Here is a 59,898-nt window from a genome sequence, read left to right as displayed (position 1 = left end):
CAAATTCAAATCATACTCTCTCTTTTATTTAAGTATCCTCTAATTTGATTGACATATTTGTCAATGTCGAACTCTAACTATTGATATATTTAATGGTAAATATGTAAAATTATAGTAAAAAAATTTGAAAATCACACAATGGGGACGATTCTAAATTTCTAACAACTACCAACATAATCCCGTTTAAGGGGTTTATTGTTATACATAGAGCACAAATATTGGTAAAAATAGTGTATGATATTATGCAAAAGTATTGTACAATTTTCAAAGGCTCTTATACAGAAACGGAGAGAATATTTTGCATTCTACTTGTTAACTTGTATAGCATTTGAAATTTTGAAAATTTTATATGAAAATTATTGATGGACTCATTATGTCAACATATTTTCAAATTTTATATGAAAATTATTTATGCATTTACTATGTCAACATAGCAAGTCAAACAATGTACAGCAGTACAGATGTAGAAGATTCTCTATGAAACCTATGACCTTAACATATTCTTTCATTGTTGTTGTAGAGAGCGCATACAGTGTAGGTTACAACTTCAAATCCAAAAACAATGGAGTAAATTACTGTAATTAAATCCACTAATTTAATGAAACTGTAAGAGCTCGTGCCTTGCAGTAAGAAAGGACTAGACTGGCACGTGCCTCCATAAATTTAAAACCTCCTCATCATTCACCAAATGAACAAATTAAACCTAAACTATATTTTTTTTAAAAAAAAAAAAAAAAAAAAAAAAAAAAACTTCATAGTTTGTATTTGTGCAATAACGTGGGGTATTTATTTTGTGTAAATTTTTCTTGATGGAAACCTAATTTAGATAAGACAAGTTTTTATACGTATAAGTTATATATTGTATAACATATAACTATGTAAGTGTACACTAGTGTATAATCTTAGGGCAAAAGATAAGTTTATTGGATAAGGTCAAGGCTTCACTTAGTTAGGCCAAATAATACGAGGCATGAAAGGTGTATGTACGTACTTAATAAAACTTTAGATGTGAGAGTGTGAGACTAACTCATATTTAAGACTAACTCATATTATGTAATGTCGTAAAGTAAACTATATATACGTGTGCTTGAGTAGGGGGCAGCCAATAGGAAGTAAGAAGTAGCTCAAGTGGACATAGTTCATCTAGAGCTCCCTGCTTGTTACGTGCTCATAGTTACCTCGATACAAATTATGAACAATTTGCATTATTGGTCGTCCTGCGATGCTATACACTATACCGCAAGGATTGCTGTCTAGGATGAGATATATGGATAGATAATACAGTGATGAGTTTTTATATTTCTAATTTTGGCAACTTTATAATTTAATACTAATATCCAGTAGATAATTGCTCCAAAGGATTTGAATTTTCTATTACAATTTACAAAAGAGTCGACCGTTCATTATGTATATACTTCGTATAAAGCACTACTTAAAGGTACTTCCATCTGCATTTGCTTCATTTGTAGCAGGGATGACAGCTCTACATTCATTTTTTCAAAGCTCACAACATTGCTTCCTTCCATCTGTTACATGAACATAAACTTGATTAAACTTTAGAGCTCGTGTGTAAATAAATACTTTGTAGATTAATTCACTTTAATAATAAAAAAAAAATGTGTATAAAAAATTTAATTATATGTATTACTTTGACAATAGCTTCTTAGTAGCTTAGTAATGTATGTAAAATAATTATTATTCCTTCGTTTCATAATAATTGACACAGTCAAACTTGACATTTGTGTTAATGCACTAGTTTGACATTTAATAATACATAATAAATATTATATATAATAAATTAGAAATTAAAAAAAAAAAAAAAAAAGGTCAAAGTCAATATATAAATAGTGAAAAAAAGTTTAAGTGTGTCAATTATTATGAAAAGAGGAAATATCAAACTAAGTGTTTTAAAATAAATGCTACCAAATTAATATATATGAAATTTCATAATATTAACTTATATATAATTTTTATTAATCTTCTACTTGTATAATGCAATTTGCAAAGTAGCATGAGAAAGATTAAATTTGTTTATTTATATATATGGACAATGATTATAAAATAAAACACGCACTTACCCACAAATGTATATTGTAGAAAGTTGTCCCTCCAAAAGATTGAAAAGAAGAAACATCAATGACAACATAACCATTCTTCTCAAGATGGAGTAGAACTTCAGATATAGATACTCTCTCAAATGTTGATATTTGGATCACCATTTCTTTATCTCCAAGCTTATTTACAGAAATCGAACACGATTTCGTCATCTCCTTAATTATGATTTTTGTTTGGTCTTGTTCTAGGACAAACTCCCCTGAGTTTCCTAGCATAATGGACATTTTAGATGTAAACACTTCCTTCTTATGGATTAAATCTTCAATTTGCTTTTGTAATTGAGGTATATACTCAAGCGCCCGTGCAATTGTTGATGGTATGCTTAGCTTTTTCTGTAACAAATTAGAGCAAAACAACAAGTAATTAATTAGTTAAGGCTTGCAATGATACCATTTTTAGCCTTCTAATGAAGATAACAATTATTTTTATTTTAGTTTTAGTAGACATGAATAACATTATTAAATATTAAATTAAAACAAGCATTCATTTTAATATTAAAACGTTTTTTTAAAGTATCAACTTTTAATAATATTTAATCACATATATTGTACGTGTTATGGTTAAAATGTGAATTATTGGAGACCGTAAAAGTCAAAATGTAACAAATAAAAGGTAACAAAGGGAGTAATAGCGTAACCTTTGATCAATTCCAGGAAGCAAAGCACGTAGAGAGGAATACATGTTATTAATCTTCTTTCTTCGATCTCTCTCACTTGCATTATGATTAAGCTTCTTGGATAACAAGGGATTATTATCAAATTGATCTGTTGAGCTTGTACCTTGTGGTGATTCGCTTCGCTTACCTTGATCATCACTCGACACTAGATGATTAACTTCACAATCTTGAGCTTGAGAAGATGATACATTAGCAAGAAATATGGAATCAAAATCGAAATCTAAGTTATCAAATAAAGCTTGGTTTGTGTCTAAATCTAAGGGATACTCCCATCCTAAATTAGTAGGGCATATAGGAGACATTGCCAACATTTTCTTGAAGAATTATAATTTTATGAAAGATTTTTCTTTGGTTTAATTTCTTTAGTTAGAAGCCTAAGTATTGTATAACTGTATTTGTTAATTTTATTTTAGTTCGACTATATATATAAGTACTTGTTTTTTTAGCTCTATGTCATTATTGTCATATATTTAAATGTAATTAATCAAGACATGTAGGTCTAAAGTGGGTCGACTCAAATTTTTTTCTGATTGGCCCGTGTATAATTGTGTTCGTTTATTATCATTTGGATTAAATTAGAAAGAAATCAAGAATTTAATTTTAAAATATGTTTTACTAAGTGTGACGGGCTCGTGTATTTCTTAAAATGGCTCGTGAATTAATTAATGCTCTAACAATTTTGATTAAGATAACATCTTAACAATATGTCCTTATCGTTTAAGCGTAGACTATAATATAAAATACAAATATTTGTCAAAAAAAAAAAAAAAAAAAAAATGCAAGTACATGTCAGCGCTTAATGGAGAAGTGAGTATAGAAAGAATAGCTCCAAATATTAAAAGAAATTTTAATCTTATTTAAACATAATTTTCTTTGGCCTTAAGATGTTCTTTAATCTTTATAGCATAATGAGATTTTATCCCTGTCAACAAAAAGAAAAGAAAAAAAATGAGAATTTTTCTGGTGATTAACTTAGATTAATTTTGGGGAAATTTGAACTTTTAATTTATCATTTAAAAATTGAAGTTTCATATTTCATCAATAACTTAGAAAGGGGATCAAAAGTATCTAGACTTAAGGGTACCGAGTTGTTTGTAAAAGTGACTCAATTTGTGTTGTTAAGCTTTGGTCATCCTTATTTTCCATTTTCCTACTCGATCGTTTTACCTATTGTTATAGATTGTTTATGTTTAAATTATAGAAAGAAATTATTGTTACATCTGAATTAAGGTTAATTTCAATGTGAAAAAAAGGATATTGCTTGTGCTTTAAACAACTAGTCTGCTATGAGTGTTATTGATATTAACTTTTTTCTTATTCGTTGTACATATAAATTTATGTTGTTTTGTAAAATAACATCCAAAATTCATAATGTGGAAGATTCTTTTTGGCATCAATAATAATCTAAAAAATTCAAAAAATTATTTCAATTTGGTGCTTAGGAGGGTGCATATAAGTTAGGTACCGCTCCTTATTAATAAAGTACAATTTTAAGTAATCCCTTTGAAAAGCTAAACAAATAATTAAACCTCTAATTAAGTAATCAATTAATCCTCTAATTTAAATTAAGGAGATGCCCGTGGCACGCAAGGTAGGGCACATGCCTAGATGGTTAGACCTTTTTACTCCATAGTCCCTATGGTGGCGTTCTAGGTTTCTAGCTATCAACTTTGTTGTTAGCCCTATTTATAAATGAAACGTATAAAAAAACGTTAAAATATTTTTTTTAATTAATATAACCTGGAAACCTACTACTTGTTATTAATAGAAACATAATATAATGTGGACAAGATTTTGTTACAAGATTTACCTGAAAGAATACATAGTTGACAAATTATTATAATTTGTATTTTTTAATATTCTTATAGTTTCTAATAGTAAAAAAAGAAAAACAAATGAATGCTAATCATTACTAGTATATTCTTGGTACTTGGATGGTTGGACATATGTTAATTGATTGTTATATTATTATGTTAAATTCTACTACAGTAATTGGCTGGTTGTATAAGGGGTCACGAAGGTGATGAATTGATGATGAGGTACAGTAGTTAATGGCTAAGGTCGACTTCAGCCAACACTAGCTGAGGTTGCCGCTAAAATTGGACATTTAATATAACAAAAATGAACATTTTTTAAGGAAATATATTTTACCATAATTTTGTATTACTCAATAATCAAATGTTCATTTTCATGTAGTGTAACACCCCAGGAATTCCCTCTTTAAACCTGTGAGTACCCTGAACAATATCCAAGAGAATTACTGACGTGCTACCGCCACGTGTTCAAACATTAAGGTTATATCAAAAATTAGTAGCGGAAAAACTAAATCAGTCATAAATAAGTTTCAAAACCAACAATCAAAACCAAATTAAGTTTTACAACTTGGAACCATTAAGGCCCTTATTCAAAACTCAAACCAATAGAAGTAGTATAAAAATGAAATCGAGTTTAAATAACTTCAAAAGTAAGTAGCAAAATAAAATATGAAAAGCAACCAACACTCCACTCAAGATCCCACCACCTAGATGCGAATGCTGCATGTGTAAGAACATGTGGTTAATCTGCTCCCCAATATTACAAGTGTAAAAATTGGATCATCACAGGGTCATTGAAAGGCGAAGGCCATGACCAAAGAAAGACACACAAAGCACGCAATCAGCAAAGCTGAGTACATACAAGCTGCGAAACATAATAAGAAGTCCCTAGCATGCTACTAACATTCAATCATCGCACACAATTAAATTATAGACTCAACACACGACTCAACTGTCAGTTTTACCAAGACTCCACTAGTTAACAGTAGTTAAATCATTTCATTTATTCATTGGATTAAGCAATAGACAAGGTTGTCCATCCCATGCTCCATTTGAAACATCAATAAAAGAAAAACCCCATGCCTCCTTTCGGAAACATCAATAAAACATCCAACGACCACGGGCGCGACTCCGTGACCATAGCTAGTATGAGATCTTATCTAACTCCTAGTTTTTGAAAAGTATTTGAAATAAGAGACTCGTAGATCAGACGGCCTCTAGAAAAGTGCACGGCTAATACCCCGTGTACCCCAACCCCTGGTTGTCATTACTCTAGATGTGCACAAATCCAGAGTTTTATTGCTCATCCATCTTGCACTTTACGTGATTTACAAGTTTAGACTTGGTGATGACTCATATGCAAAACAATACAATCAATCCAATATCAATTCAATCAAGTAAAGCAAGTTCCCAATTTCAATTCTTGATTTATTAGTGACAAGCAATATTTATTATTGATTCCTTTAACTACCTCGTTGTATAAACACCTTGAGTGCATAAGGCACCTCAAAACCTGAACCTCGTCTTATGAGACTTAAAATCTTCTTTTACTCGTTCTATCTCAATAATCATGAACGAGTGATAAATAAATCATTTCACCAAAACAAATACCTTTGCCTCTAAGCGCATCTTGCATAATTAATGCATAAATAATACTTGCAACGTAGAATAGTGCACAACACACGGAAATCACAATGTATAACCAAACAATTTAACCTAATCTTCTCTATACATGATACTAAGTTCTCTATACATCCCTAAACATGCATCTAAAGGCAAGGTTTCGTAACTCGTACGTACCTTGTATAAACGATTCGATTGGCCACTTTAGAAATTAGAAGTCGTCTTCTACAAAGTCCTCTCCTAAACCAAACAACAAGAATTAAATCAACACCCAAGCAAATAAATTTACAGCAATACCGAACTACTTTAAAACTTCTTAAACCATCAAAATAAAACCTTTAAATTGTTCCCATTAGTCAAAGTTAATACTATAATATTCCAACTATAAGTTTATATGCCAAAATCATTAAAATATAGCGTATAATATAAAATTTCAGCAAGTTTAACTTACTAACATATGCTGAAAATTTGTTTTATTAATAATTTTTGCAATTCAAATAATCAATACTTATCATATTGCATAAATATAATAGTTGTTTAAAACTTATAGAAGCATTCTAAACCTTTATTTTTGGCTCAAAACTAACAAAAATCAGATTATATAAAATCTGAAAAATAACTTTAATTATAAATTTCAAACTTTTAAAGATCTACATTCGTAATTCAATAGTTAGAATAGTGTATTACACATTAAAACCTTAAAACCCTTCAAATAAACCACATAAAACTCCAATTTCACAGGTATATAATCTGAAAATTAATTTTAAGTATAAAATTGTGGGTTTTGTCATTATGAAATCATAGTATTGATAATTAACTTGCTTAACACGTTTTCAAACCCTAAAACATGAAAAATCAACATTTAAACTCTAAATTATACATAATATAAAATCTGAAATTTTGTATCATAAATTAAACATGTCAAAACTCATAAATTAATAATCTTTTATAACTCATGTATATAATCAAATCATAATAATGAAAATTTAGAACAAAATTTAATCAAAGATTGAAACTTTAATCAAATTAATAAAACAAAGAGAAGTGAAGAAAGAAGAGAGAGGAGGGCGAACTGTCAAAGGTGGGTGGCTGCCTGGTGGCGTGCGGCTGTCGGCAGGTGGCTCGGTGGTGGTGCAGGTGGTGGCTGGGCGGTGAAGGCAACAATGAGCAATTGGAAAGTTTTTTTTTTCTCTATGAAAATCGTGAAAGAGGAGAAAATGAGGAAGAGAATGAAATCTTTTTTTTTTTTTTTTTTTACGTGAGAGGGAAAGAGTGTGAGGGTTTTTGGGGTTTTTACTTGGGTTTTAGTTCCCTAATTTTATTAGGAGTAAGAATTGTGTAATTTGGGCTTGAGTAGAAATTAAGCATTGGGCTACTAAGTTAAGAGAGACTTATAATTTAAATTAAAAACTTAGTAGTTTTAGCTTACTAATAACGAAAATCTTATTATTTTTACATCAAAATAATTCATACCATAAAATCGAAGTAAAAATATTTGTATAAGTAATAAATAAATATATTATAATTAAGTTGAAAATATAGGGGATTACATGTAGTATGATGTTCATTCTTAAAAAATAAATGTTCATTTTCATGCCGTATGATGTTCATTCATATAAAAATAAATGTTCATTTTATTTTTTTAATTAATACAATTTTTTTGTGTTTGTTCAATTGTATAAAATGTTCGTTTTACCACTCGAATCTCAAGCTGTAATGGTGCTTCATTCTCTTTCTCTCTGCAAAACTCTGCTCTCAACCTCTACTTCTTTTTCTCTCTCATCAATCTCCATGAAAATAGACATTGAAGCTTCATTCTAGAACCTTCACTTTCTCTTTCTACTGTAAATTAATGGCGCTTTCTCTCTCCTTGACTTCTCATTCTATATTCAAGCTTAGTTCGTTTACTCAGCATACATACATTTTGCAGAATAAAACTATATTCTTTGTCTTCTACAATTTGCAGTTCTCGAAACCCTAGATTTCGGCGAATTCGAGTTGTGAGGGAGAATACGGTTCCGTTAACGGAGGAGAGAGAAATTCCGGTGATTAATGGAGTAGATAGCTTGAAATTAAACGGAAATATAATGGAAATGGTTCGATTGAGAGTTATTTGAGTGGTAATGGTGGAGTGAAGGGGAGTGAGAATGGTGCAGTTAATGGAGGATTAGTTAAGTTTGTAGATGGTGATAGTATATATGGAAGCAGTGAAGAGTGTGGTGGAGGAAGATTCTGGTGCTAAGGTGGAAGAAGTAGTGGCGGAGAAGACGACAAGGACGTAGAAGAAGATGTTCAGAAATAAATGTTCATTTTTTTCGAGTAAATGTTCATTTTTTTCTAATAGATGTTCATTTGCTGGACGCGACCTCAGCCAATGCTGGCTGAACGCGAACCTTAGCCAACGCTGGCTGAACGCGACCTCAGCCAAAAATTTGCGGATGATGTAAACAACATTTAAACCCCTTTAGTTGTATTGACTCATTAGGTCTATTATTGATTGATACAAAGAGTATACTTATAAAGCCTTTTATTATAGAGTTTTTTCCCTAGAACTTATTTACTACTTTGTCATCCTATTTATAACAAAATACATGAGGCCTACCTATGCCCTATCATTACTTCTCCCTTATTTTGATAGCTTTACAACCGGTGATATGTCAATTTATGATATAGCTAAAACGAGAAAGTTATGGTCGTTTTATAATGAATTATATGTCAAAGACTGCACTAGGCTTGCCTAACTGCGCAAGATATGTAGGGGTGTTCATGTCCGCGCTTTAGGTCTTCTTCTTGATGTTCTCCCTATGTTCAGTTTTTTGTCGTATGATATTTTTATTTCAAGATATGGCTTATAGTCATTGTGGGTTCTAATTTAATCTTAGGAGAATAATTTTGGGGGTTTTTAGTGCTTTAAAAGGAACCATTGGATGGCATGTGTGAGAAGTCGCCAACCCAAAATGAAACTCCACTTTTGAGAAATTTTTAATAGAGAGTGGTGTAGCGTAGGGCTATTCATCAGTCCAAGATCGGATCGGGCCGAAGAAAAAAAGTAGATTTTTTAGACTCGAAGACCGGACCGATTAAAATAGGACCAAACCCGAACCGGACCGAAAGAATCAGGCTAAAACCCGGACCGGACCGCTTTGGACCGTTTTAAGAATTTTTTTAAAAAGAATTCAAATTTTTTAATAATTTTATGGAACGTCTTTTTTTGTATATTTAGTACAAAAAAGCTCATAAATTTAAAGTTTTTTAAGCTTATTAAGGATAATCTTAACCATTATTTAAGGTTTCACACATTTTTTTAATAAAAAAAGCGGTCCGGTCCAAGACCGATTTTTATAGGGTTCTGGACCGGATCGGACCGAAGACCAGAAAAATAAATTTCTAGACCCGAAGACCGGACCGATTTATGAACACCCCTAGTGTAGCGTATCTCTATCTCTTTTATTCTATCTCTATTTTTATCCTCCATGAAAGCTGATAAGAAAACATTATCCCTTATCATGTGGATTAGGTCATGTTGACCAAGCCACATATATTCGTTTGTCCATTTCTCTATTTTATTTTTCATATTTATGCTTTATATGTTGTTACCTGCTCGCACAAATCGAAGTATTATCTAAATCAATCGATCCATTTTAATATTATAATTGGATTTTTTTTATGAAAAAAATTACGAACCAAATTCGAGAGTAATGACAATATTTAATGATGAGAATTGCTTTTATTGTCTATAAACTTGTTCATATTCGCAAAATTGGAATAATAATTGTAAGGAGTCTATATGATTAGTTGCATCATCTTCCTTTTTGTTCATTTTTTATTAATTGCTACACTTTTTGTATAGTAAGGTTCTAATATGATACTCCCTCCATTTCATAATATTAGTCCCATTTACGTATATCGATGCAAATTTTTGGTTGTAAATATCTTTAATCTCACACAAGAAAAAATTATGAAAATTAGATATTAATAAAGTACTCATCGAGACAAATAAAACTATATCTCATATGATTATGTTTGTTATTATATGTAGAGAGAAATTTAGAATATTCCCTCTAATTTTTAAGAGTTAAAAGATTCCAAATGGGACTAACATTATAAAACGGAGAGAGTATTTTTATTATATTTTTCTCCACCAATCTCGACCACTTGCACTATTTCATATTTTTTTTCTAATTATTTTTCTCTTCCACTAATAAATAAATATACCCTAAAACCCGAATAGTTGGACTAGTTATTATAAAACTCTTATTTAAGTCTATAATTTTCCATAATAATTTTCATACCTTACTATTGCAATTTGCAAATTTCAATTTGCACTATTCCACTAATTTCAATTTTTTCAAAAAATAAAAAATAAAAAATAAAAAAATAAAAAATAAAAAAATTGCAAATTTCAATTAATTATAATTATAATAAAAAATATAAATAAAAACCCGGAGTAAGTACTACCTCTGCTACATATTAGTTATAATTTTGGAATATTTTTGTCTCTCAAATAATACCCCAAAAGTTGCAACTAATATGTAACGGATGTAGTATTTTGGTATTTGTAAGATTATACGCTACAAGGGGGAAATGGGCTGATTATAGGTAGTTTACTGATTCAAAGTACATATGACAATTGGGCTTTTTGCCATTGTAGTGTATCGCAATAAAAAAAAACAGGAAAAAAAAAATGAAAATGGGGCTTCTTAGTTTCCTATTGGACCACATCATGCACTACTTTCTACATCTATGCATTGGGCCAAAACTTGATACTCCATTACTCCTTGTTAGATTATTTATAGATTGAAAAAAAAAAAAAAAAATTCCTAATTATAGATTAGCTAAGGATATACTTCTTCCATTACTGAATAATTGCACTATTTTCTGTTACATGATCTCAGTACACTAGTTTGATCATGGATATCTTTAATTTGCATTGTTGAAAATTATAAAGCTACGGATAATAATTTAAAAATACATTACGATTCTAATAAGATCTCACTTGAATATATTTTCTTTATGAAGTACTGAAGTATAGATCAAATTTGAAGTTTGGCCTTTAAAGAGAAATGGTTCAGTATGTTTTTTAGTAATAGAGGAAGTATCTATTTCATACTTTATCCATTCTTCAATAACCACAATGCTTTTCTTTCTAAGAAGTTGATAAATATCTACAACATCGCTTAATCTTATTAATGGCTTTCTCTATCTTTCCTCTTATACCATAAGTTCATTTTTATTCTCACTTTTTATCTCTTCTTCTACCCTTAGAAACTACAAATCCTCCATGTTGTGAGAATAATTAAAAAAAAAGGATTAGTTTCTTAATGGAAATAATGATAGGCATACACTTAACTATTTGACATGTGGCTGCCATTGCTTTAATTTTTACCATAGTATCCAGATCGCCTTTATAAAAGATTCATTAGAAAGACAAAATCGACTCCACTATATGCACAATTGTTTTGAGATTCATAATTTGCTATCAATTTCAAGAATGATATATTTTTTTTCTCTACAATGATTTTTACAAACCTTAAAATTGCATTTTAACTCTAAAATTTGCAAAAATAAATACAAGTTAGAATTGAAAAAACCTATGTTCTAAGATTTGAATCCCAACAAATAAATTCTGTTTTTTTTTTCCAAATAAGTACAAGGCATAGCGTGCACCCTGATATACAATTCAAATTGTAATTTCCTCTTATGGTCTTACCCATCTTTATGAGCAAATTTTAAGTTCCAAAATCATATTATTATGAGTGCACCACTTGTAGGGTTGACATGTAATAATTTGAGGGTAGGCTTGACTTGTAATAATTTAAGGATAGCACCATATAGACATGGTGAATTTTGCTTTCAAGGTAGCTTTTATAACACACCACATCAAATCATGCACATCGATCAAGTAATTTGTCCCATGTAGTTCTTGACACTTTTCTATCTGTACGTGATAAGAAATCAACAAACAAGAACATTGATTTTACACGGTTCACTAACAATGAGTTAGCTACGTCATAGAATCATATAGACAAGTCAGAGATTAGTATTTATTGGTCTTTAAGAAAGTTTAATATACAAAATAGTCGTGATTGCTAGGTTAATCTCTAAGGGTTTGGAGTTTATACAATACTCTCAAAGCGGACTCTATTATAGTTCGTTTTTCGAAAAGGACTATCCAACTCAAGGCGTATTTTAGCATGTATGTACAATGATCTTTTATTCATTTACTTAACACACAACATGTTACTTAGTTCCAATGCTATAAATGCGTATAGGTTGTACATGTGTTGTTTTCTACATAAATATATACTAAATCTTTGGTTTATAAATTATAATTAGGCTTTTTCCCCCTCTATTATTCATAATAGTACACGTAATATTTGTTGTAAATGTTCCTTAGATTGTATACTTTTATTACTTTAGTAACGTAGTTAAGAAAGTGAACAAAATTTAATTAGTTTAGAAATTAGTGGTTGGATCTAAGAAAGATTTTTTAGTATCTTTGTAAGACTACTTTGTCTATGGATTTTCTCATTTAGAGTGATGACAACATTAAAAATTCTGTTAAAAAAACACTTGTTTTTATAGTATCTTCACTTTTATTTATAACAATAATTGGCATTTATACAAATGAAGTTAAGGCTGTATGCATTAAGTGAAATGATGAATTGTTACCATTTTGATCAAATTTTAACTATATAACCATTTACGTACATAATTTTTGATAACTTGTGCTAATTTAGATTTAGAACACTTTTATTTAAATCATTTCATTTCATTGAAGTATTGCAAATTGCAATATCCTTCCTATAATGATGATCTGCCCTATAGTTCTCTTTAAAATTTGTGATACGATACGTATTTACAATGATAGTCTTAACGTACTTACCAAATAATCGTGTGACGTAATCTTTTACAACAACGATTTACTACAACTATACGTAGTTATGTGTATGAACATATATTGATTATACGAAGTATATGTATTAACGCATGATCAAGATTTTATCTATCAAAACTCGGCAAAATGATTCTGATAGCGATCGACAATAATGTACAAATAGTCAAATAGCTAGATGTTTAAAGGACCAAATTGGATTTTAAGACCGTTCCTTTGTTGCATACACTAACAATACGCTTGCATATGCTTTTGCTCCTTAAGCAAGGACATCAACACTTCATTTAAATTTTCGAACTTTGCGGTATAGTTTCCTCCCATCTGTTACATAAACATGCATACATCTTAGAGCTTGTACCAAAAAATAAACATAGTAATTACAGTTACATAAAAGAAAATCGAGATTAGAGAATTATCAACTTCTTGAAAAAGACGATTGTTTTATATTATTACAATAATTGGTATCTTAGCTTACATGCCTGTATGTTGTATCAGGTGTTATAGTTTTAAGATGAGACACGAAACCGATGAAATAAAGTTAATTCTTTTATTCCATAAATCATTAGTTTGTAATATACGAAGTTTAAATTTAACCAATTAATCATTTTGACATATACACGATGACAAAATCTTATGCTGTAAAGTCAAATACTTTACAATCAATTATTACGGAGTACCAAGAAAGAGTGACAATGTAGCATGAAGAAAAGTACATCAAAATAATATAGAATTACTGAAAACGATCAATGTAACACTTACCCATAAATGAATATTGTAAAAAGTCCTTCCTCCAAAAGAATGAAAAGAAGAAATATCAATAACAAGATAACCCTTCTTCTCAAGCAAATCAAGCACTTCATATAATGATATTCTCTCAAATGCTGAAATTTGGACAACCATTTCTTTATCACCCAATTTATTCGAAGAAATCAAACACGAAATTGTATCCTTAATCATACAATTTTTCATGGGTTTTTCCTCTTGAACATTATTTTCCAATGCATTTCCTTGAATTGCTGATATTTTTGATAAAAGTTCTTCCTTTTTACAAATTAATTTCTCCACTTCTTTTTGTATTTCGGGTATGTACTCAACCACACGTACAACTGTCCCTGGAATACTTAATTTTTTCTGTAGTAAAAAAAATATGGATAATTGGTAATTAGCAATTAAATGACGAATTAATACAAATCGTGAAAAAATAACTATTTAGGACCAAAAATTAAGATTATTATAAGAGACTAATAATTATTATTAAGTACCTTATGATCAGAAGAAGGAAGTAAAGCACGTAGAGATGAATATAAGTTGCTAATCTTCTTTCTTCGAACACGTTCGCTTGCATTATGACTAAGTTTCTTAGATAACACAGGGTTAATATCAAATTGATGATCGGTTGAGCTTGTATCTTGAGGCGATTCGCTTCGCTTAACATGATCATACACTTGAAATTGGTAATCTTGAGATTGAGATGATGAAAAATTAAGAAGAAATACAGCATCTAAGTCAACATTATTAAAACCTTGGTTTGTACCTAATTCTATGGGATATTCCCATCCTAAATAAGTAGGGCAAATGGAAGACATTATTTCGATTCGAATAATAATTATGTAGAGTAATTTGGTGTAATTCCTTCAAAGTTCTAATTAACTTTATTTGGATTTGATTCCTTGGCAAGAGACAAAGTATTTTGAGCTCTACCTTCACTTGGATATGTATGTACATTTAGATCTTCTAATACAACATATTTATAGGTGTAATATATACGTGTATGGATGATGTATGTCCCTTATTTTTAATATTTTGTAAAATTGACATCTTTGAAATTTGCATAATTAAATGAATAAGTAAGGTTTACAATATACTACATACTTCATTGTTTTTTAATCGTAAATTCGTAATGTTGGAGATTTCACACTTACCCATGTACATTCTAAACTTAAATATTCTAAGTTGTATTGTAGTAGAAATTATGAGAAGTTGATACTATAAAAAGTGTATTTCGTGACAATTAACAAGATCTGAAGATCCTACACGACTAAATTTTTTTCCAACAAATAAGTGTGTGTGAATAGTGTAAAATTCCAAACGTTGCGTTATAAAAAAAATGGAGAAAAAGCAAGCCAAACCACTAAGGTTCTATTCGGAAGCGGGTCAAGTATAAATCTAGTTGTCGAGCAATGGGATATGAATTCCTTACCTTCTCTTTTTCTTCACTTGGGGAATTAGACAAGGAGGTTGTTGCGTTGCTGAAGTGGGTTCAGACGTTCTCGACGACTTAGGACATCGGGGCTCGTGCTGCTGCTCATATTTTTACTAGAATAGACTTTTCTATAGTTAGAGGAGTAGGGCCCATATTGTATCTCGGCTTCCTTCTAATTTTTTGTAGGTTGTATGACTTTATCTGTTTTTGAGATATAATAATAATAATAATAATAATAATAATAATAATAATAATAATAAATAATAATAATAATAAATGAATGATAAGTCGATATTATACCGTTATTCTTGGGTAATTTGGAATGCGTTTACTATAGAATTTCAACTTATAGTTCGTGTTTTTGTATGTTTTATCCAAGTTGGACTCGATTTCTTCTATTCTGGTTGTTTGGTTGTTATATTGTGATTTCAGGATGAAATGGAGCATTTGGAGTGATGATGAGGATGCTATGACATTTTGAGATAGATCGGTGAGCTTCATAAAGAGATTTACAAGTCATAAGAAGTTGGAGTGCTAGATGATGATATTGCTACATGGCCGTGTACCATAGACTACATGGTCATGTGATTCTTCCATCCACGGTTACATGCTACATGGCCGTGTACCCTTAACTACACGGTCATGCGATAGTTCCAAGTATGAATGTTTGCTACACGGTCGTGTACCACGAGCTACACGGTCATGCGATAGTTCCAAGTATGAATGTTTGCTACACGGTCGTGTACCACGAGCTACACGGTCGTGTGATTCAATCTCCGTATGAAGTCCGCCTACACGCTCATGTACCTCTCAGCTACACGACCGTGTACGTATATGATGAAATCTGAAGATCAAGTACAGGTCAGCTACACGATCGTGTACCCATCAACACACGGCCGTGTACGTGTGCGCAGGAGATTTATTTTCTTTATTATTATTTTATGTTTATTTTTAGGAAAGTATAAATAGGGGTTTTAACCCTATTTTAAAACATCTAATTTTCATTATAGCCTTTTCCATTCTACGTTGTTTTGTGAGAGAGAACATAGAACTCCATTGAAGCATTCATCTTAATTCAATTTCAAGTATTTCTCTTTCATTTTTAATCTCTTTAATTTTCTATTGTTATTATGTTTTCTTTAATTATTTGTCTTGTTATTTCTATTATCATGTGTGAGTAGTTTCATAATCTAGGGTTAGGTTGAACCCTAATATGGATTGATGTGTTATTTGATTCCCAATTCCCAATTTAATTAATTTATAATTCCTCTTTGTTAGGGTTGGTTTTATTATCAATTATTAACTAGAAATAGTATTATTGAATGTGATTAGGTTTACAACGAAAGTTGATTCTTAATTGATTTTAGAACCCTAATTAAAAGTTGGAGCTTTTATGCATGAAAATAGCTAATTGTTCTTGCTAGGACTTATAGGATGTCGTTCTCAATGTCTTTAATATGTATGATTCCATGAAAATAGGTATGATTGCATGTTAGGGAAGCTATTAGTTGATCGAAAGAAACTCTTAGTATTGTTTTAGGGAGCATCTGTCCTGTGGAATGTTTATTGATTTAATTGAGGGAAAGGGATTGTTCTATTGCATTGATTCATGTTAGTGGGGATACTTAATCTTAGATGTTTTTAGTTCTTGATTAATTCCATAGTATTATATTCATTGCTTATTAGTTGATATTGCTCTTAGTTATTAATTCTATCGATATTGATTGGTTACTCGCTTAGTATTTACTTGAGTCTATTTAATTAGTTGAACCATAGTCTCTTGGGATCCGACCCTTACTTGCCCGTCTACATAGTAGTGGTCTTGTTAGGTTATTTTTGTTAGGTACGCGACACGCCTATCAATGAACTAAAGTAAATGGAACTAACAGAATTAGCTAAACTTGATTTTATAAATGAAAATAATAGGGCCTAAGTCCTTCAGAGACCATCTCACAACCTACTAAACAAACAATATACATAATCCTACCAAACAACTAAACAAACATACATAATCCTACCAATCATAAAGAATTAAAGATTAGTATGCTCTTCTCGTTTTGGTCTTTAATTGTTGACCTCAGGTAGTTTAACCACCAACTTCTTAGGAAATTACTGAAAATATAGGGGAGAAATGTTCAATTTTTATCATTTATTACTACAGTATTGCATCCGATGTAGTGTACATCCAACACTATTACTCACATAATAAGGCGTAAGAGATATTTATAAGCAGGGGAGGATCTTTATTAAGACTCATAGGGGCTCCACCCCCTTGATTTTATAAAGCTTTGTTAGACATAATGAATATATTTCATAAAAAAATGATCTAAAATGTCATGTTTCAATGATTAGACATCAATAGCTTTAACTAGTTCAAATTTTAGCCTCCAATATTGTTTGATTCAAAATCCGTCACTGTTTTTAAAAGAATAATAATAAATGTGTGTAAGTGTATCCTACACGTCGTACATGTATAACGAACATTTAAGAGTAGTTACTCCATCAATTCTATTTTTCTTTATTAACTTTCATTTCATATGGGATTTTGAACTACTCTGTTGTTAATTGTTACAAGTAAGGTGCTATCTAATTGATTTGAAATTCACTTTTTATAAACATAATTATTTATCGATAATTATAACTAGTAAGCAAACTAATAACATTGAATGTATCAAGTGACTGATAAAAATTGTATAAAGAACTTGATATGGGTCGTCAGACATTCTGGTTTAAGGGAGCTAATCATTTTGCTTGTAATTATCAAGAAATTAATAATAAAAATTAAAAAGTTCTTGGTCTGTTATTAACAGAATATGCTGGTATCCCTGGTAATTAAAAAAACATATATAGTTAAAATTACATTTATATATGAATAATGCGTGTGTTATGCTCGAGCAATGTCTTTAGGAGCTCGTGGATCTATTAAATAAAAATTAAACAATGCACTAATTATCTGACGTGTGTGCCATTTCACTAGCTTAGTGTAATTTATAATCACCTATCTTTTGAGAAGGAAAAATGATCATTTAGGATTTCTATTTTTTTTTTTTTAGTATAAAGTTATGCAATTATTGCATAAATTCATTTTCCATAAAAACGTAAGTCTATGCATCATATTAAAGCCACTCCTTGCTTGGTCCCCTCCATCCTCAAACACTTTCTTTGAAAAAAGAAAATAAAATAAAAAAAGTTGATGTTTTCATTAGAATCGGTTTTGATTTGATATGTACAAAACCGCTCTTTTTTATATATACGTCTAATACATATAGAGGTAGATAGGTACACCTTGCATCTAAATGTACATTAACAATTTCACAATATGTAAGAGTAGCTACTTTTTATCATCTAGATCAGTCCATTATTAGCTTTGTGTATAATTTAGGCTCTACATGCTTAGATTGAAAGTGATATATTAGGAAATTTAGGGTGATAATAAAAAGTCGTCAAACTAAAGAAATAATGAAAGTGAATTATGTATGAGGAAGGAGGATGAAGATAATGGTTTTATACGTATACCTTGGATAATCCAATATAATTTGTTTGTTAAATATGTTAAAAAAATTCTCCTCTTAATATGACTTCTCCTTATCTCTTTCATCTTCTTGATTTATATTTTATTTTGCATTATAATTTTTTTTAGTTTTAAAATTTTGTGATACTTTTATATAAATTGGAATCGTAGCTTCAGTCTTTTTTTTAATTATTATTTTTAAATTTATACTATAGTATATATTTTACAGGTTGTTTGGTTTATTTATGAATACAAGAATGTGGGCATCATCAATTGCTAGAGTTGTTGAGGTATGCTTTATAATTTCTGAAACCTTAATACGTAATTTGGTTGCGAGGCAACACCTTTTGTCGGATATAACATTTTGGCAGGATTAGACCCACAACCCTTGGAAACCACTATGTAAGGGATTTAGGGATGACATTCGAAAGTTTCTCATTGACATTAGGTAGATCCTCATTAAGTACGTGGTATATATTCCCTCCGTTTCTTATTAATAGTGTCTTATGGTGAAATCTCACGGAAATTAAGAAACTTAAACAAGTAGTAAAAGTAGATTGAAAAGGTAAATTTACATGGGATATGCAAAAAAGTAGAGAAATAAAGTAATAAAAGTATATGAAAATACAAATTTTACATAGGAAAGCTAAATTTACACAAGTATTATTGCAAAATGGAGGGAATTTTAGTAAAAAAAATCAATATTAATGATAGTTGAAAAAAGCAAATGGACTATCATTTTGAGACTTAAATTTGGTTATAAAGGACTATCAATAAGGGACGGAGGGAGTATATATAATTGAGATGCTAATTGGCTTGCTAACTGCAATGCGTTATGCTATGTTTGGTTCATCTTAATTTATTTTATTTTATTACGTCAAAAAATTTCTGAAATTTTTTATTTGAATTCTCTGAAATTATTTGATTTGAACTTAATTTAATTTATTTTATCTGAATTAATTATCTTTCATTTATTTTTATATTATCTGTAATTATCTAAATTTTTTTTAAGTCACACGTAATTTTTTTTTTTTTTTTTTTGAGGAAAGTCACACGTAATTTAATCACACTTCACAAGTACCCATTTTATTACATTACATAATTCTCTCCTACATTAGGGAATAACTTGCCTTCCCTAAAGTAACGTATTATGTCATAATCACATATTCAAGTATTCTTCTAGCCCGTCAAAATTGCACTTGCATGCAAGAGTTCAAGACTCTGACTATATTATGAAATTAAAATATTAGTTCATATATATAATCTAATCACCTAATAAATGTAATGATGTAGAAAAATAAGGTTAAGAAAAGACGTCGTTATGGAATAATACACGAAGGTGTATGTCAGCATCAATGGAAAAGGATCCATGGAGGAATTGTTTCAAGAATATGGGATATTCCTCTTTTAGAATATTTTATTGCAACCTTAAAAAATTTCAAAAGTTATAGTATGATGAATAGTGAATATAACAATGATTTTTTTAATTTGCAATCCCTACCTTATAAAAACTAGAAGATAACTCTTAGATTTAGTATGCTATCAACTATACCCTTAAAAATATGTACAAAAATGTGTATAAAAATGTATATTTACTTTTTTACCCTCATTAATATGTCTACTCTCATTAATGTATTTTTTTTTCATTAAACATATCATCAATTAATTCAAAGTTTTTTTTCTAACAAAAAACTTGTAATGTGTTTTTTTTAATAAAAAAATTAACTTCATATGTTAATATTATTATTTTAAAAGAAAAAATTTGTATGTACAAACACACTATTTATCTCTACCTTATAAAAAGTAAAAGATAACTCTTAAGAATAGTGTAGTGCTACCAACTATATACCTTTAAAAATAATTACAAAAATGTGTATTTGCCTAATTACCCTCAATAATATGTTTACTCTCATTAATATATTTAATTTTTTTTCATTAAACATATCATCAATTAATTCAAAGTTTTTTTTTTTAATGAAAAACTTATAATGCCTTTTTTAAATAAAAAAAAATTATACTTTATATGTTATTATTATTATTTTAAAAGAAAAAAATCGTATGTACGAAGAGACTGTTTATTACCAAGAGATTGTTTATTTTTACTCGTTCGTGGTTGCTCTTCTTATTTACAATCTTATTATCCTTTAATTGCAACTATTATTTAGATTTATTAGCTTTTGAATTGTACATTGTTTGATGGGACATAATCAATGTTATGGAATTTAAATGGGATTCATATGAAATAGTAATATTTGAGCAGATGTTATCAAGAGGTTAAAAAGAACTTTAAAATCAAGAGAAATCAATGGAAAAAAAAAAAAAAAAAAAAAAAAAAAAAAAAAAAAAAAAAAAAAAAAAAAAAAAAAAAAAAAAAACTGGTATTAACTATGAAGAGAATTTAAGAGGAAAAATATAACTAAGCGATAATTGCTTTTGTATTAGATATAAATACAGATATTAGATGGTCGTAGAACATTAAATAATTTACATTATTAAGTTCTTAGTAAAACGAACATTTCACATATTAATACTCTCTATGACCAAAGCTCACAAAAAATTCATTTGAAGAAAAACATGCTAGGTATTATTGAATCATGCAAATAAATTAAGAGTTCTAAACTAACAATAGCTTAAGATACGAGGGATGCAAATCAATTAAATATTATATAATAATTTGAAATAACCTTGTCAAAATTTTGAGGGTTTTAAAAAAATAATTGTCATAAAATATTTTGGTGGCTTTCTTATACTTCTACAAAGCCACCACATAGGCACATAAACAAATAGTACGTAATAAAACTACCAGATCTATCACCCAAACCAAGGTGTAAATACACGCCAATACAACTTTTCTGCAAGAGCTAGGCCCTTCGTGTGCATCGCGCGCGTAGGCCACCCTACTTGTAGAAAAAGTTAAACGCATTTTTAGGGGGGGGGGGGGGGGGGATGGGGTATATTTGGAAAGTTAAAGTATTCTCTTGATTGGTTTAGTTCCTCATCAATAGAGTACAAAATAATTTTTGGGTCTCAACCATCAACTTAAATTTTTGGTTAAACGAGTCTATTAACTTGATTTTAGAGTTAATATGACATAAAAATCACAAGTACGAATCTCTAACATGCGCCCCTCCTTTCAAAGTAAAAATATTAAACGCTGAGTATAATATTGTAATATTATATAATCTCATATAAAACATATTTTACTTATTGTAATATTCAAGTATACAACTACTGTTATTCCCCCCCCCCCCAAAAAAAAAAAAAATACAAATACTGTAGTAATCAAATATGTAAAAGCTCTATATTTATTGACCTGCACAATTAATTTGTTTTTAAACAAAAAATTCAATGTTCATTTTGTATCGATGTAGTTTTCTTTTTTCCTTTTTTTTTCAAAACCATACTCCGTTTAATCTATGTTATACTCCCTCCATTCTTTTATTAGAGTCTCATTTCTCATTTTTTACGGGAATTAAGGTTTTTGTAGATTCTTTAAACCATGTGATTGAAGTATCAAAGTACATTAAGTGCATTAAATAACAAGTGAGAGAAAGAAAGAAAAAAAAAAAAAGGTTAAGAAATGTCAAAAAGAAGAAGAGGTACCTAGAAAGAAGAAGAAGAATGAAGAGAGAGAACATATACTGGTGGATTAATAAATGCCAAAAATATTTGGCACAAAAAGTTAAAATTGAGGATAATTTGAGGAATAAATTGGGAGAATGAGATTAAAACTACTACCTCCGTTAATTATTATGTGCAACTTTGGGGTATTATTTGTGAGATATAAAATATTCCAAAGTTGCACATAATAATTAACGGAGGTAGTATAAAAAAACACTTACTCCCTCCGTTCCTAAATTACATTCCTACTTCTAACATTTATTCTTCACATAATAGAGAGAAGTAGGAATGTAATTTAGGGACGGAGGGAGTACTGAAAAGGGAAAAATTCTAACAATAGGACTTTAATTTTGATTTGTCAAAAAAGGAATAGTGGACTTTAATAAAAGGACGGAGGGGTATAATGAAACAAAATTAGTCAAACTTATTAAAACCATAATAATTTTGAAAACTAACAACTAAAAAGCGGAAACACATTTTTCTTATTTTTTGTTTTTGGTTTTTTGTTTTAAACTGTAAACAAAACAGATGTTACTTGTTTAAATTTTTTTTTTTTTTAATACAAAATTACATTAGCTACTGGATCATATATTTGTTTACACTTCTAGCTAGAGTATATGATTAGTTATTGGTGCATTATAACATTAGCTAATGGATCAATTTTTTTCATTATTTTTTTCATTAATTAGTTGATTACAAACAAGGTGACATGCTGACATCTGTATAGTACAAATGAGAAATGACTAATAATGTATCCCCCGTTTTTTATTTTTATCACAAAAAAACGTATCTATAGGTCTAGCCTAAAAAACACATACGAGCATATAAATTTATCACAAGTTAAGTACGTAAATTTACCAAGATTTTTTTTCCTATCACTTTGTTTTACGTAGTATTTACTAATATCATACTATGTACTCCATAGTTGATTGTTAAGAATTTAAGTGGAAGGACAACTTTTATTTTATCTTTTTGAATTATTATCAATGGAATTTTGTGGAATATAAGTCACTCCGTATAATATACTCCATACTCCGTATTTTGTTTGTGTAATTTATGGTGTTATAAATAAAAGGAAATTAAAATGTTTAGCTCTATATATTCATTAATTACACTAATTTACGCGTGATTTTGTCGTGCATTACTAAACTGAATTCAATCAGAAAAGATATCAAATGCTTATTTGTAGTTTTAAGCGCTACATATAAGATTATCCAAATAAAAATTGTGAAATGGAAAGCATTACAAGCAAGATCATATTAAGTATTACACACACGTACTACCAAATGGATTTATTAATCCCCAAAATTATAAGATTAAAACGTCACCTATTTTAACGTTTAAACATGTAGACATTTTGGAAGATCAGGTGTATTTGATTAAAGGGGACATTCACCTATTGTCATATTATGATATTGTCCCTTATGCTAAATAATCAAGACAAAGCTTCGATATTGGCTTACCTAATAAATTAACTACTCTATTATTTGATTAAGAAGAATTTGTGGTTTTAAAAGTTAGATTTGGTCCCTTTGTCTTATTTTACTTCTATTATAGTCCATTTGCCATAATGTTTAATAACAAAATTACTCTATAGAAAAAAGAAATGGAAGAGTAAGTTAGAAACAACAAACAAGCTAAGTTATATAAAAAAATTCTCAATTCAATAAAAAATACGGAGTAATAATAAATTTCTCAAAAAAATAAAAATAAAAATGGTACTTATTATTATAGATTTATGGAGCAGTTAAAAACATAGAATATATATTTGTGTAGAGTAGACCAATGTAATTTTTCTAAATTATATTTCGTTATCTATTGATAAGTTCAATTTTATTTATGCTTTATTTTAAATTAAGGCATATTTCAGGATTATATTACAAGTAACTTTTAACTATTTTAACACCCATAAATTTATGATCTTGATTAACAGCACTTAAAAAAAAAATGATGTCACATTATTCTTCCTGTTGCCTAGGAGGGTACAAAAGTTGTTTGTATGATGTCATACTACAATGTAATAACAATTAATTAGTGGTATTCCTCACAAAAATAAAAAATAATATTGAGAAATTATACTTTATTTAACTTATACATACTATTAAATATTATTAAACTTCGTTCATGCAGTTTATAAAATAGAATTAAGGCAACATGTCCAAGTTGATTAGTGTGCTTCCATAAGGCGTCTGCACCAGTTAAACCTCAATACAATCAAACTTTATTATTGTTACCTGTAATCTTTAATATTATTATTGTTATTATTATACTACGTGGACATATAAATAAATAATAATAAAAAAAAGAGGTTGGACATAGACCTAAGCCTCTAAGAGTGAGGATGTTAACGCTTAATTTGGTAATAGCATTTGAAATAGTGGTTAGCGATTTGACCTGGTCATTACACAAGTAACAGAAAAAAAGAGTATTAAATCTTAATTTTGTAGCCTTCAAAATGAAGCTTCACAATATTTTGGTCAAATTTGTTTATGAGTGATCAGGGTTAAGGGATTGAGTCAGGTTAGGTCGAAAATTAATTTTCGGGTCTAAAAAATGCACAAAGTCTATAAGAATCATCTAATATTTGAGTCAGGTCCAATCCAAAAAGTAGGCCAACAAAATTTGTACAAACTCAGTACTTTTTTCTCATCTATCCTACAAGCCAAGCATATTAATCAACTCCAACTAATTTTTGAGTTGAACAAACTAATAATTGTTCAAGAAAGTATTGAGCAAGATGGTCTCTCAATATGTATGTTTTAAGGGTCCGGTAGAGCGCCTTCATCTTAAATACCAAATAAAGATGATAATAATAACAAAACAAAAAATAAAAAAATCTACTGCATATTAGACTATGATAGCTTTTTTTTTTTTTTTTCACGAGAACACTCTTCAACAAATGGGAGAAATAAAACATTTCAATGTCATTGTGCCAATGTGCCATTTTTTTTTTGTTTTTTTTTTTTTTTTTTTTTTTGAGGAAATTGTGCCAATGTGCCATAGTTCATAGTAGGGGTGCTAATTGAGTTGAGCTGCTCGCGAGCAACTCGTACTCGACTCGGTCAACGCTCGGTCAAAACTCGACTCGAGTTAGCTCGACTCGAATTCAACTCGACTCGAGATGTTAATGAGCACGAGTTGAGCAAGCTCTAACTCGCCTCGATAAGCTCGTGAGCAACTCGATAATATATTATTAATATAGAATTTGCAAACAAAGTTACTATCTTTAAACAAATTTGACACTTATTAAGCCTTAATTTATATCATAAAAAAAGAAAGAGTAAATTTTTAATAATATCTATATATAATAAGGAAAACAATATAAATTGAACAAAAAATAAATAAAAGGCATATAATAATAGAAGGACCAAAATTTTAACGAGCAGATTGTGAGCTACTCGACTCGACTCGAAACTTTAACGAGCACGAGTCGAGCAGGTTTTATTTGCTCGAAACTTTAGCGAGTAAGAGTTGAGCACATACAAAAAGTTTTCGAGTTGAGTCGAGCACCTTTCAGCTCGTGATCGACTCGCTCGATAAGCACCCCTAGTTCATAGTAATCGTTAAAAAAACAAAAAGCTTTTCATCTTAAGTGATGAGTCATATTCATTTCAACTTGCTCGGAGTTCATAAAAGTGGGAAGAAATTTAAACAACGGAGGGAAATTTGACATTATATATTCCGTGTAACAACTAACAAGAGGAAGAACATCATAGCCATAGACGGCGGAAGTATGACATTATGTTACAAGCTTACAACTAAGAGGAAGAGCAACATACCATAGACGGCAGAAGCATAATACGTAGTATAAAATCATAATGCAGTCCATTTGAGAAACCCTATAAATTAATCACAAGTAATATGAAAGACTTATAAATTCAAACAACTACGTCACTTAAAAAACTTCAATAATGTTGGAAGCACAAAGTCACCTGAAATGATATGCAATATTATGGTCAATTTCATATCTCAAACCAATGTCAAAATCAATACTTTACAATTAGACTAATGAATAAGTCATAGATACCTTCTTAAAAAAACACATAAACAAATGAAGCAACAACATAGCCAAAAAATTAATTCAATTCTGTCTTTGCTGTGGATACTGTCGTCGTCAATCGCCACAACTTGTAGACTAGATCAATCATATATGCCATGTACTAAAAACTATACAACACATACAAGTATTAATTAACAAAAGCGGGCGACAATGGCGGAAATATTTACATCACCCTCTTGAAAATGCTAATAATCAAAGCAGCCAACAGCACCCTTTAACACGCTAATATGTTGAAATGTTATCAGTCTCAGCACTATACTGCCATCATCCGTGAGCATATCAATGACAGTGACAAGACAAACTACCTTCGACAAAGTATTGCGTTAGTTAATCATAATATCAAGATTTAAGGAAACGTTCCGCTTACAGTTTCTATAATATTGTAATAGAGAATAATGACAAATTACCATCAGAAATCACAGGCTGAGAAAAGCATTAAAAAAATCTACCTTAATCCTTGAGTGAACTCTGCTATTATCTCAATGTCGACCACTTGCTCGTCTCCTCTTCCCTCTATGGCTCCTTCATTCATAATTTGAAGGCGAAAAACCTAGTGACTGGACAGTGGAAACCATGACTCTGTGTTATCAACCCTCCCGGTTTAGCCTTAATTAAGCAGACATGATGATATTTGCTCGGCCAGCAAAGCAGCCACTCGATCTCTCTCCTAAAGGAGAAGTGTCCTCATTGACAAGTGAGAAGCTGTAAAAGAAACGCCTTTGCTAACTTTTCATCCTTCATACAACCTAAAATAATTTGACAAATGGCAGAACTAATAAATGCATAAAAGTTTTGAAGCTATTTATGGTGTGTTTGGATAGAAGGAAATAGAGGGAAAGGAAGAGAAAGGAAATAGGGGGATGGGGTATCTTTCATTTGGATAACAAATATGAAAGGAAGGGAATTGAAGGGAAGAGAAATGAAGGGATTAAATTGAAAGAAATTAATCCCTCCAACAATGGAGAGATTTGGAAGAAAAACTCCTCTTTCTTCCCTCCCCTACCTTTCTCTTCCTTCCCCTTCACCACCCTCTCCTTCTTTTCTTTCCAATTTCTTTATCCAAACACACCGTTAGTTCTTAGATTATGTTTACTGTAATGATAACATACATTAAATATTAACTCACCAGCCTGCAATATCAAAACCAGTCTGCCTTCATCCTCAGAATCTGAGGGTGTAACACCATCACTCGAACTCATCTATCATCCATGATAGGCTCAAAGTGCTCCTCCGCCAAAGCAGTCTGCTTCTAATTTAACAACTGAGCAAAAGATAACTGGCCATCTGAGACTTTCTCATCTATCTTAAATTCCTTGACAGAGAAATTTGACAAGAGAAAATAATTTTGTCATGTAATACTGACATACTGTGGAGTAAATTTGTTCAGAACAGAACATCTAGAAGAGTTGAAAGACTATTACTCATTCAGCTTATTCATTGTTTGCAAAAAAAAAAAAAAAAAAAAAAAAAAAAAAAAAAGGCTGTGAAACTGGCAACAATACCATCACCCGGTCACCCTAATCTAGGCAAGTAGGCAATAAAGAACAGTCCAGATTCAATGTCAATATTGCTACCACAGCCTGAACAGTCATTTGAGAAAAGGTAATTGACAACAAATAGTCATCTCAGTTCCTCAATTTTGACGAACAAACAGAAATAGTAAAACATTAGCACTTCGTAAATCACATAACACCAAAAAATGGGCTTAAAACATAGATGTGAACCTCCCAAGTCAATAAGATTTTGCAACTTTATTTTGAATGACAAAAAATGGCCCAGAAGCGACGCGCCATATTGCCCAATTGTGGTGTCAAATAATCAAGGGCTTGGAGTTGGGATCAGGAGGGAGCGTGGGAGAAAAGAATTTAGTTTGCGGATTGGTTCTTGGAATGTGGGGTCTCTTACGGGAAAATCAGCAGAATTGGTAGAAGTAATGAAAAGACGACGCGTGAACATCATGTGCCTCCAAGAGACAAGATGGACAGGAGAAGGAGCTCGAGGCTTGGTTTTGGGGTATAAGGTATGGTATGTTGGGCAAGAAACGAGCCACAGAACAAGGAATGGTGGAGCTAGGAACGGAGTTGGTGTGGTTCTCGATGAGAGGTTGGCAAAAGAGGTGATCGAGGTCTATCGGAAGAACGATAGGTTGATAAGGCTGAAGTTGCTATGTGGCAAGGAGATTGTGAATGTTATCAGTGCTTATGCTCCCCAAGTGGGTTTAGATGCAGAAGAGAAACGACAATTTTGGGAGGACCTAGACGAGGTGGTGCAGGGTGTCCACCACTCAGAGAAGTTATATATTGGAGGGGATCTAAATGGGCACGTTGGGGCGAGCCGAGATGGCTATGAGAGTGTCCATGGAGGCTTTGGGTATGGGCAGAGGGACGCCGGTGGTGAAGCTATTATGGATTTTGCCCAATCATATGATTTAATTTTGGCTAATACTTGGTTTAAGAAGAGGGATTCACACTTGATAACTTTTCGGAATGGAGCAAATGCAACTCAAATAGACTTCCTGCTCACAAGGAGCATAGATAGACAAAGTTGCATAAACTGTAAGGTTATCCCAGGGGAGAGTGTGGTCACCCAACACCGGCTATTGGTAATGACTATTCGTCTGAAAGAGAAGGCGAAGAAAAAAAGTTAGACAAGAAGAACCAAGGATAAGATGGTGGACCCTAAGGGATGCAAAAGCTAAGGTTTTTACAGAAAAGGTAATTGAAGAAGCGGATTGGGATGGAGAGGTGGATCCGGACATGACTTGGTTACGAATGAAGAACTGTTTCCTAAGAGTGGCCAAAGAGGTCTTAGGGGAAGTAAGGGGAAGAACTTCGGTACAGAGAGATACTTCGTGGTGGAATGAAGAGGTGAAAGCAGTAATTAAGCAAAAAAGGGAATGCTATCAAGCCTTAGGAAAATGTAGGAGTGATGAAACCTTTGCAGCGTATAAGGAGGCTAAGAGCAAGGCAAAGGCAGCTGTTCGCCAAGCAAAAGAAAAGGCATATCAGGAGGTTTATGAAAAGCTTGATTCCAAGGAGGGAGAAAGGATCATTTATAAGATGGCAAAGAGAAGACAAGAGGCAAGGAAGGATATTGGCATGGTGAAGTGTGTCAAAGATAAGAACCAAATGGTCCTAGTGCAAGAGGAGGGCATCAAGGACAGGTGGAAGGGGTACTTCGATGAATTATTTAATGGAAGTAATGGAGTTGTGATAGGAGATACCTCTATGAGTGATGAAGAAATCAACATGGAGTATGTGCGAAGGATTAGGAGAGTAGAGGTGGAGATTGCACTGAGGAAGATGAAACCTAAGAAGGCGGTTGGCCCTGATGGGGTACCGATAGAGGTGTGGAGGTGTTTGGGTAAGATTGGTATTGATTGGTTAACAAACCTTTTCAACAAGATATGGACGGCTACAAGGATCCCACAAGATTGGAGGAAGAGCACCTTGGTCCCGGTTTATAAAAACAAAGGAGACGCTCAAGATTGTTCTAACTATCGAGGAATTAAGCTTATGAGCCATACTATGAAGTTGTGGGAAAGGGTGATTGAACAAAGGTTGAGGGCATGCACAAGCATTTCAGATAACCAATTTGGTTTTATGCCTGGGAGATCTACTATGGAGGCAATCCATTTGATAAGACAAATGATGGAGTTTTATAGGGTAAAGAAGAAAGATCTTCATATGGTCTTTATTGATTTAGAGAAGGCATATGACAAGGTGCCAAGAGAGATACTTTGGTGGGCAATGTTGAAGAAAGGTATCCCACGAAGGTATGTAGACCTAGTTAAGGATATGTATCGGGATGTGTCAACAAATGTGAGGACATGCGGAGGGTTGACAAAAGATTTCCCTATTACAATCGGATTGCATCAAGGGTCTGCATTAAGCCCTTTTCTTTTTGCAACGGTTCTAGATGAATTAACTAGACCAATTCAAGATGAGGTTCCATGGTGTATGTTGTTCGCAGATGATATCGTTTTGGTGGATGAGACTAAGGATGGGGTTAATGTCAAGTTGGAGCAATGGAGGCAAAGGTTGGAATCTAGAGGGTTTAAGCTAAGTCGGAGTAAGACTGAATATTTGGTATGTCGTTTTGACACTCAGAGGGGGACAAGCAATGAAGTGGTGAGTTTGGATGGAAAGGATTTGACCATGAGTGAATGTTTTAAGTACCTAGGGTCGATCATCCAGAAGAATGGTGACATTGATCAAGACGTGACCCACAGGATTAAGTCAGGGTGGCTTAAATGGAGAGCGGCCACGGGAGTGTTATGCGACCGCAGCATTCCCTTAAAGTTGAAGGGAAAATTCTACAGGACTGCCATAAGACCAGTGTTGCTCTATGGTACAGAATGTTGGGCTTCTAAGAAAGAGCATATTAAAAAGATGGAGGTTACGGAAATGCGCATGTTAAGGTGGATGTGTGGAAACACTTTAAGAGATAGAATCAGAAATGAGGTTATTCGCAAGAAAGTAGGTGTGGCGGACATTGTAGATAAATTAAGGGAAAATCGTCTGCGTTGGTTTGGACATGTAAGACGGAGACCCGAGGGTGCACCGGTGCGAAGAGTGGAAGAGTGGGACCATGGAGGGATTAAACGAGGAAGAGGGAGACCAAAGATGACTTGGTTGGAAGGAGTGAGGAAGGATATGAAGTGCATGGATTTACGTGAGGATGAAGTTTTGGATCGTAAGGGATGGAGGAGAAAGATTTATGTTGATGACTACACGGAATAATCAAATTTGGTTCATGTTAGCCGACCCCACTTTTGGGATTAAGGCTTTGATTGATTGATTGATTGATTGATTGATTTTGAATGACAAAACTTACCATCATAACTCATGAATTCATGATGCAATGATACATCTAATCCAGCTTCTCCTTGGGCTACACAATGTAGGCATCATCTGCAAATGACCTGATCTGCTATTACCTTCTCCTACAATTAGTAATAAATTATCTTTCCATTCAAATGTCCATATAACAAGGAATATCCAAAATTCATACTAGAGCCAACACAAACCCATTCCACTACCTTGATGTCAACAAGGCCAGTGTCTGAGGTATGGAATTAGAATATCAGATATTCAGATCTAAGCATTCATGCTTTGGTTAAAAAGTAAACGTCACCAATGGAATCAAGCAGTAAACGCCATGATGGTTAAAAAGCATGATTCCTCCACAGATTGTTTGTTTGTTTTTTCATTGCCCAAAAAAAAAAAAAAAATATCCACAGATTACAACTACGGAAACAACACATGCAAAAATACAACATATTCAATAACTTAGCAAAATCCATCTCCTTACTTCTCTCCTGCTCTCATAGAATTGTTGCACAAAAACCTTGCCATGCTTAGAAGCATAGTTCTGGTTAAATGGGAAGTGGCAAAATATCTCAATTGAACAACAAGCCCCACCCTCCATCCGTAAAGCACTTGCTAATGATAACTAATTAAGTAGCCATTGATGAAATATTTATTAATTTCCAGATCACTAAGATTGTTCCAGTAGCACACTAAGGATCTGCATTACACTTCCAAACATAGAGAAAATTAGTGATCGCAGCAACAGTCACAATGTCAGAGGAGCTGCATCTCCTTGAAAATCTTTCCTTGTCTAGAAGCATGACTCTAGTAAGTTGGGCAATTGCAAAAACTATAGGACAACTTGCCCCACCTTCCATTTATAAGTAAACTTGTATTAGCTACATAGCCTCAATGTAAAATGTTTTAACTTCCAAATCAGAAATTGTTCCAGTAGCACAATAATGGAACTGCATGTACACTTCCAACTACAATGTCAAAGCTCTGACCTCAATAGGATAGGGTCGACTAAATGAACCAATGATATTATCTCCAATGGTAGACAACAAAGATCTTCTCCCTTCATTCAATTCTATTGAGTGATATATGCTTCTGTAACCCCAATATATTCATGTCATTCTCAATGCCATTAGCTTGTCAAAGATCCTTATGATTACAATTCTTCAAAATTCTTAATGGTGCATCTTTTGATCAACATCTCATATGCCCAAACCAATGCAACCAATTCTCTCTTATGTTATCTTCAATGCAACTCAAATCCTATATCAAATATATTTATTCTAAATTCAACCCCTAAAATGCTCCTGCACATCTACCTCAAAATACAAAGTTTGCTAGTAAGTTACACCACTTTCTAATATTTTCAGTCCTATATGATTTCTCCTTTAACCTTAATTGTAGATTTGTAGGTAACAACCAATAAATTTTTTATGCTCTCCATTTGAGCCAACAAATATAAGTGACATCAACACCTCAAGAGACTTAAAATACTCACTTTTGTGCAGCTCTTTACCATCTAATGTTACTACATCCTCATTTGACTCCTTAGTGCTAGATTAGCACTCCATGAAATTGATAATACTCTGACTTCTAACACCAATGCTCTATGCACCAAAGCTCTAGCGTCATCCATCTACCAAAATACTATCCACATAAACCATACGCCACATATCTTGAATACACCATGACAACTTCTAATTTTGTTGCAAAGAGAAAAGGACTTAATATAGAAGCAACTCAATCGCAATAGAAAAATCCTACCCCCCAAGTCCCTACATTTGTTTTCAAAACAACATTTACTCTTGACACAGAAATATCAACGTAACATATAACTTGCCTTGAAATATCTAATCATTCAAAGTATTTTTATTACCATGACACCAAACTTGTTAACTTTTTTTTTTTTTTTTTTTAATGCAACTAGGATCATGTGGAAACTAAACCTAGTGCTAAAGTGGCATAAATTTATTACAATGTGAATATGGGTCCAGTCAAACAGTTGTGATACAATGCAAGTCATGAGTGCTTTTCAATATGCTGTACCAAGATGATGATCGGGAAATCTTTTAGATATCAACATTATACAACAGGTCTCATCCCCAGTTTCATGTTCCTACTCGTATGAAAAAGGGAAAAGACTTTAACCTACACCTTAGAATATATGTGAGTGTTCTATCTGTAGTTTTGTACTAGTCACTAGTTGCCCTCAAACAGAAAGGTCAATGTAATCCTTTGGATATATTTGCCAGGTATACTAACTTTTAATTTTCCAAACTAACATATTTATTCACTTCTTGAGCATGTCTAGGCAAAGGGGTAGATATTCAGATCGTATAATGGTCAGACTTGACACAAACTTTCTCATTCTCAAAGAACCAAATGAGAAGTATCACTTATGTGCATTATTTTTCTTTTCCGGAACTTATAAGATATCTTATAAGCCTAATGTGATTTGGACTCTTAGAAAGATGGAATTTAATCAAGTAAAACCTTCTATTCTCATCTTAGTAACACTCCACTTCCTTAATATGGGACCATCACTTGAAAGAACATTTGTCAAATGCAAAAAACTTATCAAAGCAATTACATGGTCCAAACTGTAAATATTTTGCGAAATTTATTTTATCCCTTTCAGCATAAAACAAAGAATAGAAAATGACAGCAAGAGATTATCGGCCTCCTGGACATCATTACATAGTTAGTAGGGTATTAGTCACTAATATTTGCCAGTAAAATCATTGCTTAGATGCTATATCTCTAGCTCACTCCTATCAAGCACCAATGCAATATCTGTTTCTATGGGGAATAATCAACCGTGTGCTACTAGCCTACTACTATAGGAATGCACCTTGGTACACCTCTGGGCCACTCGCATAGAGTAAGATGAAAATTCATCTCTACTGTTCTCCTGTTCACTTAACTCTTCCAATTTCTCACAAATTTTAGCGTTAAGACATTCATATTTTTCCATGGCCATAAGTAGAAAATCACTGAATAATTCAGCATCATTGTGAGACGAATTCTACTAAACCCTACCCCGAAGCAACAATATAGCTAAGAAGTCAAAAAACATGATGCATTCTTCTAAATCCTACTCCCAAGCAGCAACATAATCCCTCCGTCCCTTATTTTTTGCACCATTTGACCCAATAACACTCACAAAAAGTGGGTTCATTGTGCAAAATTAAGGGACAAACAGTAGCTAACAGCCTAACAACTATGTATGCTAACAATAATACACTTGATCACGAGAATTCTAATCATAATTTCAATTACAAAGATAACAAGGCAGCCTTCAAAACATGAATCAAGCAGGACTTTGCAATGACCCCTCCTAGAAGTTTCTTCCTCCAATTGTTAATAGCAAATTAGCAATAATAATATACCAAATACCAAAAAATATGCCAACAATTATAGCTTCATCTGTAAATTCCACCATTTTTAAAATTATTGGCTATAATACTTTGTGGGTATTTCTCCATTTATAAACCCCAATTGCATTTGTAAAAAAAATTAGACTATATATTCGGATATTTATGAAATTTCACAAAAATTAGAAAATGACAAAGAAAGAGAAAAGAAGGACCTTTATTTTTGCGAATGGTGCAGTAAACCAAAGCTCCTGGAACTTGAGTGTTGATTAATAGATTAACTTTGCAAAAATTAGAAATTTTTCTAGGGTTTTGCTGAAAAATAGAAGACAAATGATCAGTAGAGTGGAGAAGAAATCACAACGGTGGTTAACATAGCAGCTAACCGCCTGCTTTGCCGTTAGGCTATATTTTAGCGGGCCTTAACTTAAAAATGGTTTGGAACCGTATTAGAGGTTGATTAACCATACTGTTGTTTTGCGAGTAAAAACATGAAACCTAGGCCCTGTTCTATTGAACTTCTGGGCAGAGCAGAGTAGGGGTCAGCAGAGCAGAGCAGATTTCAGGATAGCAGACCAAAGCCGAGTAGAGTAGATTTCAACATTATTATTATTATTACTATTACTATTATTATTATTAAGTGCATATACCATTGATTTAGGTAAGTGAAAACATAAATAAATGTGTACCGTATTTAACATACGTTAATAGTATAAAGATAAAAGACAACAATTTATTTATATTCAATTCACAAAAATTTTAAAATAAAATGATTTAATGAGTAATAATGATTTTAGTTATAATATGTTTTAATCATATATTTTAACCCTCAAAATCATAATGATATACAATGTACTACTTGAAAACAACCTCTTTTTTTTAATTCTTAATTTGTATGGAAAGATTTAAAAAATAATTCAATTCAATGAACTAACAATCAATACCCACATAAAATGTTTCTATACATTGTGATTCTAATATCAAATGTTTATAAAAAGAAATTGTTATTAATTGTTTTTATTATTATTTATTTATTTTGAAATAATTGTTATAATTATTAGAAATTATTAATTAATAATATTATTAAATATTAATTCTTAATAGTTTGGATTATTAAATATTATTATAAATAATTATTATTATGATTAATAAATATTAATTATTATTAATATTAATAATTATTATAATTATTTTTAATATTAATAATTATTATAATTATTTAAAATAATTAATTATTATCATCAATACAATATTAATTATTATTATTGAATATTAATTATTATTGTTATTATTAATTATTATTTGAAAATAGAGCAGAGCAGAGCAGAATTCTTTTGAGCAGAACAAAGCGGAGCAGATTTGATCTGAGCAGAGCATGGCTCAGCAGAGCAGAGCAGATTTGATCTGTGCAGAGCAACTCTAAAGAACGGGGCCTTACTTAGGTCGGGTTGACTCATGAGGAATTTCAGCCTGTTAAGACCATTCATCATACGGTCATTCCTATCAAAAAAAGCACATGAAACCATATCTATCTATTGTGACCCTAGTAGATACTTTTCGTGTAAATTTGTCGATTTGCTTGTATATACAGCTAGTCAAGTAGCTCGGGTAAAATGGCTAGACAAATAAGAAAATGGCATTATCTTGATTGCTTCTTTTTACGCAAGAAGGAAGTATCATATCATATATAGGAGACTAATATCGAAATTTCTTGATTGCATGTACAAATTTCAGGCTAATATCGAAATGAAAACAATTATCCTCCTACATTCCTCTCTTCCTTTCTCCAATTCTTCTTTGGGTATGAGGAAACTGGTAATGGTGTATAAACTTATTTACTAAACTTTCTTTATGCAAAATAGTAATGCAATAAACTAATTGAATAAGCTGAAACAATAAGCTTGTAAACAACTAATAAATACTCCATCCGCCCCTATTAAAAGTTCCAGATCACTTATGCATGCGTATATAGGAGAGGTTATACATCAATTCTTTGAGTAATGCTCATTTTTCTCTTAAGGAGTAGAATATATGTATAATTTTGCGCCTATTTAGGGCCTAATGTGTGTATTAGTCCTTAAATCCCTCTCATTTATCGTTGCAGACCTTGCAGCACAGTTGCTACAGATCCTGACTGTCTGAGCATGTCTGCAGATGGCAAACAGACCTGATTTTTTTCAAGTGATTCGGAATCCTTACGCCCTCCACAGTCAGTGACAGTTTTCCATCAGGTTTTCATACTAAATTTAATGTGTATATTAGGAGCTGAAGCACAATGAATGATATAAAATTCAAGCTGTTTTCAAATCCAAACTCACTAGCTTATGATTGCCTAAACAGAAGATAAAGCCTAAATGCTTAATTCAAACTACAAATCTCTACAATTAACATTGCCAAACATGTCACAACTCACAAGTGTTTTTGCATTCATGCATGCAGGCAGTAAAAATAGTCAGTTTCGCTTTACTGGTTATCAGGGGTTTGCAATTTGGTTGCTTGAGAAAAATCAACTGTTTCAGTTGTATATCATATACTTTGGGGTTGCACTAAACTTCTGGTATTCCATGATGACTTTTTCAATTGCATCAAGGAAATCTTTCTCTTTCACAAACTTCCTTCGAGCCCGAATTGCAAATACTCCAGCTTCAGTGCACACACTTCTTATGTCAGCACCTGTAACAACAGGTTGCATTTAATCAATATGCATTTATGTACTGTTGAAAAATAAAGAGCAAAATCTTGAAGTTCTATTTTCTCAAGTGAAATAATTAGCCTTAAACTCGTTCTCTCAACAATTTAGGTCACCTTCAGGAAGTGAAGAAATTGCATACAGTATAGATTATGTTCTGTCAAGGAGAAAGCGAGCAAACCTACTTCTGCACTCTTCGGGTCTATATAGTAAAGAGTCACAATATCTATAATTTCATGTGTGTATCTATCTTTCCATGTTTTACATAGACTAAAGAAAAGGTGGCAAACTTAGTCACCTGTGCAGTTGGGACACAAGCGAGCAAGAAGTTCAAAACGAACACCCCTTTCACAACTCATGTTCTTGGCTTGAATCTTGAATATTTGAGTCCTACCCTCTAAATCTGGAAGACCAAACTCAACCTTCCGATCTATTCTTCCAGGGCGCAGGAGGGCAGGGTCAAGAGTAAAATATCGAAAGAGAATGGTGAGATACCCAACAACAATAAAGCCTAAGTCCTAAAATTACTCATTAGGAGCATATTAACCTGTTTGTGGCCATAACAACTTTGATGTTTCCACGAGAATCAAATCCATCAAGCTGATTTGCTATTTCCATCATAGTATGTTGTACCTCATTGTCACCACGAGAAACATCAAAAGAACGTGCACCTCCTACGGCATCAATTTCATCAAAGAAAAGTATGCAGGCCATTTTTTACTTAGCCATCTGTAACAATGCATACGTGTATAATTTAGCAATAAAGCAACTGAACAAGAAGGGAACACAGTGGTATTAAATTTTTGTGTTCTTAACATAGTACATACCTTAAATATATGACGAACCATTGCAGCACCCTTACCCTTTGTCCTGTAGATAAGCTGAGTTCCATTAACACGAATGAAGCAGGCATCAGTTCTGTTAGCCACAGCTCTGGCTATCAGTGTTTTCCCTGTCCCAGGAGGACCATAAAACAAGACTCCTTTAGGAGGATCAACCCCTAGAGTGACAAATTTTTCTGGGTGAAGCATGGGTAATTCAACAACCTGCAAACAGACACATAGCTTAAGGAATACTAAAAGAGAAAGCGAGTAGATTTTCTTACACCATTTTCATTTAAAAAAACTTACTTCTCGGACCATTTGTATCTGTTCTTTGTAGCCACCAATATCATTGTATGTTACATCAGGCTTCTCCTTCACTGTCAACAAAGATGCATCGGGATGAATTTTAGGAGGTAAGGATATCTTTATCTTGGGCTTCATGATAGTAATCCTGTTAAAACAAGCACACCAACTTACCAGTGAGTTTATGTGTCTAAGATGGATTTTTAGTTGGTATAGTTTATGTGATCATGTCAGACACAGAGTGAAGGGTGCATTGTAGTAAGGCGAGAGTAGAAGGTGAGCTTGTAACTATTTAACAGACAGTACTATCCATATATATAAAAGTAGTAACTCTCAATTTATTCCAAAATTCAAAAAGCAGTAGAAAGTTGATAGGAATTATAGTTTGAGACAAAGAGCTTAAACTCATAGTTTGAAAACACTCAACCTACAGCCAAACAAGCCTTAGTTTATCCATGTGACAGTGCAGAATTCTGCAATAACGATCAGAAAGCGAGTAATATAGTTCAGACTACAGACACATATGTTAGCTATATAGCCAACATGGAATAGTTAGCTGAGTTCTGGTGTACTAGCTTGCACTAGCACCAAATCAAAATAATATGTTCACATTAGTGACAGTAAGTTACATCAAGGAAATGAACACACAAAAATATCAAAGAGCATCAACAACATACCCAACACGCGTGCCTTCTTCTATATCAGTTGGAGAAACTCCATCATCAAGCCCAACAATCATAACCTGTGATAATTTATTAAATGAAAATGGTGTAAGAAAAGTCGTAGGCAGATGTATTCCCACTTTTCTTCTCTATTTATACTTTCTAAACATACGATTATGCAAAAACAAAAACCGTTATTGAAGTCTTAACCACATAGTCAATCCTACAGTGCCACAAGTAAAACAGCTAAGCCTTGATGCTAGTCTTACTACCTACTGTTACATGTAACATAGAAGCCAAATGCTCTCATATTTACCAAAGAAGCCTGCTAGGGAGCTGAGAAATCAGTAAAAAGAGGAGTTTGTGGGAAACATGAGGAAAAAGGAAGAATCAATTACCCTTAAAGTTCCTGACAGTCTAACCGCATATTTAGCTTGTTCGGTGTTAGGGTTCATTATGCTGGTGCAGTACGCAGCCTGAACGTACATCAGTCGCCATAAGTCCACAACTAATAAGAAATTTGGAGACTATTATTCAGGAGAGAAGAGAATTAAGATAAAATTATTACACGGAGGGATTCTTCTGTCTTCATCATTAGTATATCCGATTTGAGATTCCATTTGCCACGAGCTGATAGTCCTGTGTCAGAATCCTCGACTCCTGTCATATAAGAAGATTAATTAGCTCAATCCAAAACTTAAATCATAATTCAATATCTAGAAATAATACGCAATATTTCACTAAAAAGCAAAAAAAAAAAAAAAATGTCTAGAGTTTATGCCAAATAAATGACCTACATCACTTGTAAGATGTAACCCTGACAAATGAAACAGGAACATCAAATACAGAAGAAAATCAGAATCTTATCTTTCTAACAGCTTTTTCCTTATCATACTTGAACTCTTCCCTTCTCCTTATCATACTCGGACCCTTCTCTTCTCCTCAAGACTCATGTATCTGTGTCAAAATCCTCAACACTCCGACATACCACTTGGGCATCGACACTTGATAATATAACAACCATGTGTACATGACCATGTCAATAACAACATATTGAGCTAAAGTTAATTGTCAATAACAACATATTGAGCTAAAGTTAATTGTCAATAACAACATATTGAGCTAAAGTTAATTGCTGAAAGGCAAGTTACTTATATTCATAGAACCATTGGAGATGATGCAAAGAACAAGACATAATTTCAAGTACTACGTACTAACTTGTTAACTTATACAAAGCATAAAATTTAGGTTGCATTTTTTCCTTACCACATAATTTCTTAACCCTCCTAGCATATTTCTTAATGTCCTTTTCCAACTCATCAATGTCGGTAGAGTAAGGTCCATTTCCCTGCATATATTATCAAACTTAAAGTTTCAGTAAAAAAAAAAATTATAATTTAAACAAGCATAATATTTTATTTCGTCAACCATTTTAATCAATCAATAATATAGTAATAGAAAACCAATTATATAATCAAGAATGAGAAGAGTTTAAATTGTCTTTACATATTTTTTCAAGAAATCGATGTCGAATTCGTATGGTGGCTGAGCTGTCTCCTTCTTGTGATTATTCTCATCCTCTGTTCCCATTTTTGTACCCAAAATGGATATTTTCAGAAACAAGTAATCTAAACTTAATCCTGCCAAAAAAAAAAAAAAAAAAAAAAAAAAAAAAAAAAAAAAAAAGGTATGGTAATAATTTCTACCAACTATCTAGGATTATACTTCGTACAAAACTGGGTATCCAATTACCGTGATTTTCGACTCATAAACCTGATTAAAACTGAGGAATTTAAAATGTATTTCATTTTAAGGCGTGATTATCACAAATTCAGCCTTGTTTTTCTTTAGCAGAAATCCCACAAAATGCAAGTTTTTCTCCAAGAAAATTACACTAAAAAAAAAACCAAGTTCATCATCCATAGTTTATATACCAGAAATGATGCATGATATCAGTAAAAGAAACGAAGCATGGAATATAGTACGTAATAATCAAGAAATTACCACAACATAATGTTTGTAATGAAATAATACAAGAACTAGAACAATCTTGCATGCAAACAGAATAATTCAATCGAATTATGGGTTTAAATTTAATTATATGATTGAATTTGAAGTTACAAAATGAAAAGACTAACCGATGAATGAAAACAGAATTAGCAGAAACTCTGAAGTTTCTTGAAAAAGAAGAAATCAACAGTGTTAAAACAAACTAAACTGAAATGCGTGATGTTAATATAAGCTGATTCTGTTAGGAAACGGTTGTACTAAAATACTTTTAACTAACTTTTGTGAAGGGTTTTATCGGTTGTACTAAAATACTCTTAACTAACCAATGAATGTTATGATAATACTTGCTAAACATGCAAATCTTGTTCTGTAGAGAAATGCCGAAGTAAATTACGAGTATTATTTTATTTTTGAGTACATAGAGTAATAAAAGAGTAAATGATGTTATCACCGGGTTTAACGAACTAAATAATACTTCACATACCACAATAACCGCTGAAATCTTGGCTTAGTGGCAAAGACTGAGAGCTTGTGTACAGTAGGTTACAAGTTCAAATCCCCTTCATCTTTTGAAATTAGGTTTCAAACCACACTTATTTCCGATGTTAGAATAAATTGTTTAAAATTTTTTATGTAAACTTATAACAGGGAGAACAAGGACGGGGAAATAGAGAACAATGAATGAGGGAACAGATAAGTACAATTTAGGCAAAGTAAAACCTTTGCTTTAAGTAGTTGGATAGAAAATTCTTAAAGCTTCACCATTAAATCGATTTTATCATACATAAAAGTAAGCAACTAGAGATCAAGTGATCAACAAACCTTCAATTTGCACATTGGTCCATGAAGTTACTACAATTATAATACTTAGGCATGATATTTTCAAGGCTAATTACGCACAACTACATATAGCGGTCAGGCCAGTCACGTATCATCTAAATAACTCATCACAACTGCCAAAACACAGCGGCATGGAGTACACAACAACGCTTACACCACCCCTATATATTAAGAGCACTATACAAAAATGTGTGAACAAGATTGATTTTCAAAACTATTGGTTGAGATTTGAGCGGGTGCACCAGGTGTTGTGGCTTCAAGTACAGTGCCAATAGACAAGCTAGGCGTTGACATCTTCTCAAAGTGACAAACTTGACCTCACTCAAAACACGATAAAATGTTAGATATGAAGCTAATCTGTTGTTGAAAGCGCAGACTGCAACACCTCCTCCAGGTACTTCTCTGCGGCAGCAAACTGTCTTCTCTTGTCTTCAATTGCCAGTGAAGCCAATGCTTTGTCCTAGAAAATTAAAGGGGAAAAAAATGAGAAAAACAAGCTGAGATCATAAATGAAAAATCAACTATGGTGGCAAGTAAAAGAACTCAGATTTATTACAGGAGGCAAATCTTGGTAACTTCTCAAAGTATCGAGAATAGGTTTAGTTTTCTTCTCCATATCTTTCCTGTGTTCCGCCATTTCTACCAATACCCCATGGCTGATTTCAGGGGCATAACCCACACGATTCAGAAGTGCCTGCTCATACAAAGGAAGAAATACCTTAATCAGTACCCAGTGCAATAAAAGATTGGCAGCAAAACTTTGATAATCTTAACAGTTTTATCAGAATAGAAAAGGTGCCGTAATTTTTGAAAATACCAAACTAATTTTTTCATCAGTCTACTGTCTAATTTATAGAGTAAAAGAGAAAACAATCTAGCAAGCAAAAAAAAGTGTCAAAATTTTGCTGATTCAAAAAAAGTACAGTATACTGTAACAAGATGGAGAAATCAATCCATAATGTTCTCTTTTCTAATCTGAACACTCATCTGATCCATAATTTCAATACTATTATACATGATCAGTTGCTCATATAGTCTAGTGATTAAAACCCACTGATTTTTCAAGTTTTAGCATCAAACAACAAAAATCATATGTATCTTCCCCTAGGAAACACGGAGATTCCAACATCAATTTGCAAAGCCAAAATGATCAACACATACAAGCAGTATACAGCTTAAGCCTCCTGCTATAGATTTCACAAAGAAAAAGAAGCAAAAACATCACAAAGATCACAAATGACAAAGTAGCCTCAAAGACTCACACAGCACTGTATATTGAACCAGCATCCATAATATATAAATGGATGTCACATATGGAGATAAATGAAGCATTCCTATTTCTCAATCACGAGCATGCAACTATAAAAAAAAAAAGTTATACGAAAGGCTGGCAATTCCATTCTATTTCTCTACCAAATGGTAGCAAGCAATAGTTTTAAACTATCAAACACAGCAAGTAATGTACACTACCTTGTAGTTGGAATATCTCTGATTGTATTCACGCTCTTTTGAAACCAGGAGTGGCAAGTTTGTCTTCCAGTTTTCAATTTGAGCCTCGCAAGGAGCTACTTCATCTTCCAATTGAGCAAGTATTCTAAAAATATGCAAAGCAGCTACAAACATTAGTTTGACCCGAGGAAACTAAACTAGCCAAACTTCTACAAAAAAATATCCTTAAAAACGTTATCAAGGTAACAACCACAAATTTACCAAAACATAATATATACAACTACTCTACAAAGTACAAACATTTCTGACGAATCACTGACAGCATACCTTTTCAAGTAAGTTAGCCTTGCTATAGCCTTTCGTGTATAATCAAGGAGCACCTTAGATTCCTTTTGTACCTTGGCCCTCTTCTCCTCTACTCCAGACTTTCTGAGCGAAAGATCTCCCATCGACACAAGGAAACTAAAAGCATATTCATTCTTGTAAATTCTCTAGAAATCTAGTACAAAAACCAAACCGTATTCAAAAACATAAACATTGTGCCAAGCAACACTCACCTGCTCAACTCAGTGTCTCTTATATTCAACAAGTTGGCAACACTCGCCAAAACTTGCGCTGAGCCCACTATGCTGGATGGCAAACTCTCTTGAGCCAAACCCACATTCTCCAATAACTCCTTAATCCTTGCAGCTAAGCATCCAAAACACGCATCAAAATCATCAGAAAAAGGAATTAAAACCAACTTAGGCAATTTTCTTAATCTAATCTACTTTGGCTAGCCACTGCCTCATTTTTCCAACTACACACTTGAAAGTCGAAACCACATACTCGAAAGTCCAAACTCACACAAACATCACCATTAAATAATTCAACATCCAAGCACCCAAAACCAGTCACAAAACCAATCCAATGTATACAAGACAAGCTAACACAAACTATAATCAATAAGCAATTCAAAATTGCAAACAAAACATACAATCTACAACACAATGCCATTTATAGATATCATAAACAAGTTAAAGGGTCAAGGCCAAAACCTTGAGATCGATACTCGACCGCCTTTTGTCGAAAATCATTGGCAACAATGCCAGCAGCTTGAGTCTTAGCCTGAGAAACAGATGCAATATTATGCAAATGTGCAATACTTCGAGGGGTGTATTCGAATTCGGGCACATCTTTTCCGACAGCATCAAATTGAGAAACAAGCCATGCTTTCACTTCCTGAATTCGGGCAGCATCAAACCCACTACCCTTTGATTCATTGCTGCCCGATGGATCGGACCCAGAAACCAAATCACTCATTTTTCTTCAATAATTCACCAAAAATATAAGAAATATAACTTTTTTACCGAAAATTGAAAGTACCCACGATCACACACTGGAGTACAAATTGATTCCTTCTTTTTTGAAATTTTTCTGGGGTTTAAGTTGAAATCTGATTCAACAAAGTTTCAATTCAGCTGCCCAATTGATAGAATTGGAGTTTGAAATGGAGTGAATCGAATTGAATTGAGAAAATTTGGAGCTTAGGGTTAAGTAATTAATTGAAAATGAAGAAAATACACCTGAATTAAACAAGGAAAAGGGTAGAATTATTTCGATTATTATAGTCGAAAATGTGGGTAATTTCGTCGAAAAATGCTGGGTGTGTCGGTTTTCCGGAATGATTTTCCGGTGAGGTTTGCGGGGATGTTAAGTGAGAGACGGAAAACGGTTGTTGGGTGGGATGGAAGGAAATGGATTGAAATTTGAATTTTGAGTCATAAAATGCATCGTTTTGTCTCACAAATCACGAATAGAACGCTCGATATTAAAGACGGGTCAGCACGACATGTTTTTATTTTTTATTAACAAGAATACGACATGTTTAAATACCCACTTAAAAATTACTACTACTTCTATTAAATTTTGAATGGGGGCTAAACAATTTTACTTATAACACGAACGATAATATAATATGTTTATTAGATGGGTGGGGTTAATGTCGAGATCCTCCCACCCGTTTAACTTTGAACACAAGCACGAGAATGACACGACACATTTGCCAACTCTAGTCAATATAGTCGATTGAGTTGGGTTAGGTTAATTTTAGCTCAACTTGATCTTGATCCGTAATTTTCTATTACGAGTTGGTTGGTCGAGTCAATAATGCTTTTAATATATTAAGTATAAAATTTGTATTCATTTTAATGTGATTTATTTCTAAATTTGTATAAACACATAGTCAGTTTTGACCTTTATCAAGTTCGAAACCTGCTAAGTGAGAGTACTTAAGGTACTATTTAAGATTTAGAAATGATATTAATCTAATTCTAATTTGGTTGGAAAGTGGACTTTCAGAGCTTTCCAACGATATACACCGTATTGAGATAGGTGGAGTATTATTTATCTTAACCTATGTTCAGGATCAAAGTTAAGATTTAAAAAAAAAATAAAAAACTGGAATATTCTAGGGGGAAACACCTAAATATGGAATTTTGAACTTCGTACAGAATTTTGGAATTCTTATGGTGTTTCTCCAATAGAATTTTGAAAAAGTTGGGCGTTTGGCATCCTTAAAAAAAATGACTTTAACTTTGGTGATCGATGACCTTGCCTTCCGTCGGTGGTGGTTTATTGGAAGGAGAGAATGTAAGGTTGAGTTAGAGGGAAGAAAAACATGAAATACACGCAAGGGTATATTTGTCTATTTTTGTTTAAATACGAGTGTTACCTAGAAAATAGGGTGTCGTTTAGCTTGTCACAAAAAGAAGTCCCAACAAAAGGCGTGAATCACAGTTCAAAACTGCCTCTCCTCTAGTCCTCTGCAGTCTGCACCACCTCTACCCGTCGAGCGTCGACGAGCTGACCACCATTTCTGCTAAGCCACAGTAAATCTCTTTCCCATTTTTTTAATTAAATTGTTTAATTGAGTTCTTTGAATGAGATAAGTAATTCAACCATTTAATTAATTTGCAATACTACTGGGTTGATTTGTCATTGAATTTCAAGTTTTAACTTCCTAATTAAGCTTCAATTAGGGTTCATGTTTTTCTTTTTATTAGTAATTAGTTGAAATGATTGGGTGAATTAGCAAAATAATCATATGAATTATCAATTTGATTATGAACTTGATAGTTTCCATTGTTAAGCTTAGTATGTAATCAGACTAATTATTTAATTTATAGGATGATCTTGCAACCCTTTTCACGGTGATTCAGTAATGCTATTGTGTCATTGTTGAATGAGCACTATGAATGTTTTGCATTCTTTATTGCAATTGTGGAATTTTGTTATGATCGTTGTTGTGTCAACTTTCAAGTCATTGGTAATGGTTTGTGTGCTTTCGTTTTAATTTTCGAAATCGTACGGCATCCTTTTTTTTTACCTCCGATTATGGAATCATGCTCGGTAGATTTTTATGAAGGATTGTTGTGTTTCTTACGGAGTATTTGAGCGTGTGTTATAAAAAGCTTGAGCGGTTTTTCCATTAGAAGTAGTAGTGGAACCATTTTGGGAACATTTGTTTATAGTGTTATGAGAGAATGAATGCCTTCATATTTCAATGCTATACCCAACTATCAATACTACGGAAAAACCACACGAATGCTGTGGTGACTTTTGAATGCCTTCAAAGATTGAATTCCGTCATAAGGCATTGTCAAGTGATCACGAGATGCAGTGTGGTTTTGAAGCATTACAGATTATGAAGTTGAAACTTAATTCCATAGCTTAACTTTATGTTTTTGGAATTTGGTTATCCTGTACTTTCTTCCACTTGTATCGCAGATTTTTTTTTTTCTTTATTTATTTTTTCTATTGCTCAATTTTGTGCAATTGATAATCTGTACTTAGGGTAGTACATGATGGAAACTTGTCCCTTCGTTATATTACTTGCTATTCTGAATAATGAGTTCCTTCTTGCAGTAACACGTTCTTGCATTCATTATGGACACTTCTCCGGCTGGGTTTCCTGTACCCCATAAGAAGCTCACTATTGATATCAAGGTTTCTCTCCCTCCCTCCCTTTCTTAGTCAAAAGTGTTGCTTTTGCTAGGTTTTGGGTTGAATATAATGTGGCGTGCTCAGTTGCTTAATTAGATATGAGATGCCACTGGTTCAGTTAAGAATCAAGCTGCAATGCCAGTGCTAAACATCGTAAAGTTGCATCTTTTGAGAAATCCTTTTTCTCAAATCAACAGCAAGAATAATCTATATTGTCAAAATTTAAAAAGAAAATCGAATGAGCTATTAAAGTATTGGTCATGACCAAAATATTGTGAACCTTATTATTGTAAAGTTCATGCCATGTAATGCTTGCGTCGTTGTCTATGCTGTGTTTTTGTTCAGGTGATACAGTTTAATTCTTGTTACAGAAATGTCGAAATAGCAGGAGTCATGTTTCTTACTCTCATATCAATAATTATTTTATTTACAGTACACTATCTGTAATTGTGAATAGGTTACATTTATTTTTCTTATCAAATGTTTTCTGTTTTGCTGTTATAGTTTTCAAAAATGTTTAACTGGTGCTTGAAAGAGATTTATATGATATCTTTGTACTTTTTATTATACATGCATCCATTTGTTATGAAGTTAACCGACCCTGTCGGAAACTTGAAACATTGAGACATTAATTGTAGCTCATTCATGGTTCTTAACTTGCTTGCACCTTAAAATAGTCTGAAAGATATCGAAACACATTCATTTTTAATTTTTATTTTCTTTGATAAGAGATTTAAGTTTATTCTTGCTTAAGTTATGTGATGATATGCTTAGTTATTGTGCAATGCAATTTGAGTCATTTTCAAAAAAAAAAAGAAAAGAAAAAAAAAAAAGGGGTCTTTTGGAGTGATTCTGAAATCTTTTTTGGCACTTTTTTTATTTATTGGGTGCTTGCATTTTGATTGACAGAAAATCAAAACAGATCTGGTCATTTGTCGTTATGAAGATCATTTCCTTGTGAGTATTGGACTCATCTCGCTCCATCTAGTGACTTTCTTCTTTACAGCATCTCAGTATTATTTTCTATCTACCAGGTAATTGTAATTTAAATAAGAGTGTGAAAACAGGTAATTGTGACTCAGCTTGGAAGTATGGGAACGTTACTGCAAGCCAGAAAGGAGGAAGGTGTATCAGTTCAACCTACATTCAATGTCTCTGTCATATTTGGTAAACGAGATGAGGTAAACTGGTTTGTTAACTTCTTACTTAAATGAAAAAAGCTGTCATGGGTAAGTAAACTAATTGAATGAACATGCTGGCTATGCAGCCATTGCTTTCGGCTTGTGCTCGCCAGCTGATTGAAAATATAAGGTAAACTTTTCTTTGCTCAATCTTTAGAAAAAAGCCTTTGAACTGATGCTTAGTTTTCATATGTTAGAAATTTTGAATACTTGGTGTGCATTTTCTCAGTGTTCAATCTCCCTAAGCAGAAGCTAGCCTCATAGATGAATTTCCAATAATCCATTGAAGCATAGGCCTGCTTTATGCCTTACGCCTGAAAAGTGAAAACGTCAAGTAATATCTATGGACAAAGCATAACAATAGAGTGATGTCCGATCCTACCTTCCTCCAATATCTATTGTCTACCCACTTAGGGGAGTGGAGCAAAGTGAAAGGAAATAGATAGAATTTAGCTCCTTGGTTTGCATGAATAGTTGTAATTGGTTGTGGAGGACATCTTGGAAGAACCAATTTCCACCAACTTAGGCTAAATAAAAGTCCTTTGGTGGTTATGCAGAACTTGCTGCAGAGGCAAAAAGGTTCCTTATAAACAATTGAAGTTATGCAGACCATAGTCTGGACATGAAATCTTCTTGAAGTTAGAATTGTGTATGGAGGATTAAATTAGGCACAACAATGAAAAAGAAAATAATAAAGAATGTTACATTTGCTTGAGCAGAGGTTAAAGAGCTAAATCTATTGTGTAGGACCTGTCTTCTGCCCTAATACTGCAAGGGGAAAGCTCAATCTTTGATATGGCGTCCCTGAACTACTACAGTTAGGAGAAGGCCCTTCAACTATCTTGAGGGCTACAGAAAAGTATAAGGCTTCTCCAAGTTGAATTCATTTGTAGTGGTCTAGTAGAACCTTGTTGCTGCTAAAGAATGAATTGCTTGAGCAGAGGTTAAAGAGTTGATACTCTTACAGTGGATGTGTCTTTTGATTTAAACTTGTGAAGTTATCTAAAAAGGATGGCTATTGCATTTGATAGTTCTCTGTTGTCTGCTCTGTTTTTCATTTTTACGGTTACTTTATCCCATAAGCATTGACAATTTTCTTCGATGATTTCTTCAGTGCTGCTGGCTCGTCTATGTCACTGGTGCTTTCTCTTGGTCTGAAGGACCATTCTGTGGTATGATCCCAAGTCATCCCTTGGCATTTTTACAATTTACCAGGATTTTTTATGATGATTTTTGCTTCATGGCAGGATACAATCAAGGCCATAGTCTCTGTAGTGATAGAAAATCGAATGTGGTGATCTTCTTGATACATGGAACATCCAACTTACAGCAGTTTCATCACTTTTCTGTGGTACAGCATAGCTGGATGCACTCAAGCAGCAGAGCAGACATATGCACTGCTTTCTCTATGTCAATCTTTCATAAGATTATGAATTTTCTAATATGCTCAAGATTTTTAGACATATATATTCTATTTGCTTGTATTAAACCATTTTACACTTATTATGGCGCATAGTTTTAGGTGATAAGTAGTTGTTTGATTTGTTTCAAAAAAAAAAAAGTAGTTGTTTGATTCTCAATTGTTATTTTATTGGAAAAGTAGATGTGATAGGAGATAGTGGGGTATTATTTTATTGAAAAAGTAGATGTGATAGAAGATATTGGGATATTTTTATAATAAATGTGAAATAGTAGGCCCCAACTTTTTTACCGATATATATCCATCCGAGATAAGTGTCACATTCTCATAATGTTTCATTAATGAATCTGTGATCCATAATCAAGGATTCTCCTTATTCTCACAAGAATGTGCTTTAATGCTTTATAATACTAGTCTCCTCCCCGTCTTCTTATAATATTGGTTTGCTTCCCGTCCTCTTCACAAGTCTATTTAAGTTGAAGGCTTGAAGCTGTGTTTGGATATCTATAAGTCTCAAAGAGAGGAGATTTATATTATTATCACAAATGAAGGGCATACAATTACACAAATGGGAAATGAGCAGAAAAAGAAGTGCATACTCGTGAATGTTTAGAGTTAAGCACAAATTCTATTCTTAAACCGGAAATACCAGAGTGTCTTTGAATGTAGTATTAGGGTTTGATTTGCTTAAAGAGATCATGCAAAGATGATTTCTCAATAGGTGCCCATTTGAGTCATTACATCAGCAAGGTACCTCAGTTATTGACTACTTTTTAAGTTGGTAACGACAATTAAAGTAGGATGCATAATTTTTAAAGCAACTTCATAATAACTGGTTGACTACAAATTATAAGGGGCAAGAAATAGCATTCAATTTCTGGAATCATTCATATGTTATAATACACCACAGCGTCGAACAATATAGCTCGATAAAATTAAAAGGCTAAACTAATTAGCCAATCAGGCCTAAAAAACAGAAAGACCAGAGAACCAAATATCAATTCCTTAGGTTACACAACAGGAAGCGGAATACGACACGGAAAGAATTCCATGTCTACAATATTCCACAGCATTGAACATTATTTGTTTGATAAAATTACAAGACTAAACTAACTAAGCCTAAAAACAGAAACACTAGAGAAAGTAGGTTTGGCTCTGCACCATATGAATTTATGATACACAACGGTAAGTGACATGAGATTGTGTGATCTCACCACTGTACGTCACTTTGAGTACCTGCCCCTTCTCATATCCATAATGTCTTACAATTGCATCCTTAGCCGAGATTCGAGGAAGCTGGAACATAAGGGAGACAAATTCCATGTTATTAAAAAAGAAACATAGGATCAAGTAGAAGAACATGCAATGAGTTGCTTTGTGATCAAACAAAAATTAAAATACAAAAAACACACGAGACCAAGATTACAGGCAATCAATCACTCAAGTGATGCAGGACAAGACTTTCATCAAAAGGTGAAGAAAAACACAGATAAACCAAGAGGTCAAGCCAAAATCTTCTAGGAACAACTTCCTGGAACATCCTTACGTGGCCTTAGAAGTACCAAGTATACTTAAGAATTATTCTGAATTCGCCATTAAATTAGGTACATTAACATAACATTCTCTACCATATTTTCTCTTTTGGAAAATATTTCTGTTTTTGTTTTGTATGAAAAGGCGGGTAGAGGAGGATGGGAAGGGGTTACAAAAGAAATGAATGGAAGTAGAGGTTGTTAAGAGGGAAACTTTTAAGGAATTCAATACAGATGTTGACTACCATATTGCTGGGCCTTTATCCTATTTCAACTTTCCAAGCTCTCATGTCTTCTGATACCACTGGTATGCTTGGTTTTAAAAAGCGAGAGGCGCACCGAGGCGCAAAGGGTCCCCAGAGCCTAGGCGCAAAGCGGAGGCGCGCGCCTCTTGGATACGAGGCGCACCTTCCTAAGGACATTTAGTGAGACTTAACTTCCTCCCTCACATGTTCTGGACATTTAGGACATTTAGTGACATTTCTAAAGCCACCAACTAAGTGTTGTTTCAAACGATGTGCCCCTCCCTTAGTCACTTTACCACAAAAACTACAATGCCAATTAACTCTATTATTAGGTTCCGGTTTTCCATATTTTCTAGCCGGGTCGGGATCGGATGATCCGGTGGAAGGAAGAGACTCTTCATCCATGTTCCTATAACAGAAAACAGTAACAATTTTCGTCAAAAAAAAAAAAAAACAGTAACAAAATAAATATATATAAACAGAGAAAAACAAAAAAAATTAGAACCAAAAAACTAAAATAAATAAACTGGAAAGCCAAACAAAAAAAAAAACAAAAAAAAAAAAAAAAAAAACAGTAACAAAATAAATATATATAAACAGAGAAAAACAAAAAAAATTGGAACCAAAAAACTAAAATAAATAAACTGGAAAGCCAAAAAAAAAAAACAGAATATAAAATCAGAATACAGAAGTTAAAAAACAAATTTTAAAAACAAAAGAAAAAAAGAAGCAGGTATACAATTTTAAAGAGAACGAAGAAGGTATACAATTCCTAAAAAAAAAAAAAAAAAAAGCAGTACAAAAAACGAAAAAAAATAAATAAAGCAAGCTAACCTGGTTTTCGGCGAGATCCACCACTGCTTGGGTCGTTTCCTGCGAGAATCGGCAGGTTTCCGGCGAGAACCAGCAAGTTCCGGCGAGATTTGGCAGGTTTCTGGCGAGAATTGGTTGAGACCCAACGTGAATTGCCTGGTTTCTGGAAGCTAGGGTTTTACTTTTCAAATAGATTTGTTTTCTCTCTCTTCTATTTCTTTAATTAAAGCCTGTTTTTTTTTTTAATAAATTGAAGTTGCACGTGCGTATAAAGGCCTAAGATCTACAAGGCGTCGCCTCACGCCTCAAGGCTTAAGCGCTGAGGCGCGCGCCTCCTAGACTTCGCCACGCTTTTACACAGTGAGGCGCTTTGCAGCCCGCCTCGCTTCGCCTCGCGCCTCAAGTGCGCCTAGGCGCGCTTTTTTAAACTAAGCTGGTATGTGGTATTCTATACAAAGTTGCCCTAAACATCCTAGGGCACAGACATACAGATAAGAGTAAGGCTATAACGATCCTTAGTCCAAAAAACAAATAGTGGCATGGCATGAAGATCCATATTCTTAAATGTTCTGTTGCATATGACAAACTGTAATAATCCATAGTATAGCCACCATAGATAAGCTACCTACCTGCTTTTCTTCCAAATTGTATTTCTTCAAGAGCTTCTCTTTCTCCCTAGGAGTCAGCACTTGATGCTTTGGCTTCAAAACATGCTTTGTGATATTAACGAGCAAATCAGTTATCTGAAACAAATGTAAAGTCTTAAATTACTATTTCCATTTATGAAATATATACAACGAAACAGGATGTAGAGCTCCCAGAATCATAAAGAAACTCAAGGGTGAAATCTAGCAGTTAGTATTTTAATTCTCAACAAACTTACTTGAAATATCTCAACTTTAAACGGGTATTCATCCACGGCTTTCTGAGCTTGGCTTGTTATTTTACTTTGTAATATCAGTATCAAGCCATTCAGACCTTCTTTGTTAACAATCTGAGCTCCAATGCCACGTATTGAGTTCACTTTGACCAGCTGAGGCCCACAGAAAATCACCATAATCTGCATTCAAAGCCAAGAAAACCAAATTAGAAATAGAATGTATGGAATTAAAGCAGGTTATTATTTAACAGAAGCAGACAAATGCTGATAGCAGAGAGGGCAAGCTTTGCCAATTTGATTCATTACAACAGTAACAAACGCATCTATAATTGATGATACTAAAGGGTATATAACTACATAATATGAAATATATCTGTTTTCACCTATTAATGGCCTATTTCAGAGCACATCAGCACAAAGAAAGTAAGATATTTTGGCAAACCATCTTCAAAGATCGGAGCTCCAATATAATGGTTGGAAAAGTAGAGCTATTTGTTACAGCACATAATTAGCGATACAATGACAGATGAGGTAACATTTGTCATGAATGATTTCACAACAGATGTTACAATACCAGATATGACACAACAGTTCCAAAAGTAAAATTTTATGTTGTCCAATTTCAATAACACAATAAAAAAAAAAAAAAGGTCCAAGGTGAATTGGTGATCATTAGTTGAGTTTTTCCATATAATTCCAGCCATATAGCCAAAGACGATTTCTAAATAAGATTAGTACATAAATTTTGTATAAGGCAACATACGATCATCCATATATTCTACACATATGCATCAGTATTCATACACGTGCTAATTAACATGGGTAATTAATGAAAAAGGTAAAGATATGGTAACAACCTTTAATAAACTTCACCAGATAGTAAGCTGATATTCATTAACCACCAATCTTAGCTAATAAATCACAAAGCTACCCAGTTCAGACTTCAGAGATTACATAAGTACACAATAAAAAGAAGAAAAATCTTGGAGCCTACGCATCTAAATCACTGCCCTTTACGTCTTTATGAACCCCTCACATGTTCCTAAAAATAAATAGATAAACAAAGCAGAAGGTTCACTAAGCTCAACCAAGAACAATAATTGACACGTGCAAGCAATGCAACATACTCCAATTTAGCAAATTTAGACAAGCAGGCCAACATACTCCAATTTAGCAACATACTCCAATTTAGTAATCAATAGACAAGCAAGTACTAGATAGTAAACAATCAAATACAAATATGTAGTTTCATACATAATCAAACACAAATTTAGCAAATTAAACTACAATTTAACAAAACCCTGACCCCATTAAACCCAATTACTCAAAAAATAACACCAAAAAAAGACAAAAATATAGATAAAGCAGGAGGTTGTTCACATGCTTAACCAAATACGATTAAAGACACATGCAAGCAATGCAACATGAATCAATTGTCATGCCACAAATATCATACATAATTAAACAAATAGTTAGCAAATTCAAGAGAAATTAAACAAAACCCAGACCCCATTAAACCCAATTACTCAAAAAATCACAAGAAAAAGAACACATACTATTATATCATCCATAATCAAACACAAAGTTACAAACTTTAAGAGAAATCAAGCAAAACCCAATTACTCAAAAATTCACATAAAAATAGACAAATTTAAATCAGTAAAACCAAAGGGTTTTTGGGTAAAAGGGAATATATTGTTATACCGTTTTAGAGGGGTCGGAGGCGAGAAAGGAGGTGATACGGAGGCGATCAGGGTCAGGAATAGGACCAAAAATAGTGCGAAATTCATGAAGAGATTGATCAATTTCGGAACTGGGGATAGCATAACCCCTGTCTTTGAGCATCTCGAGAGTGGTTCTTCGTGCAAGGTAGTAGCGGTGGCTTTCGGTGGTGCCGTCGTCTACGAAGCTGCTTAGGCATCGTCCTACTGCCTCGCCGTTGATTTCGCCGTCGATCTCCATTGTCGACCGGGAATTTTGTGGGAGAGTTGGGGTTTTAGGAGAGAGAAAGAGAGAGAGCACTCTGGAAAGTAATGAGCTACTAAAAACTCCCTGAGATTAGAGGCTGCCTCCGTACTTTGTATGTTGTTAATCAAAGGGTTACAACGATAACACTGGTAAAAGCCATAAAACCGCTATGGCCCTATTTGGTAATTAGCGGAAGCTGATTATATTAGCTGGTTTGATTAGCTGATTATAGTAGCTTGTTTGAGTAGCTTATTGTATTAATCTATTTGTATAAAGTTGTTTGGTAAAATTAGCTGATTGGATATAGATGTTTGTTAGTTGAACATATTAAATAACAATTTTAGACATTGACATTTTTTTAGGGCATTGACATTTTATTTATAATTGTAAATAACATACTCCCTCCGTGTTTTAATAAGTGTTACACTTACCAAATCCGGCCGTATTTTAATAAGTGTTACACTTCCTTTTTTGGCAAAAAGCTACATTAAAATATTATATCTCTCTCCTCTCATGGTCCCCACCTAACCCCATTACTACTTTTTTATTATGGGCTTGTTTAGTAAATGGCTTTTCATTGGCTTTTTGATTGGGTTTGGGTTTTTGGCTTTTTTATTAGGTCAAACATCCAAAATTTGTGTTTGGTAAATGGTTTTTTCAGCCAGCTGAAAAGCTTGCTTTTAAGCCAAAATGAAAAAGCTACAGGAGTAGTTTTTGGCTTTTGGCTACCTAAGTTACTAATAACATCCAACAGCCAATTTTACCAAACATGTTTTTAGAGTAATAAAAAGTCAAACAGCCAACAAAAAAGCCAATACAAGCAACTAGTCAAACCAGCCAATTAAACCAGCCGACAGCCAGTAGCCAATTGCCAATTGCCAAACAAGGCCTATATCTTTTCTCTCACATTCATTATTTTTCAATAAACTATTAATCTTACTATCTTTCTTTTACAATTTTTTAATACTCCAACTACCCCACTTACCCCTTATTTTATTTAAGCCAATTAAATTGCCTAAACTATGTGCCGGTCAAACTGTAATATTTCTTAAAACACGGAGGGAGTAACCTTTATTTGAACTAAATCCATCGTTGAATTTGAAAAAGATATATATATATATATATATATATATATATATATATATATATATATATATAACCAAGTTATAATGAGAACCAAGGCTATAATAAGAACTAGAAACTAATCTAGACCTTTAGATCATGTTAATCGGACGGTAAACATGCTTCTCGTGTCATTAATGACATTTTCGTAATATTTCAACTTTACAAAGTGATTTTCAGTTTCATTTCTAAAAAGTAAATGAAAGTTAGTAAAAGTAAATAAAATCAGTCCTAAAGTAAATGAAATTGCCTTAAAAGTTAAAGTTTTAAAAATTTGCGAAATTACGAAAATGCCATTAATAAATGCGGGTGAGATGTGAGCCGTTGGATGTAGCGTCATTAAAGGCTGAGATTGGTTCCTAGTTCCTATTATTCACCTTGGTTCTCACGTGATCTCAATATATATATATATATATATATATATATATATATATATATATATATATATATATATATAAGGGATCCGGTGAGAACACCTTAATATGTGAGAGCACTTTAAAATTTAGAATATTAGAAGAACTTTTTTGAACAATGCAACATCTTTTAGAACATCACACTTAACTTTTTGTAGCATAGCTTTTAGAACAAAATGCCTAAAAATTTAGAACCAAGACTTAAAGATTCTTAACATATGTAATATTTCTTAGAAGAATAAACTTAGCTTTACTGAATATAGTTTTAATTGGAACACGATACTCAAATTTTAAGACCTTGAACTCAAAAACAAATACGAACATATGCAATATTTTTTAGAACATATGCAACATATTTTAGAACATATGTAACAGTTTTTATAACATACTTAAATTTTCTTGAACATAATTCGTTAATATTGAAGACGAATTGAAATTCGATTTTTACAACGAATTGATTCAAAATCAATTTATTCTTGATTTTTAATGTAACATAAAATTGCTGAATTGTTGTTTTGTTTCTTAAATTCAATTAAAATTCCTTGAAATTTCAAACTCTATATAATTTGCCCAATTTGATTGATTTGGATGAAAAAAATTTGATTTCACGTATTAAATTGTCAATTGAGCTTGGTTTACCTTTGATTAAGCTTCACAACTTGAATTCTCGATTGTAATTGTTCAGAAGTTGATACAAAACACACGAAATTCTTGAGCATGTGGTGATGGTGGTTGTCATGGGAGAGGAGAGAGAGTGGTGGCCATGATGGTGGGAAGAAGAGAAAGAGTGTTGGTGGTGGAGGTGGCGGCGTAAAGGCTGTATAACATGCGGTGGTGGTGATGGAGGAGCTAGAGATTGGATAGTGTTGGTGGGGAGAAGAGAGAGAATGTTTGAGGTTGAAGGTGGTAGGTTGGGTTTAAAATTGAAACCGCAACATTAACATTTTTTATCACAAATGTGCGTGGGAAGAGGAGAGAGAGTGGTGGCGAAGTTGTGTCGTTGTGAGACATGCGATGGTGGCAGTGGTGGTGTTGGGGAGAGGAGAGAGAATGAGGTTGAGGATGATGGATATAGTTTATTTTCAGAACATCTACCTTAACATATTAGAACATAGATGTGTTCTCACATATAAATTGTTCTCATATAAGAGAGGTGTTCTCACATGAGCCTCTCCATACATATATATATATATATATATATATATATATATATATATATATATATATATAGGGTTGTGATCCAATGAGAAGGATCTTAAAATGAGAAGAATGAGAAGGAATCTCAACCATTCATATGAGCAATCTAGCGATTGATATTTGAACCAAAAAACACACTTCTCTACATCATCTCTCTCACCATCTTTCTATTGATCAAATATCCTTGATTATAGAGCTTAGTTCCCACAAATTCACGCTACTCTTCCATCTAATCACGATTGACCGTCGTCCCCAATTTTTACTATATATTCGTCTTTTCTCTCTCTTCCTCCCACAAGTTTCATGATTATTTTTTCCTTGCCTTCAATTTTTCTTTTCGGTAGAAGCAATATGATCATCTTCATCATTTTAGATCATAGATTTTCATTATTCAAAGCTCCCCGCAACGATCACCAATGAATGTTGTTCCACAACTAAGTAATGGAAATAGATCGAGGATGGGAGAGAAGATAAGCAAGGTGTTTTTAGGTGAATGAATGAGAAAACTAAGAAACTAAATTAAATCTAAAGAATAACTTGGAATGTCTACTAGAATTGGTAATGTCGTGTGCTCTCTGCCAAAATACCTGTTCTTAGGTGAATCAATAAGAGGAGTAAACAATATGCATATTTAAATGTAAAATTATGCACAGTGTGCTAAAATTTTATGCACATCGAATATAAATCAAAAAATATATGCACATTCAATTAAAAAATATTGCACATTCGGTTCAAAACATATGCATATAAAATCTTTCGTTCTCATCCTTCTCATTTTAACAAACTTCTCATTTGACCCTAAATCTATATATATATATATATATATATATATATATATATATATATATATATATATATATATATATATATATATATATATATATATAAATAATAGTAACACACACAAGTAACACACACAAATTATATATTCTAAATTTTTTTTAAGATTCCAGACTTCCACTTAAGAAATTAAAAACACCCGATCAACGTGAATATTCTAATTTACGATGTCGTCGGCAGTGTCTAGCCACCAATCAAAACTAGCGATTATACGAACTATTGTCATTAATCATACATAAATTACCTTATTTTAATGAAACTATGATGATGATTTGGAAGAAGCTTAAAATACATAGTAGCCTAACTTCCATACACCATCAACAGCTACATGGTGGAAAGGAGGAGTGGAGTTTTAATTTTTTAAAAAAGAAAGCAAAAAAAAAAAAAAAAAAACGGTTAGATAGATGCATAAATTGACTGGGAAAATAAATTGGAAGGGCAAGGATGTAAATTAGAGTAAGTTTTGAGGATAGGATTGTCATTTGGCAACCATATCTCAATCAGCTAATATGAAAAAGCTCTATTTTTTAGCTTTTTACAAATTAGCCGATTTGCCCTAATCAGCTCTTTAAATAAGCTCTTTTACCAAACAACCAAATTAGATGATTTTTGTAGTCAAATCTCTAACTTGGTCAAATAAGTTCATTTTTGGTCAAAACTCTAATTACCAAACATGATTAGTACATCAAGTTGCGATTTTACCCTTAAATTAAGATAACTACAGTATACCTGTGCTCTAGCATAGGATATACAAAAAAAGTATGCAATATGTATGTTAAAAAAAAAAAAAAAAGTAATTAAAGGGTGG

The 59,898-nt window shown here is 32.6% G+C and overlaps 5 protein-coding genes, 1 long non-coding RNA gene and 1 pseudogene across 8 annotated transcripts; 1 reads left to right on the top strand and 6 right to left on the bottom strand.

Annotated features, from left to right (window-relative positions):
- Positions 1-1,349: 1,349 nt before the first annotated feature.
- Positions 1,350-3,102, bottom strand: LOC145582471 (transcription factor ORG2-like). The gene is made up of 3 exons (XM_081639463.1): positions 2,753-3,102; positions 2,079-2,448; positions 1,350-1,526 (listed from the first exon to the last, which is right to left on the bottom strand). Exons 1-3 carry the CDS (start codon positions 3,100-3,102, stop codon positions 1,404-1,406), a joined length of 843 nt encoding a protein of 280 aa, XP_081495589.1. The 3' UTR covers positions 1,350-1,403.
- A 9,011-nt stretch (positions 3,103-12,113) lies between these two features.
- LOC145581362 (transcription factor ORG2-like) lies at positions 12,114-14,709 on the bottom strand. Its single transcript, XM_081638382.1, has 4 exons — positions 14,386-14,709; positions 13,883-14,254; positions 13,357-13,444; positions 12,114-12,232 (listed from the first exon to the last, which is right to left on the bottom strand). The coding sequence occupies exons 1-4, from the start codon at positions 14,707-14,709 to the stop codon at positions 12,114-12,116; spliced, it is 903 nt and encodes a 300-aa protein (XP_081494508.1).
- Positions 14,710-26,426: 11,717 nt separating this feature from the next.
- Positions 26,427-35,128, bottom strand: LOC145582470 (uncharacterized). 2 transcript variants are annotated; one of them, XR_014099882.1, is made up of 4 exons: positions 34,934-35,128; positions 27,645-27,779; positions 26,968-27,264; positions 26,433-26,819 (listed from the first exon to the last, which is right to left on the bottom strand). It is a non-coding gene; the product is annotated as an uncharacterized LOC145582470 (long non-coding RNA). The 2 variants fall into 2 exon arrangements; XR_014099881.1 differs by having other exon boundaries at positions 26,427-27,264.
- A 1,872-nt stretch (positions 35,129-37,000) lies between these two features.
- LOC145582469 (26S proteasome regulatory subunit 7-like) lies at positions 37,001-40,173 on the bottom strand (annotated as a pseudogene). Its single transcript, XR_014099880.1, has 8 exons — positions 39,765-40,173; positions 39,595-39,672; positions 39,212-39,276; positions 38,538-38,682; positions 38,235-38,453; positions 37,955-38,136; positions 37,706-37,837; positions 37,001-37,391 (listed from the first exon to the last, which is right to left on the bottom strand). The product of XR_014099880.1 is annotated as a 26S proteasome regulatory subunit 7-like (transcript).
- A 1,843-nt stretch (positions 40,174-42,016) lies between these two features.
- LOC145582468 (AUGMIN subunit 1-like) lies at positions 42,017-45,266 on the bottom strand. Its single transcript, XM_081639462.1, has 6 exons — positions 44,533-45,266; positions 44,053-44,185; positions 43,823-43,957; positions 43,517-43,640; positions 42,603-42,740; positions 42,017-42,506 (listed from the first exon to the last, which is right to left on the bottom strand). The coding sequence occupies exons 1-6, from the start codon at positions 44,795-44,797 to the stop codon at positions 42,399-42,401; spliced, it is 903 nt and encodes a 300-aa protein (XP_081495588.1). The 5' UTR covers positions 44,798-45,266; the 3' UTR covers positions 42,017-42,398.
- A 943-nt stretch (positions 45,267-46,209) lies between these two features.
- On the top strand, positions 46,210-50,408 carry LOC145582466 (uncharacterized). Its single transcript, XM_081639461.1, has 7 exons — positions 46,210-46,365; positions 47,402-47,482; positions 48,389-48,436; positions 48,547-48,660; positions 48,747-48,790; positions 49,775-49,832; positions 49,908-50,408. The coding sequence occupies exons 2-7, from the start codon at positions 47,423-47,425 to the stop codon at positions 49,956-49,958; spliced, it is 375 nt and encodes a 124-aa protein (XP_081495587.1). The 5' UTR covers positions 46,210-46,365; positions 47,402-47,422; the 3' UTR covers positions 49,959-50,408.
- A 529-nt stretch (positions 50,409-50,937) lies between these two features.
- On the bottom strand, positions 50,938-55,603 carry LOC145582465 (DNA-directed RNA polymerase V subunit 5A-like). Its single transcript, XM_081639460.1, has 4 exons — positions 55,255-55,603; positions 53,554-53,730; positions 53,300-53,413; positions 50,938-51,376 (listed from the first exon to the last, which is right to left on the bottom strand). Exons 1-4 carry the CDS (start codon positions 55,510-55,512, stop codon positions 51,251-51,253), a joined length of 675 nt encoding a protein of 224 aa, XP_081495586.1. The 5' UTR covers positions 55,513-55,603; the 3' UTR covers positions 50,938-51,250.
- Positions 55,604-59,898: the final 4,295 nt, after the last annotated feature.

The sequence above is a fragment of the Chenopodium album genome, chromosome 15, assembly GCF_948465745.1.
Source record: "Chenopodium album chromosome 15, dcCheAlbu1.1, whole genome shotgun sequence".
Classification (NCBI taxonomy): Eukaryota; Viridiplantae; Streptophyta; class Magnoliopsida; order Caryophyllales; family Amaranthaceae; genus Chenopodium; species Chenopodium album.
This window is presented reverse-complemented; position numbering and strand designations above follow the sequence as displayed.

Bases quoted from the DNA above. Each gene is read 5' to 3' on its own strand.
- LOC145581362 (XM_081638382.1), bottom strand. From the start codon at position 14,709: ATGTCTTCCATTTGCCCTACTTATTTAGGATGGGAATATCCCATAGAA. The intron at 14,255-14,385 runs GTACTTAATAAT...TTTTTACTACAG, and splicing joins TTCCTTCTTCTGATCATAAG to AAAAAATTAAGTATTCCAGG. The intron at 12,233-13,356 runs GTTAGTGTATGC...TCTATGACGTAG, and splicing joins AAAGCATATGCAAGCGTATT to CTAACTCATTGTTAGTGAAC.
- LOC145582466 (XM_081639461.1), top strand. From the start codon at position 47,423: ATGGACACTTCTCCGGCTGGGTTTCCTGTACCCCATAAGAAGCTCACT. The intron at 48,791-49,774 runs GTAAACTTTTCT...TGATTTCTTCAG, and splicing joins CAGCTGATTGAAAATATAAG to TGCTGCTGGCTCGTCTATGT. The intron at 49,833-49,907 runs GTATGATCCCAA...GCTTCATGGCAG, and splicing joins GTCTGAAGGACCATTCTGTG to GATACAATCAAGGCCATAGT.
- LOC145582468 (XM_081639462.1), bottom strand. From the start codon at position 44,797: ATGAGTGATTTGGTTTCTGGGTCCGATCCATCGGGCAGCAATGAATCA. The intron at 43,958-44,052 runs GTGAGTGTTGCT...ATATGCTTTTAG, and splicing joins AGAGACACTGAGTTGAGCAG to TTTCCTTGTGTCGATGGGAG. The intron at 42,507-42,602 runs GTAATAAATCTG...TTAATTTTCTAG, and splicing joins GTTACCAAGATTTGCCTCCT to GACAAAGCATTGGCTTCACT.
- LOC145582471 (XM_081639463.1), bottom strand. From the start codon at position 3,102: ATGTTGGCAATGTCTCCTATATGCCCTACTAATTTAGGATGGGAGTAT. The intron at 2,449-2,752 runs GTTACGCTATTA...TAATTTGTTACA, and splicing joins CTTCCTGGAATTGATCAAAG to GAAAAAGCTAAGCATACCAT. The intron at 1,527-2,078 runs GTAAGTGCGTGT...TTCATGTAACAG, and splicing joins TCTACAATATACATTTGTGG to ATGGAAGGAAGCAATGTTGT.
- LOC145582465 (XM_081639460.1), bottom strand. From the start codon at position 55,512: ATGGAGATCGACGGCGAAATCAACGGCGAGGCAGTAGGACGATGCCTA. The intron at 53,731-55,254 runs GTATAACAATAT...CTTTGAATGCAG, and splicing joins CCTCCGACCCCTCTAAAACG to ATTATGGTGATTTTCTGTGG. The intron at 51,377-53,299 runs GTAGGTAGCTTA...CTTATGTTCCAG, and splicing joins ACAATTTGGAAGAAAAGCAG to CTTCCTCGAATCTCGGCTAA.